Below are 72,089 nucleotides of genomic sequence, written 5' to 3'. Positions count from 1 at the left end.
TGTGCGAATCTGATTTTGAAGCACAAATGATTTACGAGATAATAGCTGTGATGAGCCTAATTGAAAGATGCTACCAGATACTGTGATGAACCAAAACGCAGGCGCAGAGAAAACCAAAGAGAAACAATCTGAGATGAAAAAAAAAGAGAAAGAAACTGAATTTGATTTGTTCGTGGAGTTGCAGAAAGGGTATTTTTGGTACTTTTGAAAAACTTGTCTTGTGTGACCCGCACGTTTTGGACTAGGGAACAAATATTCTGGTCCAAAAACATGTTTTTGGACCAGCGGATAATTTTATTCTAGGGGTGGATTAGAGAGTAACCGGTACTGGGTTTCCTGGACTACCTAGTAATTCCTAGAAAAAAATTCATTTTCGGATACGGGTATTATATTTGGGCCTAACTTAACAAAGAAGATCCAGATCCATTTTTCGAGCAACAGAACCCCCTTTTTGGTATCAAGCCCCTCCTAACCTCTTTGTGCAATAAACAAAAAGTATTATTAGCGACAGATAGTCAGAAAATTGCCCAAAACGTTAATGGTGGTGCTAATTTAAAGCTTAACGGAATAAGTCGCGGATTAAGCGTCTTAAAATAGCTGCATGCCCAACCGTCTTCGAGTGATTGCTTGGAGGCCGCATGGGCGGGCCATCCCTTGGCCGATCACTCCTTGCGGTAGAGTGATGGAAGGTGATCACTAAGATACCTCATTGGCCGTTTAACTCTTACCCTAGGCTGCTTGACCAAGCTGGAAAAGTTGGACGGACGAGATGATCTACGACACATATTTGCGATTGTTGGTAATTTTAGGGTTAAAGAGGTGCGCAAGCATCACTCTTCATCCCGACCGAAATCAAGCATGAACGATGTTTTTGGTGGGACCGACCGGGCATGCGTGTAGACATCTTACCGGTGTACATGTCCATACCACTTTGTCTCGCGGAGGTGCGATCTAAACCACTCAATTTTTCTGGCAAAGATGAGTGGTCGTGATCGATTTGCGACAGAAATCCTTTGCCGCAAAGGATTTGAAAGCCGCGTGACATGCCGTCTTTGGGCGCGCGTTTCAAGGTTGCCGAGTCCTAGTCTTCCTAGGCCGGCCGGTGACACACACAGATGGGTCCGCAGTGATCATATTGAAGCTCTCTGGACCTCCTTAGGCTATATCTACACCCTCCATCCAAGCTGGCGAAGATGGATGGTCGAGATAAATCTGCGACACATATGCCATGCCGCAAACCCTAATTAGGGTTTTGGGCTGGTCACGCGCGTGCAACTTCAGTCAAGCGGTTTGGCAGGCTATGCTCTTCCTTTGGGGAGACCGACCATGTGGGGCCCACCTTGGGCGGACTATGAACACATACATACCTGTCTGATGGTCCTAGGCGCGATCTAAGCCTTCCAAGCATGCCGGTGAAGTTGGATGGTTGTGATCGATTTTAAGACGCTAGTGGAGTTTCCGTGACCTTTAAAGCATCACGTCAGCCCTGTTTCGAGCAAACGTTCATTGCTCCATGGATTTGTCGTGAGAAAAGCGATCAGGTAGGGATAGAGTGGGCCCGCAAATGTGCGTGTTGGCGCCTCCTCCATCTTTCATAGTGCGATCTAAGCCGTCCAATCAGTCTAGTGAAGTTGGACGGTCACGATCGTTTTGAGATTGTCTTAAGCAGTCTTGCTCGTTCGAGCTTCTTCCAAAGCAGCGCGGCCACCATACTTTAGAGCTGGCGTTTTGGCACGCTGGGAAGTAAAGAATAATGTTCGACCGGCTAGGGCATAAATAGTCCCGCTGGTGGTCATCATGGTGATAGACTGCTTCTGCTAGGATTCGTCTAGGCTGGTTAAATTATGCGGCCGACTTGCGTGGTCATGATCGTTTCTGAGACTGACATGGACAATCCAGATTTCCCTTAGGGAATTAAACATGCTCGATCGGGTTAATATAAGCGCACTGATACAGGGTTCTCTTTTTTATAGAATAACATGGCCTGTATGGGTATTTCGTGCACACCTCACTATCGACACTTGGAGATTCTTGTTACTCTGCTGAGAGTAAACACTCAGTCGTCATGCCGCACCAATAATGAGAGTCCTGCTGAAAACATCATAGGAAATACAAGGAAACTCATGCATTAATTAATAATGCTATAAATTCACAGAATATTTAGGATTGTTGCTACATGCACCATTCTGGGTGAATTTCGTATATTTATTGAATTGCTTGAAATAAATAAAACGAGGGGATTTCTACGCTCACCGTTTGTCAAATGGCTTTATCCTTTGCAGGATGTCAGCATATTAAATTTGGCTTTACAATTTTATCCCTGAACTAAAATCCACCATCAACAATAGTGAGAATTTAATACATCAAACTTTATCAGAGGAAAATTTTCAACTTTCCAAGGAGAAACGTTCTTTTCTGACAAAGGAAGCGATGTTTTCGCATCAGTGTCTGATTCTTCATAAAACTTGTGATGACCGAGAACAAGCCTTTCGCTCATTGAAAGCCCAATACGAAACATCTTTTGAGGAATTAAACACTCAAAACCAAAAGATTATTCAAAGCAAGATAAATCAAATTGTAGAGATGAATCAACTTCGAGAACAATATAACCAGTTAAAAGAATCTCATGATCTCCTTAAGAAAAAGCACCATTTACTTTCTGTTGATGAAGAGAAGATTCGGTCCCGCCTCAATAGTTCTGTTGGCGATGGCTTTGATACAATTATGGATAATATGAAGAAAAACACCCTCGCTTTTTCTCAATCCCTCCTCTCACAGAAGGAATCTAGTCACTTAAAGTTGACTTCCTTACTCATTTTTTTTTATATGTTATGCTACTTATTTCTCTGTTCTTTCAAACGTTAATTGTATAAGTCTTAACTCTATGCTATTTTTGTAGAGTCTGAAAAGTCGCATCTTGCCACCATTTCCCAGCTGAGATCTGACTTAGCTAAAACTCAAAAGGATCGCACAAACCTTGAAGTTTCACTTTCTACTTCTCGAGATCGTGCGCATAGGCGACTTTCGCATCTTCAAAATTTCTTGGAGATTAATGATAGAAACCTTGAGAAAGAAGCTTATCACAAAGCTCATATTGGTGCCAAAACTCTGGTTAATGGGATTCTTTCGGACAACTCTCTTCCCCCAGTAACTATCCCTCCTCTTGATGTAGGCGAAGATGAAGAATTTCCTGAACCAGATAGCGAGAATGAAAAAGATCCTGAAGGAGATAATGAAGCTTCTCCCCCAAGAGGTCTGTCCGAGAAGGATAAATCTGACCAAGCGAATTTTAATGATAGACAGTGTTGAAGCCACTAATCCAGATTCGAATCGGAGGATTGATGATGAAGTTCCCATAGTTAATCAAGGAGCTTCTTCTAATGACTCTTAAAATAGATTGATACATTTTGAATTTGCTTTAACTTGTTTCTTAACAAGAGAGATAATATTTGTTCACTTGAATTCCCATACTTGCCCCTTATTATATGTCTTGTAAGAAACAAGTGTGCGAAATTACTTTTCTTACTTTATTTTAAATATCCTGCAAAACAAACATATAATTAGATAAGTATATTTTATTTTTCTCTTGAGGTCTTATTGTGCCTTCCTAAGTAAAGGTCTTATTTTTCCTGCCTTCATTTTTCTGTGCGACGAAATCGCAGGACGTCTTTACATTTTACTGTATCGACCCATTGACATCTTCAAGTTTTCTCTTGTGCGTAAATGCGATAAGCCTTAATACTCCCGTGAGTAAAAATCCTCATGACATTTACGTCTTTGACACAATTCAGCTCCCTAACGGAGGGTGCCGTCCTTATCTTCCCTCTGGTTGCCCCTTCAAGGAGGCTTATCTCTACCGGGTTAAGGTTTCCTCCTCCCATCCGGAAATACAACAACCAGTTGATTTCAAAGTCTCTTTTCCCTCTACCGATAAGGTTTATGGTTACGAGACTGCACCCTAAGTGAGGTATCTTCGTACCGAGTGCATCATAATCAGGACTTATCAAGAGTGGTAAATTAGGCTCCAACGCCCCTCGCACTCTTGACTCAACCGTGTACCTCGGCGCCCTGATCGAGTTTCTACGCTCCTTGGTAAGATCTTATTACCTTAATCTTTCGATTTAGGCGTCTTCCCGGATGGGCTTTTTCGTTTTTCTCACCCCAAATCTCCATGACTCAAGTTCCAGGTTTGGTATGGCTTTCCCTTGAGTCATGCATACTAGTTTACCCGAAAATGACGTGCTTTAGGTCTTATTCTTGCCTCTTGCATGTATGCGAACTAGGGTGTCTACATTGGATTTTAAATGCATTAAGTAACATTTATATGTTTTCTCCTTCAAACTGTTTCCAATTTCAGACACTAACTGAGCTGGGATGCCAAATCTGCAGATTATATTCTCAAATATAAACTTGAAGATATCTTTATCACGAATATGTTGTGCTGCTTTTACTTCTGCCCATTTTGTGAAATAATACATTGCGATAATAAAATACCTTCGTTGTCCGTACCTGGTATAAATGGACCAACTATATCAATTCCCCACCTTCCGAATGGATGCATTTACCGAGTTATTTAACATTGCTCCTGGTGCGTGTATTCTTTTCCCATGACGTTGGCATTCTTCACATCTCTTTGACACTTGCTTTGCGTCTTCGTGCATATATGGCCAATAATACCCTTGTATTCTCACTTTGTATGCTAGCGATCTTCCTCCGCTATGATTTCCAGCATCTCTATAGTGTAACGCCTTTAAAATTTGTATACCTTCTTTTCGCGTCAAACATCTAAGTGAAGGTCCAAGAAATGATCTTCTATATAAAATACCATCTCTTAACTCAGAGTTTGTCGCATGAATTTTTAACTTATGAGCCTCTAATCTGTTTCTCGGTATGTCTCCCTTTTCCAAGTATAAATGAAGCTCAGTTCTCCAATCTTCTTCTTCAATTTGTTCATATGGAATGTTTTCTACTATCATCGCATCCACATTTTGTTCTTCTTCTTATTCTTTCTTTACAGAAGACCAGAAGAGTGTTTGTATTTCAATTCTCGCGCCACTGGATCTACTAACATGGAAGGAATAAAGTCCAATGCGTCTGCGAACCTATTATCTTTTCTACCGATGTGTCTCCATCTTACTCTTTTGATTTGTGCTGCCAATTCTGATACTAATTTCTTATATTTTTGTAAAGATGGCTCATTGGTACTATACGAACCTTCAATTTGTCGAATTACCAATTGTGAATCACTAGTTATTCTGGATTCTTTTATCTGCATTTCGATTGCTATTCTTAACGCATGGACTACTGCTTCATATTCAGTTTCATTATTTGTGGACGCGAATTCCAACCTGAAAGAGTAAGCTATTCGCACCCCCTTTGGTGAAATGAATACAATTCCGATTCTATTTCCTTCTCCATTAGACGATCCGTCGACTAATATTTCCCACCTATTTGGATTATGATATGTCATTAGATCCTTTGGATTTCCATATTCTTCATCAACATCCATCATATCCTCAAAATATTCATCTTCTTCTAACGGAAACTCTGCAAGGAAATCTGCGATAACTTGTGATTTAGGTGATGACAATACTTCATAACTAATATCGTAGTTCCCCAACTGTGTATTCCATCTTTCGATCCTTCCTGACTTTTTCGAATTCTTCATTGTAGGTTCTACTGGTACTTTTCTTAGTACTTTAATCTTATGAGCTTGGAAATAAATGCGAAGTTTGAATAATGCATAGACCAATGCGAGAATTAATTTTTTTATTTTTGAATAATTCCTCTCTGCTGAATTGTATGTCTTGCTTATGTAATATATTGGTTTCTCAACTCCTTGATCCACGCGTATCAAAACAACACTTAAAGCATACGGTGTTGATTCCAAATATAAGAGCAATTCTTCTCCTGGCATTGCCTTCTGCATGATTGATAAATTCATTAAGTAATTTTTTATGTTCTGTAATGCTTTATCACACTCTTCTGTCCATTCAAATTTTGTTCCCTTCTTTAGTATATTAAAAAAGTTTTACACTTATCCGAAGAGCGTGAAATAAATCTCCCAGCGAAGCTATCAAGTCATTTAACTTCTGAACACCTTTTACCGTGGCAGGTGGTGGCATGTCTCGGATTGCTTGTACTTTTTCTGTATCAACTCGATTCCTTCTTTTGATATTATGTAACCCAAATTTTTTCCTGAAGATACTCCAAAGATACATTTTTCTGGATTTACCTTAACATTAAACTTTCGCATTTGTTCAAAGATTTATTTCAAATTATCCACATGATCTTCTGCTTCTTTACTTTTCACCAGCATGTCATCGACTTAGACTTCCAACGTTTTATGTACCCACTTCGCAGACACCTTTTCAAACATTCTCTGATACGTCGCACCAACATTTTTTAACCCAAACGGAATTTCGTGTAACAATATAATCCTCTGGGTGTGAAGAAAGCTGTATGTTCTTGATCTTATTATGCTAAAGGAATCTGATTGTAACCTTTATATCCATCCAATAATGAAACTCTATCGTTTCTTGATGCCGATTCTACCATTTGTGGGATATCTGGTAATGGGAAGCTGTCCTTCGGGTATGCTTTAGTTAGATCAGTGAAATCTATACAGATCCGTATTATTTTATTTTTTTTTGGCAGTACCACCATGTTTTCTATCCATTTCGGGTATTTTGCTGGCCTTATGATCCCTTCTTGTAACATCTTTTGTAATTCTGTTTCTATTTGTGGATGATATGTTGTTACTATTTTTATTATTCTTTGTGTGAACGTTTTTGCGTTCTTCTTGATATCCAATCTATGACATACGACAGACGGATCTATTCCTGGCATTTATTTCATTCTCCATGCGAAGACATCATTATATTCTCGTAAAATGTTTATTGTTCTTTCTTCTTCTTTTCCCATCCTAGTTCTGATTTTCAATATTTTTGTTTCTTCTTTTGTACCAACATTTATTTGTTTTGTTGGTTCTGCTGCAGTGTAATTTGGTTTTGGATCTCTCATTGGTATTGGCTCTTTTATCTCTTGAATTGGTTCACCTTCTTCTTCTAGTATTTCGCTCGGAATTCCTTTTCCCTCTAATCATGTATATGCGAAATTCTTCTTCCTTCTTTAATTCTTTTGCCCTTCTCCAACGATCTTTTCGTTTCTTCGCACGACCTTCATAATTCTTTATATCCACTTTATTACAGAGCTTCGCATCTGAAACATCTCCTTTAATCTCACCTATTCCACTTGGAATATGAAACCTTATGCATTGATGTAATATCGACGCTACAACTTTTATCGCATGCACCCATGGTCTTCCCAGCAACATATTATATGGTGAATCTATATCAACCACACAGAGTGTCACCTCTGTGTCTATTTCTCCCAGTAATATTCTCAGAACAATCTCTCCCTTTGGTTGTGCAACTGCTTTACTGAATCCATGTATATTGTAAGTTGAATGCGTCATTTCTTCATCTTTGTATCCCATTGCTTTGAATGTGCGATGAAATAAAATATCAATTGCATTACCTGTATCCACCAATGTTCTACTAGTCGCCCATTCCTCAGATTTCTTATTTACCCTGCAATGTTCTTTTCATTCAACCGTTAATGTAATCACCAATGGATCTATACATTCTAAATTTTCTTCTAAAATTTCGTCTGCTGCAACACTATCTCCGTTTTTCCCATTCTCGTAACGGAGAATCTTTTTCCACCGTCTCCACTTTCTTTCCTTCGTGATCTCGTTTGTGGATTCTTCCCGTTATTCTCTTTTGAAAGTCCGCATCAGAGATTAATTCTTTAGTTATGGAATTAAATTGTATATATCTTCCTCTTCCCTGGATCTTCATAATTCGTAAATTCCCCATAAATTCTATTCTTCTTCTTCTTTTGTAACTCTAATAGTTTGGATTTCGATTTCTAAACAAATTCACCAACAGGATTTATCACTCCGAGCTGTTTCTAGCGCCAAATGTAGTTGTAGGAAATTCTACAACCACACAAGTATGAGAGTCTAACAATGATCAACCAATCTCAATGTAAATCATCTCTTTAATAATCAAAATCACAAGAACAATTATAAGATAATGGAAACTCTAAGTTTACTCCCTATCTACAATCTTTATATCTCCTGATTTCTTGACCAAGGATTCTAAAAGAAGTCCCTCCTTTACATGGACCATCTGCTCTTTATATAGGGTATTACATAGTGGATGACAGCTAAGAGATCCTTTATTTTCGGAATCCCTGTGCGTTATTATCGCACATGTACATTAGTTATATTCGCAGACTCTACAAGCTTCGCACAGATCTTCACACTTTACTTGTAACTAAGCTGACATCATTCAATACGTCACCACATCTCAGTTGAGCGACGACCTTCGCACACACCTGATTGTCCTTTGCTCGCATATAACACATGTGCGATATTCTATTCCTACAAGAGTTATCAGCAGAAGTTCATGAATGTGTTCAAGAAATTGAGGAGGGTCCTATCCCTGATCTTCCTTATGATATCATCACCAACATACTCACTAGACTTCCACCAAAGCGCATCTTCCGGTTGTGGCAAACTAACTCAAATGACGGGTTATCAAAGTGCATCCTCCAGTTGTGGCAAACTAACTCAAATGACATATTACATAACATGAATTCCTGCTTTACACGTACACGCCTAGACCGGCGCCAATCTACTCCAACAATTGTTGTGCAATCTCATGCACAATCCATTGACAACGGCATCAAGATTTTCTTTTTTGATGATAAAGCTGAGAATGTTAAGGCTACAAAGTTTGATCTTAGTTCATATTGCAAGGGGCACCGAATTGAGCTTTGGGGTTCATATGATGGGTTTCTTTTATTCAGAAGCACACTTGGTTTACTTTTTTGTATTTGGAATCCGGTTACAAAAGAACACGTTATTATCACTTCCCCAAGTATTCTTTATTATGTGTGTGGATTTTACTTCCATCCACGTAAAAAGGAGTAGGAAGTAATTTGTGTACGTTGCCATGTTGCACGATTCAAATTTGAGATTCTTAGTTTATGAACTAAGCATAGAAGAAATGTTGGTAACTGCTCTTATCCTCCAAGTAGAGAAAGACCGCCTGTATTTATTAACGGAACTCTTTACTGGATGGTCGATGGTTTCACGTATTTGATGCAACTTTGAGTTTACCCTATCCTATCGGAATCAATATTATCATTCAACATAGAAACCGAGGAGTTTCGGACCATACAAGCGGTTACGCCATCTAACAACGATGCTTCACCGGGCAGAAGATGCCTTGAATATGAGTTTCAACCTTTTGAGTTGGAAGGCGATATATGCCTAACTGACGGCACAATCATATGGGTGCTAAATTATAATACCAAAGGTTGGGTTAAAAAGCTGTCAATGCCGCCGTATCCCAATCAGGAGTTCCACGTGCACTTCAAAAAGATTGAATACATCAAGATGAAAGGAGAATTTATAGTATATGATAGCTGGAGTCTGCAAGCACCATATATTTACAATCTACGTTTAGGTACCTGGAGGTTGTTTAAAAAGAATGGATTTGAAAATGATTTGTTCACAGCAGCAATTCATACTCATAGTACCGCGAAGAGCTCAACTTTTGAAACATTATAATTCCATATCCTACTTGTAGCTGTTTACTGCTTTGATATATTGGTGACAGGCTACTTCTCGGTCCAATCACGGTCAATCGTATCGTTATCCCGTCCAGTTCAGAGGCTCGTATTTGTTCCACGTAACACGATTTACATCCTCAGGATTACATGCCAGCTGATCATCGATACAACGTCTTTCTCTCCAAGGTGGTCCAAGATTTGCTGAAAACCTCCTTGTCCTTAGACTTCAACTCAATCAAGTACGTCGATCCACTTCAGGAATAATATTGGTGGCTTTGGCATGCTTTGGAGCTTTCATTCCAGTAACGCAATTCGTTTCATTCTTCTCTAGCTGCTCCTGCTTAGCTAGACTAGATTGTGAAAGGTTTCTTCCTCATTTTCATTGCATTCATGGTTCTGTTGGTTAAGCTTCAGCATAAAAGTCACTAACAAGCTGGTTAGGACAATATTAGGAAATTTATGTAATCCTAAGGGAATTAGAAGTCATCTAGTTCTAAGAAAAGGTAAGACATGTAATAAGGTAATAGGACTAGGAAAAGGAATTCACAGTTCTATATATATATGATCACCAAAGTTGTGGTTGATCATATGAGCAAGATTAGAGCTTGTGTTTAGTTTTGAGAGATTTTCTAAACATCAATAAAGAGAGTTGTCTTTATATAAGCTAAGTTTCATCTTGCAGTTGCCATTAATTGGTATCAGAGCTTGTTTCTGAGCCATGGAAAACGAAACCACCATTGTGGGTGCAAAACAGTTCACGCCACCATCAATACAAGTTCCAATCCTCAACGCCACAAACTTCACAATATGGTCCATGAGAATGAAGGTACTGATCAAAATCTACAAAGTTTGGGAAATAATTGATCCTGGTACATTGGACCCAGACAAAAACAATGTTGCCATTGGATTACTCTTTCAAGCAATACCAGAATGTCTTGTTCTTCAAGTTGGTGAACAGGAAACTTCAAAGAAAATTTGGGATGCAATAAAGGCACGTAATCTCGGAGCTGATCGAGTTAAATAAGCCCGTCTGCAAACCTTAATGTCTGAATTTGAAAGAGTGAAGATGACAGACACTGATACTATTGATAGCTTTGCAGGAAAGCTATCAGAGATAGCCTCAAAAGCTGCGTCACTTGGACAATCCATTGATGAAGATAAACTGGTAAAGAAGTTTCTCAATAGTTTACCAAGATCCAAGTATATTCATATCATAGCTTCTCTCGAACAAGTCTTAGATTTAAAGAAGACTAGCTATGAAGATATAATTGGAAGATTGAAAGCATATGAAGAGAGAATCCTTGATGAAGAAAACAATGGAGAAACTCAAGGAAAACTCTTGTACACAAACTCTTACCAACAAAACTCTGCGAGAAGAGGAAGAGGTCGTGGAAGAGGTGGTAGAGTAAACAGAGGCCGAGGAAGGGGAGGAAGGTTTAACTCACAAGATAGAACAACAAGCCAGAATGATCAAAACCAAGGGAAAGAAAAGAAGGATAGATCAAGCATTATATGTTACAGATGTGATAAACCAGGACACTTCTCCTCTGTATGCCCTGAAAGAATACAAAAGATGGAAGAAGCAAACAAGAATGAAACAAGGGAAGCAGGTACAACTCTGTTCATGCACGAAGTTGTATTCTTAAACGAAGGGAAACTAATACCAAAGAAATACGAATCAAAGGATGGAGAAGAAGGAATCTAGTATTTATATAATGGAGCCAGCAATCACATGACTGGTAAGAGACACTACTTTTCTGAACTCAATGAGAAAATCAAAGGACAAGTGAAGTTTGGGGATGGATCTTCTGTAGAAATTATAGGGAAAGGATCAATTCTATTTCAGAGCAAGACCGGAAAACAGAAGCTTGTCACAAACATCTACTTCATCCCAAACTTACAAAGCAACATTCTAAGTTTAGGACAAGCTCCAGAAGTTGGATGTGATGTTAGAATGCGACAAGATTATCTAACAGTTCATGACCCAAGTGGAAGACTTTTAGTTAGAGTCTCACGCTCACAGAATAGACTCTACAAGATAAGTCTCATGATTGGAAGGTCATTATGTCTGAATATGAGACTGGAAGATCAGACATGGAAGTGGCACGCAAGGTTAGGACACATAAGCTTTAGAACTTTAAAGGCAATGTCTCATAACAAGATGGTTCGAGGACTACCACAAATAAATGATGACGCAAAAATCTGTGAATCATGTTTATTTGGGAAACAAACTCGTCAAGGTTTCCCAAAAGCAACAACATTCAGAGCCTCAAAGCCATTAGAGCTTCTTCATGCTGATTTATGTGGTGCTATTACACCACAAACCCTTGCAAATAACAAATACATATTTGTTATTATAGATGCCTTCTCAAGATATATGTGGTCTATTCTTATGAAAGAAAAGAGTGAAGAATTTGACAGATTCAAAGCTTTCAGAAATCTGATAGAAAAAGAGTTAAAAGAGGAGGTCAAAATGCTTAGAACTGATAGAGGAGGAGAGTTCACTTCCTTAGAGTTCAACAAGTTTTGTGAGTCAAATGGAATCAAAAGGCAACTCACAACACCATATGCACCACAACAAAACGGAGTGGTGGAGAGGAGAAACAAGACTCTAATGGAGATGACAAGAAGTTCTTTAAAGTCTATGCAGGTACCTAATTACCTATGGGGAGAAGCTGTACGACACTCCACATACCTAATAAACAGGATACCTACGAAAGCTCTGAAAGACATGACTCCATATGAAAGTTTGTGAAAGAGAAAACCAAACATAGATCATTTAAGAGTGTTTGGTTGCAAAACATACGCAAAAGTTGATTATGCAACTCTTAAGAAACTGGATGATCGATCTCAGACTCTTGTGCATCTAGGAATTGAGACTGGATCCAAAGCTTACATATTATTCAATCCAACAACGAAAAGAGTAATAGTGAGTCGAGATGTGGTATTCGATGAAAAAGCAAACATGAACTGGAAAGAAACTAATGATGAACCAAGTAGGGATCCAAGAATGTTTCACATGAGATGGGGTCAAGTAATTTATGAAGGCGAAGGACCCATAATCATCAATACCAACGGAAACAATGATGTTAATCAAGAAGAATAAGAGAATAATGAAAACACTGAGAATAACGAAGAAGTAGAAGAAGAGATCGATGAAATAACTCAACCCATTCCACTGCGAAAATCAATAAGACAGATACAAAAGCCACAGTATCTGGAGGATTATGTTCTTCAAGCTGCAGAAGAATGTGAGATTATGCTACTTTCTGTTAATGATGAACCAAGGAATTTTCAGGAAGCAAAGGTCTCGACTAAATGGACACAAGCATGTAGAGAAGAAATTATTTCAATCAACAGAAACAAGACTTGGTTTCTAGTTGATAAGACAGGTGGGGTAAAAGTGATTGGTCTTAAGTGGATCTTCAAAATAAAACGGAATGCTGATGGTACTGTCAACAAATATAAGGCAAGACTTGTAGCTAAGAGATACGTTCAAGAATCAGACATAGACTTTGATGAAGTTTTCCCACCAGTTGCTAGACTAGAGACAATTCGTCTCTTAATAGCAGAAGCAGCATCAAACTCATGGGAAATTCACCACTTAGACGTTAAGACAGCATTCTTACATGGTGAATTGCGAGAAGATGTGTATGTTGAACAACCAGAAGGTTTTGAAGTAAAAGGACAAGAGCATAAGGTTTATAAGTTATCAAAAGCTCTATATGGTCTAAGACAAGCTCCTCGAGCCTGGAATACAAAGTTAGATCAAATCTTAAGAGAAATCATATTTGTTAAGTGCTCTAAAGAAACACCAGTATACAGAAGAAAAGAAAAGGGAACGCTTCTTGTGATTGCAGTCCATGTAGATGATCTATTTTTGACTGGCAACTCCCTTAAGGTGATCAATGAGTTCAAGAAAGAAATGTCATCAAAGTTTGAGATGTCAGACCTCGGAAAACTCACGTATTACCTTGGCATAGAAGTCCATCAAGGAGTAGATGGGATTCAGATTAAACAAGAAGCTTATGCAAGGAGAATTCTGAAAGAAGCAAGACTTGAAACTTGTAATCCAACTAAGATATCAGTGGAGTTTGGACTTAAAGTTTCAAAGGCACAAGAAGAAGCTGAGATTGATCCAACGAGTTATAGAAGAAATGTTGGATGCCTTAGATACTTGTTACACACAAGACCAGACTTGGATTTCTCTGTGGGAGTAGCAAGCCGTTATATGCAGAGTCCACGCAAGTCTCATGGTGATGTAATAAAGCAGATATTGAGATATCTAAGAGGAACAATCAGCTGTGGATTGAAGTATGGTCGAGGAGGATCAAAAGAAATTGTTGGGTATAGTGACAGCAGTCATAATATTGACCAAGATGATGGAAAAGGTACAACTGGTCATATATTTTATCTAGGTGAAGCACCTATTACATGGTGTTCACAGAAGCAAGACACTGTAGCCCTCTCATCCTGTGAAGCTGAGTTTATGGCTGCAACAGAAGCAGCTAAACAATCAATATGGCTTCAAGAAATGTTGGGTGAAATCAAAGGAAGAGAACCTGAAAAAGTTCTCATCAAGATTGATAATAAGTCTGCAATTGCACTCACTAAAAATCCAGTGTTTCATGGGAAGACGAAACACATTCACAAAAGGTATCATTTCATACGAGAATGTATCGAGAAGGAGATCATCAACGTTGAACACATACCAGGAACTGAGCAGAAAGCAGATATATTGACAAAGGCATTAGCTCGGATCAAGTTTGAAGAAATGAGACAATTGATTGGAGTACAAGATATGTCACGGGTAAGGTTGAAGCTTAACGGGGAGAATGTTGGTTAAACTTCAACATAGAAGTCACTAACAAGCTGGTTAGGACAAGAATAGGAAATTGATGTAATCCTAAGGGAATTAGAAGTCATCTAGTTCTAAGAAAAGGTAAGACATGTAATAAGGTAATAGGACTAGGAAAAGGAATTCATAGTTATATATATATATATGATTACCAAAGTTGTGGTTGATCATATGAACAAGATTAGAGCTTGTGTTTAGTTTTGAGAGAATTTCTAACATCAATAAAGAGAATTGTCTTTATATAAGCTAAGTTTCATCTTGCAGTTGCCATTAGGTTCATTAACTTTCACTTCTCACTACTTATTTTTCTATAAGAAAACAACTCTACAGTATTACTACTTGACCCCATTGTGCACATGGATTGGCCCTCTCCCCCTCTTTATTATCCATTCAATACGGGTTTTGTTAGTGAATGACAATGATTTACTCATTGAAACGATAATTAATAAGATTCAAAGACTGTTTTTGTCTGTTGATGATTCTCACAACTTGGAAGAATGTCATTTTGTCTGCAATGAATTATGGACTTCCATCCTTAAGCATCTCAAAAACACTGTTCAGAATTAAAATCCAATTACGTACATAAGCCGCACAAAAGATCTCTAATGTGCAAACGCTAAACTATATCACTAGTTGAGCAGCTGTTGTCGGCACAAGCTTTTATGTTTTTTTTTTGAAGGGAAAGGCAGTTTTTGTCTGTTAGTAAGGGCCTACGGGGTGTAAATAGTCCGACATTGCTGACATTTGGTTGCAAGGTGAACAACACATATTCTTCATGAGATCCTGACCCGGCAAATAGACTCCTTCAAATTCTTTGATCAGAATAAATAAGAATTTTTTTTTTTGCATTTAACAGTGAATGCCGGGTCCATTAGAATGTCGCATTCCATCAGATCAACTTGATTTGTGGCTGAAATTAAAATTTTGATAGACAGAAATTTCTTCACATGGTGGTAGAAACTCTTAGATGAATATCATAACTTTCAGTACCAAGCTATACCACCTATATTTGGTGGGTTCAAATTTAATGCTGGAAAACACTACAGACTTGTCTACAGCAAAAACAATACATCCAATACACAAGAGTACAGATAATTTAACTAGAAGGTAAAACGATGGGGTTTCACCATTCATACATACAACAAAATGACATTGAACTCCTGAATCCGGTGATGGCGAGAAAAAGAACAATGCTCTTAGTTCATGTACAGAGAATGTGAAACACGCGCAAACCGTGGCAGAGTAGAATGTTGCTGGCTTATAGAGTCAGACTCCTTCACCTTAGCACTCTCAGCTTGAAACCTAGTCGTATGTTGCATTTGCTTCTCAGAGTTCAGTCTATTAGGAATGCGATGTGCATCTGTCACCACCTTCACGGCTTTGCTACTCTTGCATCCTATCAGCGAACGTTTTGGCACCTCCTTGCGTATTACATTCTTGGTTGACACATTCGGGGTTTTGCTTTCAGTTACTGGCTTTTGCTCACCAGAATAGGAAACTACTGAGAGATTTGCAGCACTCTCAGTGACAACACTCCATTCGATACTCGGTTCACTAGGTTCGTAACATGTAGTGGGAGACATACAAGTTGATTCATCATCTGATTCCTGACTAGACTGAAAAAATGGGTTGTTAAGGTTCCCAGATAAGTTCTTGATCTCGAATAGGTCAGAACTTGTATCACTGGCAGTGTCGTCGTCCATGTCCATTTCGATGCGTGTCAGCACTGCTGGAATTCTCTCTGCTTTTGGACTGCTATCATCCCAGTTCAACAGAGTTAACTTGCTTTGCAGGTTCAGCGTCATTTCTTCCTTGCTGAAGATAGGAGCCCTGAACACATCCGAAGATTTTCGTGGTTTATTCTCTTCTTTGTTTACGACATTCTCCAGTACTCCAGCATTTAAATTTGGTAGAGGAAGCAAGTCTTGTTTGTTAAACTGAAGACCCAACTTATCGAACTTCTGAGATGGAAGTTCTTCCTTAAACCACTCTGGTGAAGTTTGTATTCTTTGAGAAAAACTAATTGGTTGCTGGTCAACTTTCGTTGGTAGTTTCCGTAAGGCTTTAGGAGAATCCAACCGTCTGTTTTCAAAGAAGCTTGGTGGATCATTACTATTGTACTCTCCAATGCTTTCATCAACATCAACAGATTTCTTGTCAGAACAATAGCAGTTGCAACCAAGTGCAGCGAAAATATTCTTGCTGTTTGACCTGTCTAGACGACTGGGAGTTCTTAATAATGCTTTTTGGCTGTTTGAACTCAACTCTGAACATGTACTAGGAGTTCCATACTTGGATTTGGGGCCGCGGCGTAAATTCATTCTTTCTCCTTTCACGTTATGATTTTTCCTTGCACTGTTCTCTTTGGTTCTAGTCTTATCCACATCCATTACACCATCAAAGTATTTTTCAGCACTGAAAATGCCGATTTCACCATCTTCACTCTTCTTCCTGCCTGCATTTACTTGATACATAGACGACTCTCGAGGAATACTAATGCTCTTGGTATCTGGTTTATAGCTTGCCTCAGAAAGTTTTAGCACGAAAGGTTCCTCAGCTGCATTACTAAGATAAGAAGAGAATGACGGATCACGAAGTTCCGGATTGCTGTTTTGGAAGGATAAAGTTGCTTTGCAAGCTGGTGTTATAGTAACTGTTTCCATGGTTTTGTTTCAATAGAAAAAAAATTCTTTGAAGATCGAAGAAAACACAACGAATGGGATTGGGTGAGAAGACTTCAATGTGACTTCATATCTTGTAGGAATGACAATTTTTTTTATGAGCTTACTTGTGAACTGGATATGAGTACGATATTGAGAGTCTTTAGTGTATACTTGAAACAAGGGAGAAAAACAAGGGAAAGATTCCAAACTGGAGTGAAGAAAAAGAAAAGAGACCCACAAGAAAAGGAAAAATTGGTTTATTCAAATGAAAAACAAGAAATGAAGAACAAAAGAGACCCCAAAAAAAGAAAATTTTGAAGATGAAAAGAAGAGAAGAATGATAATGTTTGCAATTTGCAACAGTGGTTTTGGCTTATAATGGAGTTCTCGAGAAGGTGTTCAATATATAAAGACCTGCCGATGGGAACAATACTAATTGCATGGGTCCATAGGTTGTGGATCAGATTTTGACAATTATATCTTTCATGTAATAAGTTAGTTGGTTTCCCTCGAATTGCTGCTCACACTCAACTTGTGTATGCATCATTATTTTGGTGTTGAAGATTGGTTAAAATTGACAACACAATGCCAAGGAGGCACAAAAAACAATAGATCAAAAAAGTTTACAATTAGTGCCAATCACGTTTACTGGCATTGTTATCCCATAATAGTTCAAGGCCTGGTGGTCTTTGTTCCACGTAATACAGACGATTTACTTCCTCAAGATTACATTCCAGCAGATCATTGATACAATGTCTTTCTCTCCAAGGTGGTCCAAGATTGCACCAAAAGCCTCCTTGTCCCATAGACTTAAACTCAATCAAGTTGTACTTGACGACTAATACTGATGGCTTTTGTATGCATTAGAGCTTTTATTCCAGTAACGCCAGTTCGTTTCATTCTTCTCTGCTGCAGACTAGATTGTGAAAGGTTTCTTCCTCATTTTCATGGCATTCATGGTTCATCTACATTTCATTTGCCACTACTTATATTTTTCTAAAAGAAAAACTTTTGAGCATTACTCTTTGACCCCATTGTGCACATGGCTTGGATCTATGTCTTTATTATCTGTGAACACAAAAATCTGGCATCATCTGAGTATTCACAAATAATACGCGCAGACTCATGACAATACAGTAAATAAGCTGCGCCTGAGGGGAATGGATAGGTTATGTCGAATTGTTGACTCAGAGTTTTAATACTCTTCCTCGTCTCATCAACTACAATCATTGTTCTTGGCTCATACAATAAGATAAATAGTGGACGAAATATAAAGTGTACGAACATGATATACCATAAGTATCGAATTGAACATATAAAGTATAAATGCATGAATATAGATGAAACGATTAACTTATATGATTCATCACTCAGATCTCTGTCTACGGGATTGGGTTTTTCATTATATGTATGAGGGTTATAGAAATAGTCGAATGACTTTGAGACCAATATAAGCCTGCGTAGCACGAGGAACTTCACTTACACTTTTTCTATCTCTCTCCTATTCTCCTATCAATGTTTTTAGGCCTCCCCTTCACTTGGGAGAGAGGGGTATTTATAGGGAGGTTACGTGGGGTCCACTTCTGAAGCCCGTTATAACCTTATCCTCTTGTGTTTTGTGCCACCCACGCAGAAGTCTTCGTGTTCCCGGCTGCATCTGCGTGTTCTGTCTGGATACGCAGTATTATGTGCGCTTCCAATACAGGCTGACTAACACGTATGCTGTTTGAGGGTATTTAATGCGGGTAGTTGAGATGTGTGTCCACGGTAGACCGCTGTCCTCTGCCCCTGTCTTGTCTGCGTCAGTCTGACTATCCCAGCCGTAGATCTTAGATCTTTCTGGGGATATGATAAAGTGACTCTTGGGTTATCCTCCAGTGCTTCGAAGTGTTCTAGTGTTTCTGTCTCCTCGATCCTCTACCGTTGGATCTGGTGGGTGGCGACGCTATCTTGATAAGGCGCGTCTCTTGGCTGTCCACGTGTGATATCATATCTTGATGCTCTCGGTCGCATGTCCTCCACGTGTGTCTTTGTGGACACGCGTCGGAAGATGAAATGTGTACCTACAATTTGCCCCTTTTCATCCTACTGTGCGGTTAGTCGAAATGGGAAGAAAAAACGTGTTACTCTCTTCATCTTCTCTTTATTATTTTCCTAGATTTTAGGGCACGTTCCCCACTATTTGCAATAACTTCTTCTTGGGTAGTGGGGCGGTTTTATTTCTCTTTGTATATATATATGAGAAGGAATATGAAAATTCTCTAGTCATAAATCTCATTGGTTCTCTTTCCTCAGAACTTTTATTTTTTGTTATCTGCTTTTGTTTCCTTGTTATTAATTGTTTCTGCTGCTACTGTTGTTGTTCCTCGAAGCTTTCTGCTGCTGCTGTTGTTGTTCCTCGAAGATTTCTGCTGCTGCTATTGTTCGTCGAGGCTTTTTTCACGACCCTGATTTTTTCTTTATAGGTAAGTGGTTCTACCGTGTTTGATTATCTTTTGAAAAATATATTTGTTTTCTGTTGTTGCTATATGTGTTTGTGATGAAGAACATATATATATATATATATGTGTGTGTATGATTTCCCCTGTTCGTCATTACAAACAGTAATGATATCTTCCTTCGTGCATGCTTGCCCCTATTTGTTATTTCCCCATTTTATTTAGGTTTTGTTCTTATTTTCCATCTGGTTCATGATTATGAAGAACTTGATGAAATTGGGTTTTTTGATTTTCGTTTTGTCTCCGCGGAAATCTGAAACTTGTTTGTGTACTACGCAGACATGGCTGACCGTCCGCGGGTTTCTTATCAAACTCCACCGCCTAGTCCGCGTAGATCTCCTTCGCGTAGGGATCCTGATGTTTCTCCGCCTGGTGGAGGTTCGTCTAAATCTTCCCAAGGTGATGCCCGCGTTCATAGGGTTTCGTCTTCTTGTGGTCAGAGGCACTTAACTTCTAAGAGGGCTGAGTCGCATAGAGGGAATACGCAGAAGGGGGACCGGACAAAAGAGGCTCCTGGCTCCCGGTATGCTGTTTCTCGTCCCTTAGTTAATCCGCGTGATGATCGTAAGGGAACGCGTGATGTTCTACCTCTTCGGTCAGTGGCGCCTCCTTCCGCGTCTCATCAACATCCTCTACCTCCCCCTCCAGTGTCTCAACCCAAGGGGAGGTCTTCGAAAGAAGTGGTTTCGAAGACTGATGTATCTAAGGTTCATCCTAAGAGGAAAGCTTCCGAGAGAAACCCTTCGAAGGGTTCTGCGCCTGATCCGTGGAGGAGGAAGATATTTCTCAGGAAATACGTAGCGTTGATGTTGGGGAGAAGAAAGTGACCTTCAAACATATTGATCTGGAGGTTTTCAAGGAAAAGCATGGTCTTCAGCTATTCGATGTTTGTTTTTATGCTGCTGATGATGATATTACTTATGAGATGATATCTACATATAAGTTTGATGAATTTCACCTGCTGACCACGGTGGGGGCCTTTGAAGCGGGTCTTATGTTGCCTTTGTACAAGTCTGGGGATTCTTTTTATTATGATGTGCTGGCTGGTCGAGAGGGTTCTTCGAAGAACACACGCTGTCGCTCTATTTCCCAACTTCATGGGAATTATCTTCGTGCACTGAGGGAGTGTTATCTTCGGAGCAAAGGAGAGACAATGATGACTCTTTATGTTCCCAATCCCGAGGAAAGGGAGTGGTATACGCCTGAGAATTTTAACAAGTCTTTCGGTGACTATGTTAACAGTAGGAATCGTAAACCGTGGAGTGTGAGTCTTCGGAATATTGTCGCTCTTCGTGGTGAGATCCCCCTTCTGAGTGAAGTAAGTGGTGCTAAGGTGAAGTACGTCCCGAGTACAAAAAATTCTACTAACAAACTGGTGTTTCCTACTCGTGAGCGGATCAAGCGTGATCATGACTATGAATGACACACAACTGTTATTGAGGTTGTTGGTCCCTGGGCTTGGGGGTGGGTTCCAGGTCCGCAAGGATGGCGTCCTACCGCAGATAGCCAGATACGTGCGGATCCTCCTGCTCGTTATGGGAATTTCCGTCTGGTGGACCCGGGAAAGCGTATAAAATTGAAGCGAAATGAAACGCGGGCCTACAGTAATACCGCAAGTGCACGGTCGTCAGTTGTAGCTCGTGCAAGTACGGGTCGATCCACAGAGATTGGGTGTGTTTTGTAGTGTTTAGCTATTTTGGGCTTTAATTTGCTATTGGGCTTTGGTAACTTCTAGGCACAGTGGGCTTGGCTTTGGTTTTGGAATGGTCTTGGATTCAGTTGGCTTTGATGAATTGCTTTGGGCCTTTGAGTTCTTTGGGAATGAACTGGGCCTTTGGCTTTTGAACCTTAAGAGTGAACTGGGTTTAGTTGGCTGGGCCTTAGGCTTGAACAGAAAAACAGTGGGCTTTTGTAATGACTGGACTGGGCTTGTGCTGTGAGCCAAGCTCAGTTGCAGCAGCAGCAGTGGCTGTAGCACATGGCAAGAGAAGTGGAGTGGCAGCAACAGCTGCAGAAACTCAGATGCAGGAGGCAGCAGCAAGGGAGAACTGGCAGCACCAGGTAGCAGGCCTAGGAGCACCATCAGATAGCAGCAGGGCAAGGGAAATAAGAAGATGGTAGGGGAGGTGGAGAAAACCAAATGTAGCAGTGGCACTAGGCCAAGGTGGAAGCAAGTGAACAAGTGGAAACAAGTAAGAAAAAGAATGAACTAACAAAGTAACAGTGAACAGCAAGCGATAAGAAAGGCACAAAACAGCAAACAACAATGGAGATAAACAGTGAAGCAAAGACAATAAAATGACAGTGTAATAAACCAAGGCCTAAGCCAAGGGCAGTGATGTGAAGAAACAATAAAACAGTTAAGTTAAAGAAGCAGAGAAATGACAAAGAAACACTAGAGAAGTAAAACAAGTGGACAGTGAAAGTTTAACAGTGAACAATTGAGAAAACAGCAATGAAGGGAGACAGTAAACAAGAGTGATGAAAGAACACTAGGATGTTGAATCCACCATTAACCTAAGGGATATTCTACTCACAGCTAAAATAGTTACCAAAGTACTAATTGTCTGATTAAAGTACAACTAGTCTAAGGGCTTAACAACATTGGACATGAGCTGCACATGATGAAGACTATCTTATTGATTCATGGTTTCATCTAGTCCTAGCATTTGAGGTTTAGAACATACATAACAAGAACATTAGAGAACAGGAAAACATAAATAATGAACAAAAGATGAACAATGAAGGAACAAACATCACATTAACAGCAGCTTAACATGAACAACAAATTGAACAGAACACATACATGATTAAACAGGAACAGTGCATGAAACAGCACAAATTGAAGAGACTCAAAAAAAAAACATTAACAGAACATAACAGTTCTGGACACTGGCTGCTAACCCAGCATAAGTTTTACAACATACACACAAGGATATTTATACCCAAATCCCTAAATTATACAATTAGGGTTTCTACCCAAAAAATCCCCAAATTGAAAACCCTACAATTAGGGTTTGGTTTTACCTAATTCACCTAATTCAACCATACCCATATCCCTATTCTAGCTTCCCTATGCTCTCCCTAACAGAAACTTAGGGTTCTTTAATAAATTCCCCCAAATCAGAAAATTTAGGGTTTGGTAATTCTTACCCATATTGATGTGATTTGACGAGTTTGTCTTCGACCCATTCTTCCCCTTGGTCCTCTGCTCCATTCCCATGCTTCTATTTATTCTCTAGCCCTAGCTATTGTACCAATTTCTTTCCTAGGGTTTCTGAGAAAGAAAAGAAAAGAAATTGGTAGGATAGATGGCTAGAAGATGGGGGTGATGATGTTTGAGCAGGTGGAGTTGGTGGCTTGGCTGTGGCAGAATAGGTGGTGGCGTACATGGTGTTGCAGTTGCAGCTCTGCAACTGTCGGGTGGAGGAGAAGAAGAAAGAAAGAGGAGAAGAATGGGTCGACAGTTTAGGGTATAGGGTATCGGTTTTTAGGGTGTTGAGCGGGCGCATCAAAGTTAGATGTTGGTGAAGCTGAGCCACTGGAATCGAAGCTGGTAGGTGAATCGGACGGCTCCGCCTGAAGAGGCTGGTAGCGACCGTCGGATGTCTTGATACAACGAAGTTAACGGCTCTAGATGGGGTTAGGTGTTGAAGTGTTAAGCGGAAGTATCGAGATTTGATGCGCAGGCAAAGAAGCGACCGTAGGATCTAAATGTGATCTAATCTGAAGGCTTGGAATTTAGGCACTATGGTGTTTTGCAGGGACTTCAGATTTTGATGAACGATGAAGAAGCGACCATTGGATGATGAGATGGATCCAATCTAACGGCTGAGAATGGAGGCGGGTATGGATATAGAAAATGGGTTTGGGTAAGGGTTTTGGGCCTTGGGTATGCCAAGCCCATATCTTCTTTAAGAACAATTCTTCCTTCTTGAGCCCATTCCTAGCTTTTTGGTCTTGTGCGCACCATTCTTTGCGGCTTCCTTGCGTAATTTCTTCCGGCTTTTCACTACTCTTCAGCTCTTTTCTGCTCCGCAAGTCATCCAGACTTTATTTATTACCTAAAAATGCAAAATTAAGTAAGAAAAATATTTATTCTTGAAAACAATGAAAATACAGAATATGGATTAAAATGTAGAATTACTGCACAAAAGATAAGTTAAATGCCAACAAAAAGGGATAAATATATACAATATTAGGCACTCATCAAATACCCCCAAACCTGAATTTTACTTGTCCTCAAGTAAAACAAAACTAAGGAAATCCTAACTATACCACTGTCGCTGATCTCTCGAATGCATTTAGCGTATGCACTAAGCCTTTTAAACCACTAAGTGTCCCTAGTGGACGAGTTGAAGTCTCGTGAAGGTTTGCTTAGAACGTACCTACAAAGTTATAGGTCAAAATATAAGCTCATATTCCATCAAATGTGACATGTGCAAGACAGTTTAAGCTCACAGCAAAATGGAGATGTCAATCTAGCTATCAAAGGCACAATCCTAGCACTGATAACAAAAAAAAGACATGTGATAAGAGTGTAAAGTGTATCTACACATGTGTAAAGAAAGATCTGAAGTTATGACTACTAATCACCAAGAGATAGTTTCTCAGGCTAAGAACCAAGGTCGAAATCTAGCTAGCTGTCCGGACTTTACGAGAATTGTGAATGAGTTGGAGGTATTTCACAATTACTCGCGTTGTACATCAATGGCATACACCCTTCCTTGCTTATTACAATAAAACACAAAAGATGACTCTTTACATGACTCTTATTTACATTGACTATTCTCTTTTTATTTTTGGAACAAGAGATGATGGAATTGATAAATACTTAATTTTTTTGTATTTTTCTGATATTTTTTTCTGAATATAAACATCGTTTTTTTTTTTTTTTTTTTTTTTGAACAAAGAAACACTTTTGATACATATACAAAGGAAACAAAATATTACATGACACTTGCAAGAGGTAGCCCTTTTTGATGCACCCAGTTAAATTCGATGGTTGTCTTTCTTAATGTAACCTCCACCTTCTATCCCAACCAACCAAAGAACAAGCTAGTCAAGTTTCGTTCAGTATTCTAAAGTGATTGGAAATCGTAACTTCCTATCAAACACCTTGAAGATCGAGGCCATACATGTATTGGTAGATCGTGCGCGTGCAAATTTCTTATCACTATGTGAATTGTGCTAGAATCAGGGTGCCTAAATATCTAGACTAAGACTCCTAATAATTACATATTTGCACAAGAGTCAACATTTCAAGGTAAATGAGATCCATTTTATGTTTTTTTTTCAATTTTTTAATTTTTTATAATTTTTCGATTTTTCAAAAGAAGAAGGAGTTCGTTTTCAATTATAGCTATTATCATGTATCCACTCTACACCAAACCTAAACTAAACATGTCCTCAATGTTTCAAAAATATGAACAAATTATAATCAACATATAAGAGGATCATTTAGTAGAGAAAAAGGAAAAGAATACCCGATTTCGGCGAAAGCAATATTAGAACTCTCCGTTTTCAAGGCAAGAATCCAACATATTTCAGCCGAATCATATTGGATTAGCAAAATATATACAAAAGGACAAAAGGGTTTTAAGAATTTTATCTACTGGATTAGATACAAAAATTCACCATACACAATCTAAAGAGTTGAGGATCAACCCAAAACAAAGTGTAGAGGTTTCAACAGCTTCACACATAATAATTATAAGGCATGCAGTGAAGCTGTGAAACAAAATGAGCTACCCCCAACCTGATTTTTCACACATAAAATTTTGGAAACAAATCTCGCAGTTTTGGGGTTCATCATGCACAAGGTCTAGCTCGAAATGAACTTTGCTAGGGACGGGCAAACATGCTAATTCCAACTGTGGCTCCTCAAAGATATTATGCTTAGATGCAAAAAGTCCAAGAGGACTTGGGAAGCACTAGTTCCAACCTAGGTTGGGCAATCTCAAAAAATTGGTTTGACAATATCGGTACAACCAAATCTAGGTTGGATGGAAGGCCATCAGATTGTGACTCATGTAGGAGAATAGGTACGTCATTATCAATCAAATCAAAATCTCCTAAATCATCTACACATGTCACATCATGCTCACAATCATCAAACAAATTGGCAAGATCACAATCAGAGTCATCAACATCATCAACAATTTTTCTCATGCATCGGCAAATCAGGAAAATATCACAATGTGACCTAGGTAGAGAATCAGACACATCAAATATATTTTCATGCATATTAGCATTAGTGTCTACAGAAGATTCACTATTCCATGTCATGCTCATCTTCACAGAATAATTGTACGAATCCCATGTCAATCAAAATCATATGAATTACAATGAGTATTAGAAAAAACAACATTCATGAAGGTCGAGGCGAGAATCCATATGTTTTGAACAACAGGTTCCACATATTTTCATGTTCTTCTAACATATCATCATAATCATCATAATCACATCATCATGGTAGCATGCATTTGGTCCTCATTACAGTGGTGGTGTCAGTAGTCGATTCATGTTCCTCTAAATTAGGTTCGTATTCAATCATTTACATGAATGGACTAGACACTTCATTAGGACAACACATACATTTCCTCATGAATTTCCTCCTTTTGTAGGTGAAGCAAAATCTGATCTAAATGTGCATGAATTCGTGATGTAGATCTATCATAGTCTTGCTTGCAAGTCTTAAAGCTTCTGTGGTGGAGTCTAAATTCATGGGAGTACAAAATTCTTCATGTTCAAATGTGGTGAATGGTACATGTGTGCATGGTCATTAGGGTTTACAAAATATTGATCGCAACCCTCAAAGGATTGATTATGGTCCCAATGACTACCATTCTCACAATTTATGGGCATTTCATACCTTGGATTTTCTCTAGATTGCCTAAAATTATCAAATATGACAATTCTCAACAGGGTGGTCTAAACTACCACATGCGGGACATGCATAGGTTTCAGGTTGCCTAAGAAAATTAAGTGACAGATTCCTCATGTGATTGCATTTCTAAAGCTGTGATTCGAGCTTCTATTTGATCCATAAGAGATGATTGTGTGAGTGAGGCTCTAGCAGAATGTTCATTTTCACGTTGCGATGAATGATGCATGTGAATGGTTATATGGGTTCATGTATTGAGGCTCGGGACTTTGAAAATGTCCATTATAATTCCTATAACTTTGACATCAGGAATGGGGGAGATCACAATGTGAATTTGGCTAAGCAAGTTCCTAAGTGTTTTGTTTCCACTCCCCGAAGCAGGCCAAAATCTAGACATGATTGGCTCAAAAGCTAAGTAACTAGCACAAAGTTCAGAATTTGGTTTTTAAAGGGTTTGGATTTTTGGGAAAAATTTGGTTTTGGTGGGAGACATTTTTTTGGTTTTTTAAAATTTTGGGAGCAAGTTTGGTTTTAATGGGTTAAAAAGAAAAATTTGGTTGTTAAAATGGAGCAGAAAATTTGGTTTTGAATGGGAGAAAAGTAATTTTTTTTTTTTTTTTTTTTTTTTTTTTAAAGAAAATAAAATTTGGTTTTTGAATGGGAGCAAGCCCACTGTTGGTTTTGTGTTTGCTTTGGCTCAGCTGGTTTGAAAACGTTTGGTGAAACTGAGTCCAAAATCTCGGCCTAGAATTTGGGTACTCGGCCCACTAACGAGTTAACCTAGCGTGATCGGTTACAAGCTCAGCTGGGTTTAAAACCAGAATACAAATACAAGTCCAAATTAAACAAGCTCACAAAAATTAAATACAAGCCCACAAATTAAACAAACAAGCCCACAAAAATTAATTACAAACCCAACAGAAAATAAAAACCCAAAAATTGGCTTTAATATTACAAGCCCACAATTAAAAATGGAAGCCCACAGGTTGGGTTCTCTTAAATGGGTTACCTTTTTAGCACAGCCCAGCTGCTCTGATATTGTTGCAAAAACCCAGTTGGGCTTTGGTTCTTTTCCTTAGTGGCGTCCCAGCAGAGGAAAAACTGGTTCAGATTAGCAGGTCCAACAGCAAATGAAGTGAAGCAGATGCAGATGCAAATGCTATGCAGTGAAATGCAAAAATAGCTAATAAAACTACAAGAAAAACAAACCCGAGTCCCCGGCAGCGGCGCCAAAAACTTGGTTGACCCGGGAAAGCGTATAAAATTGAAGCGAAATGAAACGCGGGCCTACAGTAATACCACAAGTGCACGGTCGTCAGTTGTAGCTCGTGCAAGTACGGGTCGATCCACAGAGACTGGGTGTGTTTTGTAGTGTTTAGCTATTTTGGGCTTTAATTTGCTATTGGGCTTTGGTAACTTCTAGGCACAGTGGGCTTGGCTTTGGTTTTGGAATGGTCTTGGATTCAGTTGGCTTTGATGAATTGCTTTGGGCCTTTGAGTTCTTTGGGAATGAACTGGGCCTTTGCTTTGAACCTTAAGAGTGAACTGGTTTAGTTGGCTGGGCCTTAGGCTTGAACAGAAGAACAGTGGCTTTTTTAATGACTGGACTGGGCTTGTGCTGTGAGCCAAGCTCAGTTGCAACAGCAGCTTAGTGCACATGGAAGAGAAGTGGAGTGGCAGCAACAGCTGCAGAAACTCAGATGCAGGAGGCAGCAGCAAGGGAGAACTGGCAGCACCAGGTAGCAGGCCTAGGAGCACCATCAGATAGCAGCAGGGCAAGGGAAATAAGAAGGGTAGGGGAGGTGGAGAAAACCAAATGTAGCATGGCACTAGGCCAAGGTGGAAGCAAGTGAACAAGTGGAAACAAGTAAGAAAAAGAATGAACAAAGTAACAGTGAACAGCAAGCGATAAGAAAGGCACAAAACAGCAAACAACAATGGAGATAAACAGTGAAGCAAAGACAATAAAATGACAGTGTAATAAACCAAGGCCTAAGCCAAGGGCAGTGATGTAAGAAACAATAAACAGTTAAGTTAAAGAAGCAGAGAAATGACAAAGAAACACTAGAGAAGTAAACAAGTGGACAGTGAAAGTTTAACAATGAACAATTGAGAAACAGCAATGAAGGGAGACAGTAAACAAGAGTGATGAAAGAACACTAGGATGTTGAATCCACCATTAACCTAAGGGATATTCTACTCACAGCTAAAATAGTTACCAAAGTACTAATTGTCTGATTAAAGTACAACTAGTCTAAGGGCTTAACAACATTGGACATGAGCTTCACATGATGAAGACTATCTTATTGATTCATGGTTTCATCTAGTCCTAGCATTTGAGGTTTAGAACATACATAACAAGAACATTAGAGAACAGGAAAACAAATAATGAACAAAAGATGAACAATGAAGGAACAAACATCACATTAACAGCAGCTTAACATGAACAACAAATTGAACAGAACACATATACATGATTAAACAGGAACGTGCATGAAACAGCACAAATTGAAGAGACTCAAAAAAAAAAACATTAACGGAACATAACAGTTCTGGACACTGGCTGCTAACAGCATCAGTTTTACAACATACACACAAGGCTATTTATACCCAAATCCCTAAATTATACAAGGGTTTCTACCCAAAAAATCCCCAAATTGAAAACCCTACAATTAGGGTTTGGTTTTACCTAATTCACCTAATTCAACCATACCCATATCCCTATTCTAGCTTCCCTATGCTCTCCCTAACAGAAACTTAGGGTTCTTTAATAAATTCCCCCAAATCAGAAAATTTAGGGTTGGTAATTCTTACCCATATTGATGTGATTGACGAGTTGTGTCTTCGACCCATTCTTCCCTTGGTCCTCTGCTCCATTCTCATGCTTCTATTTATTCTCTAGCCCTAGCTATTGTACCAATTTCTTTCCTAGGGTTTCTGAGAAAGAAAAGAAAAGAAATTGGTAGGATAGATGGCTAGAAGATGGGGGTGATGATGTTTGAGCAGGTGGAGTTGGTGGCTTGGCTGTGGCAGAATAGGTGGTGGCGTACATGGTGTTGCAGTTGCAGCTCTGCAACTGTCGGGTGGAGGAGAAGAAAGAAGAGGAGAAGAATGGTCGACAGTTTAGGGTATAGGGTATCGGTTTTTAGGGTGTTGAGCGGGCGCATCAAAGTTAGATGTTGGCGAAGCTGAGCCACTGGAATCGAAGCTGGTAGGTGAATCGGACGGCTCCGCCTGAAGAGGCTGGTAGCGACCGTCGGATGTCTTGATACAACGAGTTAACGGCTCTAGATGGGGTTAGGTGTTGAAGTGTTAAGCGGAAGTATCGAGATTGATGCGCAGGCAAAGAAGCGACCGTAGGATCTAAATGTGATCTAATCTGAAGGCTTGGAATTTAGGCACTATGGTGTTTTGCAGGGACTTCAGATTTTGATGAACGATGAAGAAGCGACCATTGGATGATGAGATGGATCCAATCTAACGGCTGAGAATGGAGGCGGGTATGGATATAGAAAATGGGTTTGGTAAGGGTTTTGGGCTTGGGTATGCCAAGCCCATATCTTCTTTAAGAACAATTCTTCCTTCTTGAGCCCATTCCTAGCTTTTTGGTCTTGTGCGCACCATTCTTTGCGGCTTCCTTGCGTAATTTCTTCCGGCTTTTCACTACTCTTCAGCTCTTTTCTGCTCCGCAAGTCATCCAGACTTTATTTATTACCTAAAAATGCAAAATTAAGTAAGAAAAATATTTATTCTTGAAAACAATGAAAATACAGAATATGGGATAAAATGTAGAATTACTGCACAAAAGATGAGTTAAATGCCAACAAAAAGGGATAAATATATACAATATTAGGCACTCATCACCGTCCTTGGCATTTGAATTTTGAGGGCATGAATTTCCAATATGCCCTCGATGTTGTTGATGGAGATGACGAAGAGAGTTCCGATGCTGATCTTCAGGCGAAGAATGCTGCGGTTGTCAAGGTAAGATTTCCATATGCCTTTTCCTTTAGTTCAGGCAGTTTTAATTTTTTTCAAAGTCAGGGATTTTTATTCTTGTGCCTTGTCTTTTTAGGCGACGAAGAAAAGGAGGATAAATCCCAAGTAGTCCACCACCGCAACAATCGAGGAGGCGGAGGTTTATGAAGAAGTTAACAGTCCTGTGACTGAGATTGGAGAGGATGAAGATATGTCTGATATGGAAGAGTGTACTGATACATCCCCTCCAGGTCATGATGATGAAGAATTTGTTGAAGGGAATACTACCGCTGGTGGCAGCGGTATTGGTGGTGAAATTAATCCCGCAGGTTGTCATGATGCTGGTGCCGAAGCTAATCCTGCGGGTTGCAGTGATGCTGGTGATGATAAAACTGGCCTTGGTGATGAGGGTGTTGGTGGTGAAAATCCTTCTATGTCTCAGGAGTTTTCCTTTGGTCGGATTTATTCTGCGGAGGATAGTTTTGACATAAACGCTGCCCTGGGCCTGGCTTCTGAGTTCAACCTGCTTTCCCCAAACGATGATTGGGATGTGCTTGGTAACTCTAGCAAGGCGTGGAAAGGGCAAGGGAGTCGTGGATGCTAGTGATGTTCCAGAGGGGAGCGGTGCTAGAGACCTTCCAGATTTGGATGCGGGAGTAGCCTCGAACTCTTCGGGTGCTAAATTCACGGACATGGGTAAGGCCTCGGTTGGGTCTTCTGGAGATGATTTTCCTCAGTCACTGATCCTTGAGGGTGATGATGCCATCTTAGCTTGGTTTAAAAAGAAGAACTTGATGTTCGTACCCAATCCAGCTCCTGTGGTGGAGGGTGAGAAGAAATCTGATGCCTATACCCGTAAGATGATGCAATTGTCTCCCGAGGACCAGGTTGCAGAAGCGTGGGATAAGAATCTTCGGGCCTTGGAGGCTGCTCTAGTAGTCGACGCTCCCTCGACTGTTGCTGATATGATGGCGTTGGCTGATGGGTATCAGTATGGATTTCCCCAACGGATGTTAGAGGTGAGTTCTCTTATCATTTTGCCTGTATCAATTTTTAGCAATTTTTAGAGTCAGGGTGTTCTAATCTTATTCGCAGATGATGAGGATGAGCATTGCAATCACATGTTGTACCAGTTTTTTAAGGCCAAATCCCTTAAGTTGGAGGCTAAGCTTCGTCTTCGGGAAGAGGAGCTTACTGCGGCTGAGACTGTCATTGCTGATAGGGATAGGGAGATATGTGAGTTGAAGAGTCTCCTCAAGGCTAAGGAGCAAGGCAAGGAGGAGAAAGCTTCGCTTGGATCTTGCTATGGCTCGTAGTGAGTTGGAGGAGGCCAAGAAGAATTCTTCGGCTGTTACAGGTTTGATTATCTGTTCTCTTCCTTGTGTTGTCCTTTACTGTAATTAGTGTTCTGTCTGAGTCTCCCTCCCCCACCCTATCTTCAGTGGGTGGAGTTCCTGAGTTAGTATGGCTTCGGAAAGAGCGGCAGCGTCAGAAATCTCGCATCGCAGAGTTGGTAGAGAAGATAAAGAGCGAGGCTGATAAGTGGAATGCTCGTGCCGATGAACATAATGCTCTGGCAGAGGAGTGGCGGGTCAGAAGTCCAAATGATTGATATGCAGAACAAATATAACAATGATCGTCGTTTGTTTAATGGAACGTTGTTGTGGACGCGTGATAATCTTCGTGAATCCCGAGAACAGGTCTCATCATTGGAAGCTAAAATCAATCTCTTGGAAGAAGAATTGCGTCAAGCTCGTTCTTCTCAGTCTTCTGATGTTAAAGATTACATTCAGCGTCTTGCTAGGGAGAGAGACGCTAGGGCTGAGGCTGGTGCTCTTAGCAAAGCTTTAGCTGCGTCTAGGGCTGATGTGGTACGCCAAGCTGAGTCTGAGAGAAATCTTGAAGTAAATATGTATCGGCTCAACAAGGGTCTGGAGGGTTTAAACAATGAGGTCAACCATCTTCGTCACTTGGATTCAATGAAACAGGTAGAATTAGATGCGAGTCAGTACGCCCTTTCAACCCTTCAAGCGGATTATAAGAAGTTGTCAGATGAGTATGATTTTCTTGATGAAGCCCGTGATGCTGTTGTTAACGAATATGAAATAGATTCGGCGAGAGTCGAAGGTATATGCTTATATTATCGAGTGTGATTCTGTAATTTCCTGGACCTAACCATCTGCATTTTTCTTTTCCTTGCAGAGCTACAGGGACAGCTTCGCACTGCAAATGAAGAGCTTGCGGAGGCTCAATCTCAATTAGTGCATCAGGAAAGTCAGATTAATTATCATAAAGGTTTAGCTACAACAAGGGACGAGGCTTCCCAAGCCGCTTCGAAGGAAGTGAGTCGCCTTTCCTCGTTGTTGTCAAAGGCTGAGATGATGAATACTGTTATTGCGTAAAAGGCTCGGTGTCAACTAGTGGAAGAGACCAAAAAAATTCTGGATAACATCGAGTATGATCTTAAGACCGAACATGGCCTTATCAAGAGCTATCCGCGCCGTGAGAAACCCCCGCCCCCTACATCTGGTTCTTCAGGGCCTTCCTCGGGTGGGAGCGTACCTTCAACGCAGAAGGGGAAGATTGCTAAACCTGCTGGTGGGGTTGAACCATCCAAGTAGATTTTTGTAGAGAGTTGATCTTTGTTGATTATGAGGCTTCGTGAGATTCCTTTTGTATTTTCTTGTTTCCGCGTATCATTGCCAAGCCTGTAATCAACTTTTAATGAATTGATCATTGTTTTAACTTTTATCTGTGTTGACTTTTTTTTTTAATATTGTTATGGTTAATTTGGAATATAACTGAATGTAATCAGGGATAGCGAAGTGTTTGAGTGCGAACCCGAAGATATGTGTATCTTCGTGAACGTCTTGAGACCTGTCACCCCGCTGGCTAATCCTGGGCCAGAGGATTCCCAGACGGTGGGGGTCGGGGTAGCGTTCTAGGATATGAGTTGTTTGGAATGTACGTTCATTCCGTCAACCCGCTGCCATAAGATTGGTTGGGTATCTCTTTCTGCTGGATGCCTTCCCCATGGTCCTACACTTATAGACGCTGATAGGGGAGTCCCGAGAGATTGTAGGTGACTACTTTCCCCAAGTAAAATAGAACAACAATTAACACCAGTGTTTACGTGGTTCGACAGCAGAGTGTCTACGTCCACGGGTGAAAGAGGGTTAAAGTGTCTATTCAGTTTGTTGAGTTACATTTAGAAGAATTCCATTGATGGAACCTCTGAGGTAGTAAATAGTAAAAAACAGGAGGATGAAGTATTGACGCGGAGGCTGTATTTACAGGTGTAGGGTTCTCGTGAGGTGTTATATTTACACGCAGTCGTCTTGTTACTATGTTGCTCCATGTATTGTGACTATTTTTGCCAAAAGTTTGCTTGATTGATAGGTTGAGGTTTGCTATTCCTCTCTCAGAGATAGAAACATGTCGATCGCAAGCGTCGTTTTCTTCTTCTGGCGCTCTTCACGCAGATGCAGGTCTGCGTTGCCCTCTACGGGTAGTATGGCTTGAGATATTTTGCATTCCATGGGTGTTTGAGGATCTCCCCTTTTAGGTTGCGCAGATAATAAGACCCATTTCCTGCAACATCATGTATGACGAAGGGTCCCCCCCATGTTGGTGCTAATTTGCCCCACTTCTTTTCTCGTTGGTATTGGGGAATGGTCCTCAGCACATACTGCCCTTCTACGAAATTTCTAAGCTTAACCCTCTTATATACTCCCTTGCTAGTTTCCTTTGATAGTTTTCCATTTTTTAGTGCTGCCTCCCTCCTCTCTTCTAGATCATCCAACCTTTCCAACATCATGTCCGCTGTGAGGTTCTTCTCCCATGCTTCAGTCTTCGTAGTTGGCATGATTATTTCTGTTGGGATAATAGCTTCGGCTCCATAGGTGAGTAAGAATGGGGATTCTCCCGTGGCTGATCTTCGAGTTGTCCTATAAGCCCACAAAACGTTGTGTAGTTGCTCACACCAACGCTTCTTGTATTCGTCCAACTGCTTTTTGAGGATGAGTGCGAGGGTTTTGTTTGTGGCTTCTGCCTGACCATTGCTTTGAGGGTAAATTGGTGTTGACTTGTTCTTTCGAATTTTGAAAGTATCGAAGAGTAAGTCGATGTTTTTTCCCTGGAATTGCTTGCCATTGTCAGATACAATCTCAGCTGGTATGCCAAACCTGCAAATGATGTTTTGAAAAATGAATGTGAAGACATCTGCGTCTCGATCCTTGCCAGGGCTTTAGCCTCTACCCATTTGCTGAAATAGTCCGTGGCCACTATCAAAAATCTTCTCTTCCCTGATCCTTCGATTAGGGGACCCACGATGTCTATGCCCCATTTTGAGAATGGCCAAGGGCTGTCTACTGGGTTCAACATTGTTGCGGGTGCGTGGATTTTTTTGGCGAAACGCTGGCATTCTTCGCATCTTCGTGACATTCTTGCAGCGTCTCGTATCATTGTTGGCCAGTAATATCCTTGAGTTTTCGCCTTATCTGCTAGGGATCTCATTCCGCTGTGATTGCCTGTCGCCGCGGTGTATGTCTTTCAAAATCAAATGTCCTTCGGATCTGGATAGGCAACGTAATAATGGTCCGAGAAAAGATTTTTTGTACAAAATTTCTTTTCTCAGATCATATCTTCCTGCCTTTGACTGTATTTTTCTGGCTTGCTTTAGATCCGAGGGTAGTATTCTTTCTTTTAGGAAAAGATGAATCTCAGATCTCCAATCTTCTTCTTTGCTGAAGTCTTCATCTTGATCTGCCTTAGCCATGATGTCGTCTTCTTGGAAATCATCCGCGATGAATTCTCCCACGTCATCATCTGCAATATCTTCTTCTGCGTGGTTCCTCTGTTGTGCAGCGCAGAGTTCTTGAATATCAATTGAAGGCTCGTAAATCCTGGTTACTTTGATTGCTTTGACGTCCTCGTTTCTGAGCATCGATGATATGTAGGCCAGGGCATCCGCGTGCCTGAGTTCCTTCCTTGCCAGGTGTCGGAATTTGATGTTTGGGATTTGTGATGCCAGTGTTTGCACCAATTCCATGTATGCTGACAATGTTCTGTCATAAACATTATATTGCAACCCTATTTGTCGGATGACCAGCTGTGAATCGCTTGTCAGACGCACGTCAGTTATGCCCATTTCTATTATCAACTGAAGGGCATGCACCACTGCTTCATATTCAACTATGTTGTTGGTATGCCCCTTGAATTCTAACCTGAAAGCATGTATGATCCTGTCTCCTGTTGGGGTGGTGATTACGATGCCTATCCCCGCCCCTTCTTTATTTTTCGACCCATCTACGAAGACTTCCCATTGCCTAGGATTTTTTGGTTCCAAGATGTCTATAGGGTCTTTACCTTCGTCCATTTCTGGTAGTCCTGCTGCCTTTCGTCCTTCGATGATGACTTCTTCGCAGTTATCCAATGGTAAGTCTGCTAGGAAATCTGCTAATACTTGTGACTTCTGAGAGTGTTGTAGCTCATGGATGATATTGAATTGATCTAGGTGAGTATTCCATTTTGCAATTCTGCCTACTTTTCCTGCGTTTTTAAGGACTGCTTCTAGCGGAGCTTTGCATGGGACGCGGACGTAGTGAGTCAAAAAGTAAGTTCTGAGTTTCAGGGTTGCCCATACTAATGCCAAGATGAGCTGCTCGATCTTCGTGTAGTTCCTTTCTGCTGCGTTCAGAGTCTTGCTGATGTAATAGATGGGCTGCTCTATCTTCGTGTTGGTTTTAACCAATACTGCGCTGACTGCATCTTCTGTTGCTGCTATGTATAGTGCCAACACTTCATCAGGGTCTGGTTTTTGTAATATAGGGATCTCAGCCAGGTATTCTTTGATATTTCGAAAAGCTTCCTCGCACTCTGCCGTCCATTCGAATTTGCTTCCTTTTTTGAGAATGTTAAAAAAGTGCTTACATCTATCCGAGGACCTGGATATGAACCTCCCCAGCAGCCAGCGAACCATTGAGTTTCTGAACCTCTTTTAAATTCTTTGGGGATGGCATTCTTACGATGGCTTCAATTTTAGCGGGATCGACTTCAATGCCCCTCTTCGTCACCAAATATCCGAGGAACTTTCCGGAAGTGACACCAAAAGTGCACTTCTCTGGGTTTACCTTCATGTTGTGCACTCTCATTGCTTGGAAAATATCTTTTAGGTCTTGGTGATGATCTTTGCGCAGCTTGCTTTTAACGAGCATATCATCCACATATACTTCCAGCGTACTTCCAATCCATGGTTTGAAAATTGCATCCACCATTCTTTGGTAGGTTTCCCCTGCGTTTCGCAGTCCAAAGGGCATTCTTACATAGCAATAGAGGCGTGTGGTGTATAGAATGTTGTATGTTGCTGATCTTCTTCTGCTAGGAATAATTGATTGTATCCAGAGTATCCATCCATGAATGACATTTCTTCGTATCCTTCAACTGCCTCGACAAGTTGGTCAATGCTTGGCAGTGGATAGCTATCTTTAGGGAAGCCTTATTGAGGTTGGTGAAGTCGATGCATATCCTTACTCCGCCATTTTTCTTCGGTACGATGACCATGTTAGAGATCCATGTTGGGTACTTAACTTCTTTGATGAATCCTGCGTCCAGTAGTTTGCGGAGTTCCACTTCAACTGCTCGATGGTATTCTGGAGCTACTTTGCGCACCTTCTGCCTAAAAGGGGGGGTACCTGGTTTTATTCGAAGTTCGTGATGAACTAACTTTGGGTCAATTCCCGGCATGTCCCCCAATTTCCAAGCAAAGATGTCCGCGTATTCCTTTAGAAGTTTGATTAGCGCGGCTTCTCTTTCTTCATCCATCAAGGTGCCTATTCTGATAATCTTCGGGTTTCCCTCAGTACCTATGTTGACTTCTTTAGCTGCTTCGACAGGTGTAAACGTGGGTTTTGGTTCCCCCAAGAGAGGAACATTCTTTGATTGCTATTTGGTGGGCTCTCCGTCTTCTTTTGTCGCGGAGGTGCTGCTTCTGCGCTGCCAGTGGTGCTTACGTTCAGAAGGCTTTTTCCGGAGATTTCTTCCAGATATGTATCTATGGTTATTACCTTATTTTTGGCTCTTCGGGACTGGTGCTTTTCTTCCCGCTCATTATTGATCCGATTCTGTAAGGTCTGACATTCCCGCGCAGTTACTTGGTCTCCTTTAATTTCCATGACTCCATGGGGTGTTGGGAATCTGAGATATTGATGGTAGGTTTCCGCTACTCCCTTGAGCTTGTGAACCCATCTTATTCCGATGATGACGTTGTAAGGTGAAGGTGCATCTACGACGCTGAATCGAGTGTCCACTTTCATGGGCCCTGCGTCTATTTGTAAGACAATGTCCCCTAGGGGCTTTGTAGCTGTGCCGTTGAATCCGTAGATGGTGTAGTAAGATGACAGCAGTTTCTCGTCGTTGAGTTCCATACGTTTGAACGTGTCATATAACAGGACGTTGACTGAGTTTCCTCCATGGATGAGAATTTTTTTGACATTGCACCCTGCTATTGGGAGTGTGAGGACTAGAGGATCATTATGGTCTTCCATGTCTTCTTCCACATCGTCTGCATCGAAAGTCATGGGCGCTTCCATCCATTGTTCGTGCTCGTTTACCTCTTTCCCATCGATCTTATAAAGATCACAATAATCTTCGAATTGTTTTCTCAATCTCTTCCCAATCTGGGCGGTTAGGGATGGTCCTTGAATCTCTGAACATGAAATCGTGTTGAGGGTGCGGTTGCCTTCTGGTAATTGAACCTGCTTGCCGCTCTTGGTTCTATCTTCGTTATCAATCTTCCGTATATATTGCTTCAGGTCTCCTGCGTTGATTAGTTTTTGAATCATTATCTTGAGATTTTTGCACTTTTCTATTTGATGACCGTTGAAACAGTGGTATTCACAGTATTCCTTGGATTTTTTTGATCTAGGAGGCTGCTTTTCCTTGGACCATGGCCAATCAAAGTTCTCCCTCCCTTTGATCTCTCTCAGGATGCGCAAATAACTGGTATTCAGCTTGGTATAGATTTGATCTTCAAATTTTCGATCACCTCTTTGTCTATCATACCTTCGTTCTTTCCTTTCTTCGTTGGGACGTTCTTCTGTGATTTCTCTTTTGGACCCGCTGGCTTGATCCATGGAATTTGTGCGTGTGGGACGTTGAGTATGAGCTCTGGGATTTTCACGCTGAATTTCTTCTAACATTGCATGCTTTTCTATGATTATCCGGAGATCTCCTTCGGTGGTAGGGATGGTTCCGTGGATCTCGACAAATAAAGGACTCATCCTGTCCATCCCCCATTTGTAGCAGTTGATACTAACCACGGGATCTACGTTGCCAATAACTTGGAAAATATTGTGCCATCTATTAGTATATTCTCTGATGGTCTCTTTGTATTTCATCTCCACGGAGAATATTTTTTCCATGCCGGTATTGACAACCTTGTTGTACATGTATGTTGATAGAAATTTTTCTGTGACTTGGTCGTAGGAGTCGATGGAGTTTGACGACAAGTTATCAAACCATGAAAACGCGGACCCTTTTAAACTTGATGGGAAGTATCTGCACGGTATGGAGACTTCGTTATCCCAACGGTCCATCATTCGATTATAATATCGAAGATAAGCCGCAGGATCAGTTGATCCGTCATAGCAATCGAAAGAAGGAACCGAACACTTCTGCGGTATGGAAGTCCTGGCCAAGTGTGGTGTCAGCGGGGTAGTGTTTGCTTCCTTCTTCTCTTGCTCTAGCCTTCCGCCTCCCTGCCTAGTCTTTAGCTCCTTGATTTCTGCCAGCATCTCAGCACGCAGACTTTCCATTGCAATCTGGTGTTCCTCATGAATGGTAGATTTTTCTCGTGGGAAGGTGGTACCGTCGTAGTAGTCCGAGTTCTCGGGATTGTAATCAGGGACTGATCTTTGGATGCTCCTTGCTCCTCTTCGATTCAATGGAAGTGGGTTGTTTGCGATCACCATTTTTCTATCTTGATTAGGTGCTACAGCCTTGGAGTTGGCTTCGTCGCGTTGGTTTTCTACCTCTGCGCTATGAATGATTCTTTCCTTTAGTGTCTGGTTCTCTTGTGCTAATATCTCCACAGCATCTGCGTATGCCTTCTGGTTCCTCCTTAATTCTGTCATCTCGGCCATCATCTGAGCAGAATGATTTGACCCTTGATTTGGTGTTCCTGCCCGCAATTGCTCATCATCGGCTATGGTTTGTTCCTCATCCACGATCTGTATTACTGGTTCTGGTGGGTCTAACTGCGCACCTTGGAACCTCGACGGTTGTTGTGAGGGTTGGCCTGTTATCAGAAGCGGTTGCTTGGATGGAAAGGGTATGTTCTGTTCGTTGGTTAAGGGAATCCCATAGAGGGGTTGTTGTATTCCTGACTCTGCCACGACTTCCTGATGTTCCTGTAGTTGAGCATCGATTACTCTGGAAGCTCCAACTTTGGATCCGCCAGCTTTTGAAGCTCCTGCTTTGTCTGCCGCGGCATTTACTGCGTTTGCTGCGATGATGTTGGCATTGATGGGGGGCATGCTTTCTGCATTATCCTGCGCCCTATCCGCTGCCTTTACTTTTCACGTCTCTTCTTACTCCTAGTTACCACTGGGGTTGTCCTTGGCATATCTTTTGAAGGAGCTTTAGCCTTCCCGACATCTTTGCTTCTCTCCATCTTTTAATATTTTCCTGAAAGAAAGAGAAAAAATCACGAAGACAATGGGACCCACGTGATATCTATTAGCGTTTTGAGTCCTCAAAGGTGTAAAATCTTGAAAATACTTAAGGCGTCCATCTGTGTAGATGACCGCAGATCTGTTCGAAGTTTTGATTTTCAAAGACCTAAAAACTTAGAAAATGCATGAAGAATCAGATCTACTTAGATAAACGCGGATCTGTTCATAATTTTGATTTTTAAAGACGTGAAAACTTAGAAAATGCATGAAGAATCATATCTACCTAGATAAACGCGGATCTGTTAAAAAATTTGGTATTTGAAATCATGAACGGAAAAAACCGTAGTGTTCCATACATCGTTATTTTCAGAAAACGAAGCCTGAAACAAGTCACAGGAGAAGATAAATCTTTTACCGGGATGAAAATCCCTGTTTCTAGCGCCAGATTGTGAACACAAAAATCTGGTATCATCCGAGTATTCACAAATAATGCGTGCAGACTCATGACAATACAGTAAATAAGCTGCGCCTGAGGGGAATGGATAGGTTATGTCGAATCCTTGACTCAGAGTTCTAATACTCTTCCTCGTCTCATCAACTACAATCATTGTTCTTGGCTCATATAATAAGATAAATAGTGGACGAAATATAAAGTGTACGAACATGATATACCATAAGTATCGAATTGAACATATAAAGTATAAATGCATGAATATAGATGAAACGATTAACTTATATGATTCATCACTCAGATCTCTGTCTACGGGATTGGGTTTTTCATTATATGTATGAGGGTTACAGAAATAGTCGAATGAATTTGAGACCAATATAAGCCTGCGTAGAAGGAGGAACTTCACTTGCACTTTCTCTATCTCTCTGTCTCTCTCCTATTCTCCTCTCAATGTTTTTCGGCCTCCCCTTCACTTGGGAAAGAGGGGTATTTATAGGGAGGTTACGTGGGGTCCACTTCTGAAACCCGTTATAACCTTATCCTCTTGTGTTTTGTGCCACTCACGCAGAAGTATTCGTTTTCTCGGCTGCATCTGCGTGTTCTGTCTGGATACACAGTATTATCTGCGCTTTCAATACAGGTTGACTAACACGTATGCTGTTTGAGGGTATTTAATGCGGGTAGTTGAGATGTCTGTCCGCGGTAGACAGTTGTCCTCTGCCCTGTCTTGTCTGCGTCAGTCTGACTATCCCCAGACGTAGATCTTAGATCTTTCTGGGGATAGGATAAAGTGACTCTTGGGTTATCCTCCAGTGCTTCCAGTGTTCTAGTGTTTATGTTTCCTCGATCCTCTACCGTTGGATCTGGTGGGTAGCGACGCTATCTTGACAAGGCGCGTCTCTTGGATGTCCACGTGTGATATCATATCTTGATGCTCTAGGTCGCATGTCCTCCACGTGTGTCTTTGTGGACACGCGACGGAAGATGAAATGTGTACCTACAATTATCCATTCATTTCTATTTCATACTTAAATAGATTTCCCGTCTAATGGGATTTTGTTAGTAAATCACTCTTGTATTATTGAGCTTAAAAAATTCATTCATTAAAGCATATTTAATAACATCCAAAGACTTTTTGTGTTTGTTGATAACTGCACTCTAACATCCTCTTATCAACCACTGAATGGAAGAATGTCCTTTTGTCTGTAATTAACTATGGAACTCCATTCTTAGCCATGTTGAAAACATGACTCCGCCGGTACCACTGTAGTACAGTGGTAAAGTCACTGGGTGATGATACCAACGACCTGAGTTAGATACTCGCTAGCATCAAATTCTTTACCGATCAAAGAAAAAACAAACATGACTCAAGATCCAGATGTGGAAAAAGATGCTGATAATTTATCGAGAATGGTTTGCAGCTCCTTTGATTTGGCTATCTAATTCCAAAGCCCACTAATTTGATTTAGTTTACTAAATGAGCAGTTATTTGTTGAGGATAATAGTCCCACATCAAACCCCTAACCTAGAACCTCCATATTAGGACCGCCCATGGTCCGGTTTTCAAACTTGACCAAATTTGTTTAAACTGACAAAAACACCAAAAAAACCCGAGACCGGAAAATTAAAAAACCAGAAAAACCAAGTCTAGGTAGTTGTTTTTGGTTTGACGTTATAAAAGAACCAAAAACCAAAAAAGAAAAAAAAAACAAAAAAAAAATAATCGAGTGTAGTACCAAAAAAACCAATAAAAATCAGAATAATGTATAACCAACTTTCTATCATAATATAATGTACTATATAAACTTCAATGAGAAAACTTATATATAAAGAAAATTTAATTAAAATCAAAGCTATTATTGAATATATAAATACATACATTTCAATAGGATATGATTTGTTTTAGTCTTTTTTTCCACATATAATAATTTTGTTTAATTATAATAAATTGAAATCAATAATTAAATTTTGAATTCTAGTTGAAGATCAAAGCTATAATAATAACTAGAAAAAAACGGAAAAAACGGTGAGACGGTTTTCTTTTCTAATATATAAACCAAGCATGGTCTGGGTTGGTTTTTGGTTTTCCATAAGAAGCATTGGTTTGGTTCTTGGGTTTGGCACAAGATCAAGCCAAACTGAACCACAGGCATCCCTACTTCATATAGTTGAAGGGACCACTCTACTCATTTCCAATTAGTTTTGAGTTGGATGCCTACATTTTATCATAGTGTTGGAGCTAGCCCGTATAATAGTAAGCCCGACAATTATATCAAGCCCAATAATGATATTTACATTTGTTTCTCCCACGACTTAGAGGCCCCAAACTCGTTCCCTTCCCTACTGTGTAGGGAGCTAGCCTCTACATGATCTAGGGGCTCCAAACTCACGCCCTACACGTGGAGGGGTATGTTTAGGATAGTAGTCCTTAATCCCACATAAACCAAATCCCTTATCTAGATTCATCGTATAGTTGAAGGAACCACTACAATAATTGCTAATTGGTTTTGAGTTGGATGCCCACATTATATCGCTATTGTAATAAAAACATCCATATTTTTTTAACAGGGAAATGTTGGCCAGTAATGGTTCGGATGAAGGGACCACTCCAATTATTGCTAATTGGTTTTGGGTTGGATTCCCATATTCTATCACTATTGCCAGTCTAAAACATAGTAAATCGGTTTTGAATCGTAAATATTATCAAGTGAATATCTTGAAGTTGTAGTGTCTCGACTTTATCAATAGATGATCACTTAAGGTATCACTTATAGGTTGAAACGAAAAGATTGTGGTGTACCCGGATACTCTCGTCATTTTCACTAATAAACTGTTCGGTGAGACTACTATATATCCCCGTCATACAACATTGTCTTGAAAAATGTCGTGTTCTCCTTTAGTTTTGCTAACAACCTTTGACGAACAGAATTGACTGCACACCCATTATATAGCTTGGCACCTTGAGTGAAGGGTCCTAGTTGTTGTATGACAACGTGAAAACTACAATTACCATCCTGAAGGACGTCGTCGATGGATATGACGTACTCTCTAATGTATGGAAGTAGTTCTTCCAAGTAGCTTTCTTAATAAGTGGTGTCTTATCATCAAATGGTCGACTCTTTTGTTGGATGTGGCACATTGGAGCCTTAAGCTTATTGTCTCGTGGAGTTGGTTGGCCCTGTGCCGATAGAGGTGGTTGGGTTGATGGCGAGGGTAATATCGTATCATTTTTCTTCAAATCTCGTTCACTTGTTTCTCCTTTTTCCGTATTATTCCTAGGCGTTTCTTAGAATCCTTTTGGTACTTCGCCTCGGTATGCTCATGCGCCGAAGGATCTCTAGTAGTAGCATGCATTTCACTTTCTTTTCCAATCAACACCTTCACATGTTGTCTTAGTTTTTTATTTTCGTTTCTTTGGTGCTTGTCCTACCTTTGCGCTTTCCTTTTTCCGGTTCATGGACATTCTCCGAAATATGCGAATAAATTATTATCCTAATGTCATCCCAAAAGATTTTCTATTCAAGTTTGTTCATGTTTCGGTACATCTCGAGTACGGTTCTTCCCGTTTCGTTAACACCGAACTTTACTCCGGCATCTCCCTTTGGAGGAGGGTGAAAACTTACTTGTTTCCAATATATAGATCTATTCCTCTTAAAGGGATTAGGTCATTTCATAGTTAACTATTATATGGTTACAAGGGAGTCCCCATAGACTTCATTATGTTACAAACATACCTCTTCCGGCTTGGTTCCCCATTTCTCAATCTAATCCACATCTACAATCAACTTCTTTATACAAGCATGAGAAACATTATAATGAATTCCTTTGAACAACCGAAGGTTGCCCCATTCTTGTACTTCATGATACGACTTTTTTTGAAACCTTTCTTTAAATCTACCAATCTCGCGGTTGAAGTAATTTCTCATAGCATTAAACATGATCACAAATTTTTTGACACATCCAAAAAGATTCTTCTTCAACCGTTGGTGAGAAGACTCCACCAAACTTGTCGCTTGATTCCCAAAATGTTTATGGTGGTTGGTAAATGTATAAAAAAGCACTTTTTGTGCAGTTCCAATGATTGCTCAAGCATACATACGTTACAATATCTAAACATTTGGGAACCAAGAGCCGCGAATATATTGTTGTTGTTCGACCTGTCTAGACGACTAGGAGTTCTTAATAATACTTTTTGGTTGTTTGAACTCAACTATGAACATGTACTAGGAGTTCCATACTTAGATTTGGGACCGCGGCGTAAATTCATTCTTTCTCCTTTCATATTATGATTTTTCCTTGCACCATTCTCTTTGATTCTAGTCTTGTCCACATCCATTACACCATCAAAGTATTTTTCAGCACCGAAAATGCCGATTTCACCATCTTCACTCTTCTTCCTGCCTGCACTTACTTGATACATAAACTCTCGAGGTATACTAATGCTCTTGGTATCTGGTTTATAGCTTGCCTCGGATAGTTTTAGCATGAAAGGTTCCTCAGCAGCATTACTAAGATATGAAGAGAATGACGGATCACGAAGTTCCGGGTTACTGTTTTGGAAGGATAAAGTTGTTTTGCAAGCTGGTGGTATAGTTACTGTTGCCATGGAATTGTTTCAACAGAAATAAAATTCTTCGAAGATCGAAGAAAACACAATGAATCGGATCATTGTAATTTTAAATCCTACTTCAAGCTGTTTACTGCTAAGAAAATTCTTCATCATGTTAGTACTGATAAAAACTTGGTTTTCGGAACATTGTAATTTTATATCCTACTTCAAGCTTTTTGCTGCTAAGAAAATTCTTTATCATGTTAGTACTGCTAGGAACTCGGTTTTCGGAACATTGTAATTTTATATCCTACTTCAAGCTGTTTACTGCTTTGATTGGTGACATGAAACTTCTCCGGCCAATCACGTTTAATTGCATTGTTATTCCCTAATAGTTCAAGGCTTGGTGTTAAGATTATTAGTCCCACATTGTCTGGGAAATCTAAGATCCTGCGGTTTATAATCCTTTATGGCCTCTCCACTTATCGCCAATTGGTTTTGAGTTGGATGCCCGTATTCTAACATGGTATCAGAGCATGATATTTGCGTTGAGTCATTGACTGTGCGTATTCTCCGCGTCACCCAATTTAATTGTCCACGTGTTAGACCCAACGAGGCTACACGTGAGGAGGCGTATTGAGATTATTAGTCCCACATTGTGTGGCCAATCTAAGATCCTGTGGTTTATAATACTTAGGGCCTCTCCACTCATTGCCAATTGGTTTTGAGTTGGATGCCCGTATTCTAACATGGTATCAGAGCAGGCTATTTGCGACGAGTCATTTGACCGCACCTTTACTCCGCGTCACCCGATTTAATTATCCACGTGGTAGACTGTTGTAATATTGAAAGTGGTAGTAAAGGTTCGTCTCGGACTTGTAAAGATTTAAAAATAAAAATATATACACAATATTTTTCACAATGGGCGAGAGGTACTGGGACTAGGATTCCGCCAATTTCATTTCTTAAGGTTCAAATAATAATTCTTTTATCAATAATAGCTCGAAAAATATATTAAATATATCGACTCTAATTTATTTCCAAGATTGATTCTCAAAATATTAGGTGTAAATGTTAAGCATGGGACATCAAATCATCTAAGCTAAGCATGACCCATCAAATCAAATCACAACTAATTAATTTAAATCATAATTTCAATTAAAATTAATGCAAAAGTCATGAAAAGAATTAAATATAATTACCCAAGTGTGAAATAAGGCTTCCTCCTTCATCCAAGTATTGGGGTTTAGCTATTCATATCAAACACACACTCAAAATAATAATTCAAGCTCACAAGGTGTTCAAAAGATTGAAAAAGGATAAAAACAGTGGATCTACGACCCACTCTGAGCGTCCAGAAAACAACTACAATACTTTGATGCTGTAAACAACGACACAAGCCTACTGTTGTTGGTGCTGCTGAAAATAAGACTGTCATGGATAGTCTGTTCTTCGTGTTCTTCAAGCTCTTTAATGGCAGCAGCAACAGCAGAACCCGTTCCTGGATATCGATTGTTTCTGCTCCTCAGAGGCTCTGCTCGACCCCCAACTCTCGACATCCTTCTACTCTACCCCAGAAGTCTTTTTATACTCAACAGGTAGAAGAAATCCTTTGCAATAACTCCCAAAAATCTTCCATTACTCGGACAATTCATAATATATATTTTTTCCTTTTTTATTTCGATTACGTATCTGCAGCTGTTAATTTCATGGAAACTCACCTTAATTGTCTTCTACACGGTCCAAAAGTGTGTTAGAGTCCTCCATGAATCATCAGAACACGTTCGAATTCCTCCAAAAATTCTCTCAAACCCGTGACAGACATGAACTGCCATGTTCCCAACTCGTGAATTTCCTAGACGATTCTAGCCAAATTCGATCGGACCCGACACCCAAAATATCTTCCTTAGGCTTAATCACATCTTCCTGCCAAGTCTCAGCCATTTAATCTCCCTATAACACGTTAAAAAATTCGATCAAACTTCTGCCAGTTCTCATGCACGTTTTCCCGCCAAAATTCAGTTTTTGAAATGAAGAAGATGGTGTCCCCCTATCCAAACTGGGGGTGCGAATAGCAATTGGGGTGGAAATAGTAATTTTGGGGTGGAAATAGTAATTTTTCTGGATTCCTCCGGCACATTTCTGGGACGCTTCCGGTGCATTTCGAGGGTGCCTTTAGTACTCTATCCCCTCGGGTGTAAAACACAACTTTTTGAGCCAATATCGCCGCAAGAGCTTATTTCTCTAACAATTCCTACAAAGACATAAAAGAACATAATAAATACAAAATTGAGCACTAACAATACATACAATAGATACATATTAGACACATAAATGCGTCTATCAACACCCCCAAACTTATTATTTGCTAGTCCTCGAGCAAAATTTATTCTTGAAAAATGACCGAGTTAATCTCGGGTGGGTTTATCAGAGGTGTACCCACAAAAACCAATACTCCTGACCCTAGCTATCTACGCAGAACCTTGGAAAGCACTAAAGAACCTCCTTGGTTGGCATACAATTGTTGACTCTAAGAGGAAGAACCCTGATGCGAAATTCCAATTGTTGTACACGAGTTTGCACTCAAGCATACTAAAATTCATATAAGTGACAAATCTCTACTAAGATAGTTTCACGATGGACATCATACTCGGAGTCAGACTAATCACATGAAAAGATTAAGAAGATGGAAAAAGAAAAATGTAGATGGTTGAAAAGTGAACGGTGTTTCCCATATCTGTCTGAAGGCCTCTGCCAAGGTGAACCTAACCTAAATGACTGAGATACCGGTCTGACTAATATTAACACACTGGCATATACAAGGGAACCAACGGCTAATAACTTAAATCTAGATCAACAAACTGGCAAATACAAGGGAACCAGCAGTTGACTACACATAACAATAACTTTTTTTTTTTTTTTAACGGCATGAATAGATCTTTTTGATCCAAGCGCATGCTTCTTGTCAGCAGATTACACGATAGTTCCCACGGGTCCTGCATTCCACGCTTGCTTAGGCGACGGAAACAGGGAGAACACACGCATATTGCTATCCAAGTGTTAATACTTATTCCGATTGGTCTAACTGGTCTGGTCTTTTTTTTTTTTTTTTTTGGAAAAGGTAACTCAGTCACTCTATTTCACCCTAGCGAAGGTAACAACTTGAATCGTGTGCCCCACCAAATCACTTGAAATAAAAGAAAACTAAAAATAGAAAGTGAAAAGGACTCGACGAGATATGGCGAAACTATCATGTTAATTCTAACACCTAAGCTCTGTGCTTTTATGAATAGACTCTATAGATGTTTCCATCTAGTCAGATTGGTTCCTCAGCTCCTAAAACAAAAATGTTTCCATCCACTTAGATTGGTTAGTGCTATCCTTAATAGGCGTAAATTTCTAGGCTCTGGAGTTCATTTATTGCAACTAAAAATTTTCTCCCATACCCCCAAACTTAAATCTAACATTGTCCTCAATGTTCTAAAGATGAAACTAAAAGCATGAACAAGGAGAAACTGTTACCATTTGAAGCGGAAGAGTTAAGGGAAGATATTACCTTGTTGCATGAGCATGGGATACCTCCCAAGAAGTGCTAAGTTTATAGTATTCAGCCAGACTTAGGAAAGGATCATTCAACTCGTATCGTATAACAGTAGCCGGAATAACTGTGGGTCTTTTAAACCAAATAGATCTGACCAAAGGAAATTGCAGTAAACCAAGAAAGTGAACAAGACTAGCGTGCCCTTACCTAGTTTCCTGATTAAGATATTTATATCTAATTGTGGTTCAGGTTCAGGTTCTATGAAAGGGTCTAAATAAAAAAAATTCCTTGGATGCATTTCCTCATAGATTGGATCCAAATTACTAGGTCCTAGAGTCAGGAAAAAATCAAATAAGAACTTAGAATCACAAAATAATAATAACCTAAATAAGTGAGGATCCTCTAAGTCAATCATGTTTGACTTACATGATTGACCACAGTGAGAGTAGTGGTCATTCTTAAGCAAATGTGTCGATTCTATTTTCCTAAGGCATTTAGGTTTAGTCTCACAACTTAATATTCGACACATTTGAAATCTATATGTTCGCACATTTGGAAGAAAACTATTTGGTGGGAAAACAAAATCAATCTTGGTATTATTGCTTGGGTTAACCACATCAACCAGAGGATGGGTTTCTAACAGTTGAGACTCTTGTTGGATATCATTAGGTTCTGGAAAACGAGTACGAAGATAGTCTCGTAAGATGGGTGAGGCATTGATGTCAAGTCCCAAGTGAGGGATATTTTGAAGAGTTAAAGAACATGGAAAATGATAATCACCCCCAAACTTAGAGTTTTCGGCGTCTCTAGGTAGACTGGTCATAATCTCCCTAATTTCTAGGTCATCAGATTCCTGAAAGTGGGCGATTGATTTTTCTAAGTCAGGTTCATCCCTGCTGATCTCTACGAGTTCTTCTAAGACTATTTTTTCTAAATCGTTTGACTCGAAAACAGTACTCTCAAGATAAACTGGTTCCTCTAAACCATCATCGGTTTCGTAATCATCGTCTAAAACGGGGGTATTTCTAATCAAATCCTCGTCCTTTTGAATAGGTAAATAATTATTAAAATTATTGGGATTTGAACTAGAAATAATATAATCACTATACAACTCAATTGGATTACTAGACTCCTGATCACTATGCCTACATATTTCGGATTCTTCATTACTGCTATCCTCATCATCATAGTACGAAAATGATTGAACCTTATCTAAATAAGTAGTGTCTTTTATTCTAACCTCGTCCTCTAAATTAAGCAAATATTCACTATTTACATCAAGGGTAAAATTGAAAGCACTATTTTGGAAATTTAGATCTTTTAGAGAAGTTCTATTCTGGGTCTCTAACAAAAGCTTTTGGGCCGACTCACACGAATTCCTGACGTAATCTAGGAAATCAGGTAAAGAAAGTTCACTCATTGTATTATTTTCGTCCATAACTAAGTTATTCATTTCAGCGAACTTACGTGTTGTCTCAGCTAAATTACGTGTCGACTCAAGTAAAGAGGAATTAACATAATTTTTCTCGTATGACTGATGGTTGTGAGGATAGTGATTGGGCTCACCATGGTATGAACCATAACCTTGAAGAGTTTTGCGTTCCCAACTACTATTCCCACCATGGTAATAAAACTGATGATGTCCATATTCAAATTCGGGTCGATATTCATTGTATTAGCTTCTATCATACCAGCTCGACATTCTTAATTGCAAGGGAATTCTACACAATCACAAACAAGGCCGACTCGACTCCACCAAAACAAACCTAAAGATTTCTAGCAAACAAAAAGCATGATGGCTCCACTTAGATTGTTTTCTAGACCAGCTTCTATTCCTTCGAAAATGAATTCGTTACAATTTGAGCACACCCCTCTGGAATCAATCCGAGTCAAAGTAAGTTGAATTGAGGCGAGGGAAGCTCAGTGGAGCTTTGATACCCAAGGCCTCACCGCTATCACAAGGAGGCGCAGTCACGCATTCAACTCACAGAAACCATCATGAACTTTGGAGTGTGCTTAAAGAGCAACCAATATTTTTCGAACGAGTTTCCTATTAAGCTCGTTACCCTATCAGTCTCGTTCTATTCCAAATTTTAAGCTTGGGTTCGCGTTAGGTTTCGTTTTCCTAAGGCGGGCAAGAAGGGAGCGGTGATGAAATCCAAACCCTTATCTTGTATTGGCCAGGCCTTGCCCTTTACTAGGAATTTAAAAACAGTCCAAATTCGTCCTCAATCAATGAATCACCTTAAGGAATACAGTAACTCGCTTACAGGAGATTCGCGAGTGTTTCGATGGACTTACCTCCCGTACCAGACGGGGGATGAACCGTTGTTGTCGACTCGGGCCACGACTCCTATGCCGTGTGCGAACCCGAGGGGCCGAGACGATATAGTAATCGTCGTCCTTCCCTGCACACAGTTTATATATATATATATATTTTTTTTTAATAATACCCTTCCGTAGGGTTAAAAAAAAAAGTCCAATTGTTTAAAGTCCAAAGTCCAAAATAAATAAATAAATAAAATAAATAAATAAAAAAATTACAGTTTTCCTCACACACTCTAAAAAAATTAAAAATTAAAAATTAAATCCTAAAATCGTCCTTTTTTCTTCTCTTTTCTCTTTTCGCTTTAAGCTTTTTCCTCTCCAAGTCCTTAGTGCTCCACTTCGAACCTGTAAATCAAAGAAAAAAGACAAAGTAAAAAGGAACAAATAATAAAAAAAAATAAACCTAAAAAAATAAAAATAAATCTATATACAAGTCCGCGTCGGCGACGCCATTTTGTTGTAATATTGAAAGTGGTAGTAAAAGTTCGTTGCTCGGACTTGTAAAGATTTAAAAATAAAAATATATACACAATATTTGTCACAATGGGCGAGAGGTACTGGGACTAGGATTCCGCCAATTTCATTTCTTAAGGTTCAAATAATAATTCTTTTATCAATAATAGCTCGAAAAATATATTAAATATATCGACTCTAATTTATTGCCAAGATTGATTCTCAAAATATTAGGTGTAAATGTTAAGCATGGGACATAAAATCATCTAAGCTAAGCATGACCCATCAAATCAAATCACAACTAATTAATTTAAATCATAATTTCAATTAAAATTAATACAAAAATCATGAAAAGAATTAAATATAATTACCCAAGTGTGAAATAAGGCTTCCTCCTTCATCCAAGTATTGGGTTTTAGCTATTCATATCAAACACACACTCAAAATAATAATTCAAGCTCACAAGGTGTTCAAAAGATTGAAAAAGGATAAAAACAGTGGATCTACGACCTACTCTGAGTGTCCAGAAAACAACTACAATACTTTGATGCTGTAAACAACGACACAAGCCTACTGCTGTTGGTGCTGCTGAAAATAAGACTGTCCTGGATAGTCTGTTCTTCGTGTTCTTCAAGCTCTTTAATGGCAGCAGCAGCAGCAGAACCCGTTCCTGGATATCGATTGTTTCTGCTCCTCAGAGGCTCTGCTCGACCCCCAACTCTCGACAGCCTTCTACTCTACCCCAGAAGTCTTTTTATACTCAACAGGTAGACGAAATCCTTTGCAATAACTCCCAAGAATCTTCCATTACTCGGACAGTTCAAAATATATTTTTTTCCTTTTTTATTTCGATTACGTATTTGCAGCTGTTAATTTCATGGAAACTCACCTTAATTGTCTTCTACACGGTCCAAAAGTGTGTTAGAGTCCTCCATGAATCATCAGAACACGTTCGAATTCCTCCAAAAATTCTCTCAAACCCGTGACAGACATGAACTGCCCTGTTCCCAACTCGTGAATTTCCTAGACGATTCTAGCCAAATTCGATCGGACCCGACACCCAAAATATCTTCCTTAGGCTTAATCACATCTTCCTGCCAAGTCTCAGCCATTTAATCTCCCTATAACACGTTAAAAAATTCGATCAAACTTCTGCCAGTTCTCATGCACGTTTTCCCGCCAAAATTCAGTTTTTGAAATGAAGAAGATGGTGTCCCCCTATCCAAACTGGGGGTGCGAATAGCAATTGGGGTGGAAATAGTAATTTTGGGGTGGAAATAGTAATTTTTCTGGATTCCTCCGGCACATTTCTGGGACGCTTCCGGTGCATTTCGAGGGTGCCTTTAGTACTCTATCCCCTCGGGTGTAAAACACAACTTTTTGAGCCAATATCGCCGCAAGAGCTTATTTCTCTAACAATTCCTACAAAGACATAAAAGAACATAATAAATACAAAATTGAGCACTAACAATACATACAATAGATACATATTAGACACATAAATGCGTCTATCAACACCCCCAAACTTATTATTTGCTAGTCCTCGAGCAAAATTTATTCTTGAAAAATGACCGAGTTAATCTCGGGTGGGTTTATCAGAGGTGTACCCACAAAAACCAATACTCCTGACCCTAGCTATCTACGCAGAACCTTGGAAAGCACTAAAGAACCTCCTTGGTTGGCATACAATTGTTGACTCTAAGAGGAAGAACCCTGATGCGAAATTCCAATTGTTGTACACGAGTTTGCACTCAAGCATACTAAAATTCATATAAGTGACAAATCTCTACTAAGATAGTTTCACGATGGACATCATACTCGGAGTCAGACTAATCACATGAAAAGATTAAGAAGATGGAAAAAGAAAAATGTAGATGGTTGAAAAGTGAACGGTGTTTCCCATATCTGTCTGAAGGCCTCTGCCAAGGTGAACCTAACCTAAATGACTGAGATACCGGTCTGACTAATATTAACACACTGGCATATACAAGGGAACCAACGGCCAATAACTTAAATCTAGATCAACAAACTGGCAAATACAAGGGAACCAGCAGTTGACTACACATAACAATAACTTTTTTTTTTTTTTTAACGGCATGAATAGATCTTTTTGATCCAAGCGCATGCTTCTTGTCAGCAGATTACACGATAGTTCCCACGGGTCCTGCATTCCACGCTTGCTTAGGCGACGGAAACAGGGAGAACACACGCATATTGCTATCCAAGTGTTAATACTTATTCCGATTGGTCTAACTGGTCTGGTCTTTTTTTTTTTTTTTTGGAAAAGGTAACTCAGTCACTCTATTTCACCCTAGCGAAGGTAACAACTTGAATCGTGTGCCCCACCAAATCACTTGAAATAAAAGAAAACTAAAAATAGAAAGTGAAAAGGACTCGACGAGATATGGCGAAACTATCATGTTAATTCTAACACCTAAGCTCTGTGCTTTTATGAATAGACTCTATAGATGTTTCCATCTAGTCAGATTGGTTCCTCAGCTCCTAAAACAAAAATGTTTCCATCCACTTAGATTGGTTAGTGCTATCCTTAATAGGCTTAAATTTCTAGGCTCTGGAGTTCATTTATTGCAACTAAAAATTTTCTCCCATACCCCCAAACTTAAATCTAACATTGTCCTCAATGTTCTAAAGATGAAACTAAAAGCATGAACAAGGAGAAACTGTTACCATTTGAAGCGGAAGAGTTAAGGGAAGATATTAACTTGTTGCATGAGCATGGGATACCTCCCAAGAAGTGCTAAGTTTATAGTATTCAGCCAGACTTAGGAAAGGATCATTCAACTCGTATCGTATAACAGTAGCCGGAATAACTGTGGGTCTTTTAAACCAAATAGATCTGACCAAAGGAAATTGCAGTAAACCAAGAAAGTGAACAAGACTAGCGTGCCCTTACCTAGTTTCCTGATTAAGATATTTATATCTAATTGTGGTTCAGGTTCAGGTTCTATGAAAGGGTCTAAATAAAAAAAATTCCTTGGATGCATTTCCTCATAGATTGGATCCAAATTACTAGGTCCTAGAGTCTGGAAAAACTCAAATAAGAACTTAGAATCACAAAATAATAATAACCTAAATAAGTGAGGATCCTCTAAGTCAATCATGTTTGACTTACATGATTGACCACAGTGAGAGTAGTGGTCATTCTTAAGCAAATGTGTCGATTCTATTTTCCTAAGGCATTTAGGTTTAGTCTCACAACTTAATATTCGACACATTTGAAATCTATATGTTCGCACATTTGGAAGAAAACTATTTGGTGGGAAAACAAAATCAATCTTGGTATTATTGCTTGGGTTAACCACATCAACCAGAGGATGGGTTTCTAACAGTTGAGACTCTTGTTGGATATCATTAGGTTCTGGAAAACGAGTACGAAGATAGTCTCGTAAGATGGGTGAGGCATTGATGTCAAGTCCCAAGTGAGGGATATTTTGAAGAGTTAAAGAACATGGAAAATGATAATCACCCCCAAACTTAGAGTTTTCGGCGTCTCTAGGTAGACTGGTCATAATCTCCCTAATTTCTAGGTCATCAGATTCCTGAAAGTGGGCGATTGATTTTTCTAAGTCAGGTTCATCCCTGCTGATCTCTACGAGTTCTTCTAAGACTATTTTTTCTAAATCGTTTGACTCGAAAACAGTACTCTCAAGATAAACTGGTTCCTCTAAACCATCATCGGTTTCGTAATCATCGTCTAAAACGGGGGTATTTCTAGTCAAATCCTCGTCCTTTTGAATAGGTAAATAATTATTAAAATTATTGGGATTTGAACTAGAAATAATATAATCACTATACAACTCAATTGGATTACTAGACTCCTGATCACTATGCCTACATATTTCGGATTCTTCATTACTGCTCCTCATCATCATAGTACGAAAATGATTGAACCTTATCTAAATAAGTAGTGTCTTTTATTCTAACCTCGTCCTCTAAATTAAGCAAATATTCACTATTTACATCAAGGGTAAAATTGAAAGCACTATTTTGGAAATTTAGATCTTTTAGAGAAGTTCTATTCTGGGTCTCTAACAAAAGCTTTTGGGCCGACTCACACGAATTCCTGACGTAATCTAGGAAATCAGGTAAAGAAAGTTCACTCATTGTATTATTTTCGTCCATAACTAAGTTATTCATTTCAGCGAACTTACGTGTTGTCTCAGCTAAATTACGTGTCGACTCAAGTAAAGAGGAATTAACATAATTTTTCTCGTATGACTGATGGTTGTGAGGAGGATAGTGATTGGGCTCACCATGGTATGAACCATAACCTTGAAGAGTTTTGCGTTCCCAACTACTATTCCCACCATGGTATAAAACTGATGATGTCCATATTCAAATTCGGGTCGATATTCATTGTATTAGCTTCTATCATACCAGCTCGACATTCTTAATTGCAAGGGAATTCTACACAATCACAAACAAGGCCGACTCGACTCCACCAAAACAAACCTAAATATTTCTAGCAAACAAAAAGCATGATGGCTCCACTTAGATTGTTTTCTAGACCAGCTTCTATTCCTTCGAAAATGAATTCGTTACAATTTGAGCACACCCCTCTGGAATCAATCCGAGTCAAAGTAAGTTGAATTGAGGCGAGGGAAGCTCAGTGGAGCTTTGATACCCAAGGCCTCACCGCTATCACAAGGAGGCGCAGTCACGCATTCAACTCACAGAAACCATCATGAACTTTGGAGTGTGCTTAAAGAGCAACCAATATTTTTCGAACGAGTTTCCTATTAAGCTCGTTACCCTATCAGTCTCGTTCTATTCCAAATTTTAAGCTTGGGTTCGCGTTAGGTTTCGTTTTCCTAAGGCGGGCAAGAAGGGAGCGGTGATGAAATCCAAACCCTTATCTTGTATTGGCCAGGCCTTGCCCTTTACTAGGAATTTAAAAACAGTCCAAATTCGTCCTCAATCAATGAATCACCTTAAGGAATACAGTAACTCGCTTACAGGAGATTCGCGAGTGTTTCGATGGACTTACCTCCCGTACCAGACGGGGGATGAACCGTTGTTGTCGACTCGGGCCACGACTCCTATGCCGTGTGCGAACCCGAGGGGCCGAGACGATATAGTAATCGTCGTCCTTCCCTGCACACAGTTTATATATATATATTTTTTTTAATAATACCCTTCCGTAGGGTTAAAAAAAAAAGTCCAATTGTTTAAAGTCCAAAGTCCAAAAAAAAATAAATAAAATAAATAAATAAAAAAATTACAGTTTTCCTCACACACTCTAAAAAAATTAAAAATTAAAAAAATCCTAAAATCGTCCTTTTTTCTTCTCTTTTCTCTTTTCGCTTTAAGCTTTTTCCTCTCCAAGTCCTTAGTGCTCCACTTCGAACCTGTAAATCAAAGAAAAAAGACAAAGTAAAAAGGAACAAATAATAAAAAAAAATAAACCTAAAAAAATAAAAATAAATCTATATACAAGTCCGCGTCGGCGACGCCATTTTGTTGTAATATTGAAAGTGGTAGTAAAAGTTCGTTGCTCGGACTTGTAAAGATTTAAAAATAAAAATATATACACAATATTTGTCACAATGGGCGAGAGGTACTGGGACTAGGATTCCGCCAATTTCATTTCTTAAGGTTCAAATAATAATTCTTTTATCAATAATAGCTCGAAAAATATTTATATCGACTCTTATTGCCAAGATTGATTCTCAAAATATTAGGTGTAAATGTTAAGCATGGGACATAAAATCATCTAAGCTAAGCATGACCCATCAAATCAAATCACAACTAATTAATTTAAATCATAATTTCAATTAAAATTAATACAAAAATCATGAAAAGAATTAAATATAATTACCCAAGTGTGAAATAAGGCTTCCTCCTTCATCCAAGTATTGGGTTTTAGCTATTCATATCAAACACACACTCAAAATAATAATTCAAGCTCACAAGGTGTTCAAAAGATTGAAAAAGGATAAAAACAGTGGATCTACGACCTACTCTGAGTGTCCAGAAAACAACTACAATACTTTGATGCTGTAAACAACGACACAAGCCTACTGCTGTTGGTGCTGCTGAAAATAAGACTGTCCTGGATAGTCTGTTCTTCGTGTTCTTCAAGCTCTTTAATGGCAGCAGCAGCAGCAGAACCCGTTCCTGGATATCGATTGTTTCTGCTCCTCAGAGGCTCTGCTCGACCCCCAACTCTCGACAGCCTTCTACTCTACCCCAGAAGTCTTTTTATACTCAACAGGTAGACGAAATCCTTTGCAATAACTCCCAAGAATCTTCCATTACTCGGACAGTTCAAAATATATTTTTTTCCTTTTTTATTTCGATTACGTATTTGCAGCTGTTAATTTCATGGAAACTCACCTTAATTGTCTTCTACACGGTCCAAAAGTGTGTTAGAGTCCTCCATGAATCATCAGAACACGTTCGAATTCCTCCAAAAATTCTCTCAAACCCGTGACAGACATGAACTGCCCTGTTCCCAACTCGTGAATTTCCTAGACGATTCTAGCCAAATTCGATCGGACCCGACACCCAAAATATCTTCCTTAGGCTTAATCACATCTTCCTGCCAAGTCTCAGCCATTTAATCTCCCTATAACACGTTAAAAAATTCGATCAAACTTCTGCCAGTTCTCATGCACGTTTTCCCGCCAAAATTCAGTTTTTGAAATGAAGAAGATGGTGTCCCCCTATCCAAACTGGGGGTGCGAATAGCAATTGGGGTGGAAATAGTAATTTTTCTGGATTCCTCCGGCACATTTCTTGGACGCTTCCGGTGCATTTCGAGGGTGCCTTTAGTACTCTATCCTCGGGTGTAAAACACAACTTTTTGAGCCAATATCGCCGCAAGAGCTTATTTTTCTAAGAATTCCTACAAAGACATAAAAGAACACAATAAATACAAAATTGAGCACTAACAATACATACAATAGAGACATATTAGACACATAAATGCGTCTATCATAGACCCCACAAGGCTACACGTGAGGGGGCGTGTTGAGATTATTAGTCTCACATTGTCTGGGCAACCTAAGATCCTGCGGTTTATAATCCTTTGGACCTCTCCACTCATTGACAATTGGTTTTGAATTGGATTCCCGTATTCTAACAGTTGGTCGTCTTTGTTCCACGTAATACAGACGATTTACTTCCTCAGGATTACATTCCAGCAGATCACTGATAAAATGTCTTTCTCTCCAAGGTGGTCCAAGATTGCACCAAAAGCCTCCTTGTACCATAGGCTTAAACTCAATCAAGTTGTATTTCGAGACTAATACTGATGGCTTTTGTATGCTTTAGAGCTTTCATTCCAGTAACGCCAATTCGTTTCATTCTTCTCTGCAGCAAACTAGATTGTGAAAGGTTTCTTCCTCATTTTCATGGCATTCATAGTTCATCTGCCTTTCATTTTCCACTGCTTATATTTTTCTAAAAGAAAAAACTTTTGAGCATTACTCCTTTACCCCATTGTGCACATGGCTTGGCTCTATCCCGGTCTTTATTATCCATTCATTTCTATTTCATACTTAAATAGATTTTCCGTCTAATGGGATTTTGTCAGTAAATCACTCTTGTATTATTGAGCTTAAACAATTCATTCATAAAGCATATTTAATATCATCCCAAGACTTTTTTTGTTTGTTGATAACTGCACTCTAACATTCTCTTATCAACCACTGCATAGAAGAATGTCCTTTTTTCTGCAATAACTATGGAACTCCATTCTTAGCCATATTGAAAACATGACTCCAGATGTGAAAAATCTGCTGACAATTTATCGAGGATGGTTTACAGCTCCATTGATTTGACTATCCAATTCCAAAGCCCAATAATAATTAAGAAATATAATACAAAAGGCCTACAATTTTATTTTTATCGAAAATAGTATAAGGCCCACAATTTTTTTTTGCACTTGTTGTTACAAATGCTTCGATATGTGTGGTAGTTTACCCAGAATGGAAGTCCGCTGCTGCATTGTGATCTCTGCTTATATACTTTACCTTAACTTGTGGTAGTTTACCCAGAATGAAAGTAGTTTCTTTTATAGTATTCTCTCCTGCCCATGAAACATTTGTTCATTTTTAGTTGAAGATAGCATCCGCCAGCACTTTACGGTCTGTACCAATAAAAACGCTAGAAAGTATATTGTCCTCTAGCCATTTTAATGCATTTAAGAGTGATTTTTCTTCTAGCCCAACTCCTTTGATTTAGTTTACTAATTGAGCAACTATTTGTTGAGGATAATAGTCCCGCATCAAACCCCTAGCCTAGAACCTCCATATCAGGACTGCCCATGATTCGGTTTTCAACCCAAACCAAACTTGTCTAAATCGACAAAAAAAACCCGAAACCGAGAATTCTAAAAACCGGAAAAACCAAGTCTAGGTAGTTGTTTTTGGTTTGACGTTATAAAAGAACCAAAAAAAAAAACAAAAAAATATCCGAGTATAGGTACATTTAACTCTTTTGAAACCATTGTTTTTTCTTTTACAAAAGTTTATGTTTTAATAACTCATGTATTTACTGTCTGTGCATTGCATGCTTTGTTTAGTTTGTATTGTGATAGTTTTGTTGATTCTTTAATCTTTCCATGGTTTGGAAAGGACTTGTAATGTTTTGTTGTCGTCATGAATTGTTATCGGAAATAAGAATTTCCACCAGTGGTATATAGGATACGCTCCTTCACATTTATACCTATGAGCTTTTATGTTATATTGGTCGTCAGTTTGCGAGTTCGGAATTGCCGACATCCATACATGTTATTAGGTGTGAATTTGCGACTTCGGAATTTACAACCATATTATACATTTTTTGAAGGAAGAGTTTGTCTGTATACATGTTTGTTTATTTCAGTGACTTGGTCACTGTTTCATGTTTGGTAAAACATGTACTGTTTTCCAAGTCTTGCCATGATTTCTTGAAAGTTAAATGCTATTTCTACTGGGCACCCCTTTTAGGGATGACTTTCTCACCCATTCCCACTTTCAGTTTCAGCGACAGATCAGAGTTGCGTAGCGAAAGCTTCAAGGGCTGATTTCGTTAGTTGGTTATCCTCTGCTATTTTTATTATGTTGTATATTCTATTTTAAACCAAATGACTATCGAATAAGTATTATTTGAGAGGATTTCTTATATATATATATATATATTTCAGAGCGGGACTAATTTATGGGTTAAGTTTGGTAGCAGATTTCTTAACTGAATGTTTAAGTAAATGTTTTAGATCCTTGGAGCTTCTCCAATGGTGAATGTGAATATTTCATATGTGGCATCACTTCTAAGATATTCTTTGAGTATAAAATCCTAAATATTAGGAAAAATAAAGTTTTCTCTCCAACCCATATATTTTTCTATTATTTGTTTACTTATTTGTAGGCATACAATTGGTTAAAATCCTTTCCATTTTTATTTTTCAATGATTTTTATTAACAAAAGTGTGACTAGGATGGTAAGACATCCTCTAAGTGAATGTCTAAAACTAGAGGTTCACCTAGATGCTATCTAACTTTTTTTTGCCACATCATCTTCACATCAATCTGTTGGAGATGAACTTTTATAAATATGGTTGTGAATCCTACGTGGATTAGGACTTTTTCCTTCACACACATTCCATTGGAGAGACTCTTAGTGCCTCTTATTCGTTAATCTCTTGGATTAGTCAGCTGCTAGCTTTGGGGGCGCTACAATAAAAAGCAAAATAATATAACCAACTTTCCATCATATTATAATATTTTGGTCCGTGAGTTATAACCCCAAAGGTGTCACTATCCATCCACAAAAAACCCATCAAAACAAAAGTAATACAAGAACCCCAAAGGTGTTTTCTCCACCACTAATTACCACTACTAGCAACCAACACCATATTCACCAACAAATACTAGCACTACCATCACCACAAAAAGAACCACCGCCAACCAACACCACCACTAACCAGAAACAATACCAACTGTTTCATCGTTAAAATCTTTGGTTTCATGATAAAAAGTAGGAAAAAATATGTTGAAACCAATTTTGTTTGGGGTTTTTGTGTCAAATTTTAAAAATTTAGGCTTTTGTATCAATTTTATTTAATATGGAGTTTTAGTGGATCCCAACATTTGAACGGAGTTTTTGTACTCCTAATTTGATCACCTTGGTATTTTACCACTAGTTCTGTATTACATAATATATACAAATTTCAATGAGCATACCTATAAATAAAGAGAGCTTAGTTAAAATCAAAGCTAATATTGAATTATATAAAATATATATTTCAACGGGATATGATTTGCTTTAGTTTTTTTCTCGATATAATGATTTTTTTTAGTTATAATAAAACTGAAATTAAAAATTAGAAAAAACCGAAGAAAAAAAAAACTGGTGGGATGGTTTTGGTTTTTAATATATAAACCGAGCATGGTTTGGGTTTGGTTTTTTGTTTTTCAAAAGAGGCATTGGTTTGGTTATTGGGTTTGGTACAAGACCAAGCCAAACCGAATCACGGAAAGCATAACTCGGATGAACCCACCGTTGGTATGTCAAGTTTGATTGTCATATTTTAGTGAATCAAAACTCATCTAAGAGTCGCTTGATTATGTAACTAGAGACAACTTCGTATAGGTTAGACTAGAAAGTCTAGGATTATGAGACATACAAGTATTACTCGAAGACCTGAAGAATGTGAAGAAGTAACAAGATACAATGACGACATCATCCTTCCTCTTGAGGTTAGTAATATTGACTTGAACTGTTTCATTCCTAACGTATCTTTCAAGTTGTGCTATATTGAAAACATAACCGCGAAGCTGTTAAATGATTATACTCTAGTAATGAACATGATCACATGATCATAGTGTTAAGGAATTAGAAATGAAGTATAACGCTTATATTAGGTGTTACTGATCTCACACAACTATCAATCGAATAAATCCGATTCTAGTTGGATCCCAACCGATCAAGGTTTGTGAAACACACAAAGATATGAGAAACAATAAAAAAATCTTCATCGTCTTCAAATCTTATTTAATTTTCAATTAAAAACCTGCACAACACCACTTGAATCTCTTGTGATCAATTACACACAGAACGGAGTCTGTTAACAATGGATTATCACAAGATGTCTTTAGATCTATAAACAGTTCTAAAGATCTCGTCGATAATTCGATCTAGTTTGAGTGAATCTTATATTAGAAGAGAAGATTTTCAAGAATAAACAAACTAGGTGCAATAAAAGTTTCAACAACCGTTAATCAATCAAATCAATCGAAAACTAATAACACTGTAATAATCTAGTTTCCCACCAACCGTACTCGTAGAGATTCTTCATCCCATAGAAGTATTTAAACGAGCGGTCGGAAGATATTTCACCTAATTAGGGTACTTTCCTCCCTGGATAGACGGCTCCACCAGAAACAACAAAAAGATGAAGTTTTGCTGGCTCTTAGGATAATTTGCTAGAAATGAAAACTTAGATATTTATAAACCAAGGATGTTTGGACACCAAGAAATTTCCAAAATCGAAAATATTCTCAAGATATGCAATGAATAGCAAAATTTGGTTTTCTTAATTCCAATAAATGCTTGTCCAAAATTTCCGAAATCTTTCAATAGAAAATCTCCAATTAGTAAATGCACGTTACTAATTTTTATTCTCTAGAGATATGCATTTAATTGCTGGTAATTAAAGCATACAAAACTAACAACCTTAATTAAAATATTCTTAATTTATTTCGGCACAGGATCTCCTTGAGTAATAAGGAATATCTTTGAACAATAAAAGATAAGAGTCATTGTACGTGTTCAAAGTATGTTGACATCTTTTCTATATAAATCCTCTTTCATATTTACAATCTTGGAATCGATTATACCAAATTTCCAAACAAGTTTAGAATTATTCACCTGTATTCCAAGATTACTATGTGATTGATCAAATATCAAATCACATATATGGGTTCAATCGGTTCTACCAATCACTAGGATCGGTTATACCTTAATTATGGAAACACTTGTGATTAATCACACAAGTTACCAGGACCGGTTACATCAGTTATCAAGATAGGTTACGTCAATTACCAGGACTAGTTACCATATACTCATGGTATTGCTTGTGAACGGTCACACAAGTTACTAGGATCGGTTACACCAATTACCAAGATCAGTTACACCAGTTACCAGGATCAGTTACACCAATTACTAGGACTGGTTACACCAATTACAAGGATCGATTACACAACTCTCTATGATCGTTCACACCAATTATACTAGGATCCGTCACACCAATTACAAATATCGATCATACCATCTCATGGTGATTACTTAGGATTGGTAACACTAATGAATGAAAAGTAGTCATACCAAATCATAAGTCAGGCATTGTGATTAGTTATATCAAGATACATAACAAAGTTACAATCGGTTCTACCATCTCACACATATTGGTAATCCAAAGATTTGCAATGAATAGCCGTACCAATAAGCCTATCGATTTCCCTTTTGGTTCATAAAACAAGTTCATGAATGTACTTCCTTTAAACGAATGTAAAACATTGTTTCCTAGGATGAAATCTTAACCATAACCCATTCACATAATCATAAAAACAATATAAGATTATGTCGATCATATCTACGAAGTTCAAAAGATAAGCATTATACTGCGTCATCTAATTTCCTAATACTATGATCATATGATCATGTCTCGCTACTAGAGTAATATATCCATACACATCTTCGCAGTTATGTTTTCAATATAGCATGACTTCGAAAGATACGTCAAGAACGGTTCAATTCAATATTACTAACCTCAAGAGGAAGGATGATGTCGTCGTTGTAGTTCGTTACTTCTTCACGTTCTTCAGGTCTTCGAGTAATACTTGTATGCCTCAACATTCCTAGACTTTCTAGTCTAAACTAAACGAAGTTGTCTCTAGTAAATAATCAAGCAACTCTTAGATGAGTTTTGACACACTAAAATATGACAACCAATCTTGACATACCAACAGTTGGTGGGTTCAACCGAGTATTGCTCTAACATAGTTCTTTAATTCCAAACTATATGTTCTGGGTTCAAAAACCCTACGGTTTGAAATATTCATACTTCCATACCGTAATCACCACTTACGATTTGGTCGATAAATTTTCCCTACCGTAGGTTGGCTTACAGTTCAAATTTGAGGGTTTTCAAAAGCAAAAATAAGTGATGGGTTTTCTTTGTTTTTTTTTTATGATCGCCATCTTCACCGCCATGGAGAAGAAGAAGAGAGAAAGAAGCATAATAGTTTTTTTTTATGATCATCATCTTCATCAAGATGAAATTATAATCATCATCTTCATCATGATTTATGAATGAAAAGAGAAGGAGAAGATAATAGAATTAGTTTTTTTTTGTATATGATCATCATCTTCATCATGATGAAATTATAATCATCATGTTCATCATGATTTATGAATGAAAAGAGAAGGAGAAGATAATAAACTTAATTTTATAATTGATGGAAGGTATTTTAGCCATTACAAAAAATAGTTGGATATGGGGTTTTGTTGATAACTATTTCATAACCTGATTTTGTCATCTTGTGATCCCTCAAAAACCAATGTCTGGAGCCCCTACAATAGATTTCTTTTCTAAAAGAAATAACTTAGTATTAATACTTGACCCCATTGTGCACATGGCTTGACCCTAACCCCCTCCATCCATTCGTAGTTCATGCTGAAGTATATTTTCGTGATATTGATTTTGTTAGTAAATGACTTGTATATTATTAAGCTTAAACGATCATGGCTAAGTTTGGGCCTAAGCCATTTATTCCGGGCATCTCATTAGAGGACAAAAACGGGTCATCGTGAATAAAATCAAAAACCTCATATTCGACCATTTTACTTAATGTTAATCCATTCTAGATTAATTAATGTTAATTAATTTAATTAGTAAAAGTAGTGAAATAATCGTGTTAGATGTGAAATTAACTAGTCTTGATTTCATGAAAACATGAAAAATTTGATTTTTGTCAATTTAAATTTGTTCAAAATTTTGGATTCAAGAACAATTTCCATATGCGAAACACACAAAATGAAAGATTGTTTTTGATGTTCTCGATCCATGAAGAACATCAATCCAGAATCGATAATGTTCTTCATTTTTATGGTCGATTGTTCTTGATGTCTTGATCCATGAAGAACAACAATAAAGAATCAACATATGTTCTTCATTTTTATAGCCAATTGTTCTTGATCCATGTATGAAGAATATCAACCTAGAATCAGCATATGTTCTTCAGTTTTATGGTCGATTGTTGATAATCTGTTGGTACAGTCCTCTACAATTGCCAATTGTAAAAAAAAACAAAGTAAAAAATGATAATTGTTTTACAAAAAAAAAACGTCCATAATCGGTGGGTATAATCACATGTATACCGATTGTAAAAAACTAAAATTCCAAAGTTTCTCTGCAATTTTTTTTCCAGAATCAGTTTACATAAATGTCCTTATCAACCGATTGTAAATCTGTGTATTTCTTCGGCTGTTTTACTCATAATTTCTTCGCACGATGTCGAAATGACCTTATTCTTATTGCGCTGAACTCGTATTTTCATTCTTTATAATATAAAGATACAAATTCATGGGGTTGTAAGAATTCTAATTGGTTTTGGATCCAAGCATTCCATCTTTGCATACCATACTCTTAAATCAAGAAAAATGGGTCATTTCCTTTAACCCGAGTCAGTCTGTATGAATGTTACATACACCGATTCTGGGTTTGATGTTCTTCAATCACAAAGAACATCAATAACAATCGGTTAACGTGGTCATGAACATCGACCAATTATTACAGAAATCAGTCAATGTGGACATGAACATCAAGAGGTTGTGGTTAAACATTGAAACCGAAAGTCTAATTTTTAATTTTTAATGGAGAAAGCAATAACGAGTATAATTAAAAGTAATGGGTTACAACTGGCGATGTTTAGTTTGAAATAAAATTTAGAAAAAAGATCATCAAATTTACTTTAAATCGATTGATGTAGTTTTAAATTTTTTTGAAGGAAATGATTTGAATATGTATCAATTTTGAAAAAGTTTGAATAGGTTTCAATTTTTGAAGGATGATAATTGGTATTGTGTTTTTATAGTGAGGATAATTTAATACTTTCACCCTTTTTAGACACCCCCTATCCTTCTCATTTAGGTTGGTTAAGAAAATGATAGGCCCCAAAGAAAGACTTTTGTTTGTTTTTTGATAACTGCAGTTCAAATTCTCTTATCAACCATTGCATAAAAGAATGTCTTTTTTTGTTTCCAATTAACCATAAAACTCCATTCTTAACCATATCAAAAAAACTACTCAAGGTGTGCACAAAGCTGCTGAAAATTTCTCGAGGAAAATTTGCGGCCCCTTTGGTTTGGCTATCCAATTCAAAAGTCTAACTCCAGTGATATACTATTACATCACTAGTTGAGCAACTATTTGAAGGGGATAATAGTATCATATAGACCGAACCCCTATCATAAATCCTCCATATAGCTGAAAAGGCCAGTCCACTCGTTGCCAATTGGTTTTGAATTTGATGCACACATTCTACCATGGTATCAGAGCTAGGACGTACGAGAGTATGCCCAATGGCTATGCATACGCTTGTTTCTCCCAAAATTTAGAGTTGAAGGCCCTAGAGGCCCCAATCTGTTGTGTCTCCATGATTTAGAGTTAGAAGACCCAGAGACCTTAAACTCATTCCCTACCATGAAGGAGCTTCCCTCTACATGATGTACAGGCTCCAAACTGGCGCCCTACACATGGAGGGTATGTTGAGGATGATATTATACATGGAGGGGTATGTTGAGGATAATAGTCTTACATAGACCAAACTCCTTGCCTAGATTCTTCATATAGTTGAAGGGACCACTCCATTCATTTCCAATTGGTTTTGAGCGGAATGCCCACATTCTATTACTACTGTCGGTCAAAAATATTCATCTTTTTAGGAGAAAAGGAATTTTTTCCGGCCATCGATAATTCCTATAAACATCTTTGAACATCAGTAATTCTTGCTGAACCGCCCAAATGGACAACACCAAAACCTCCCACTCACAAAGAATGGGCCCCACTCCCCAGGATTTAGAAGGGCAGGTCTCTGAACCTAGTCTCTTTGTGAGTGGGGAGTTTTGGTGTTGTACACTTGGACGGTTCAAAAAGTTTATGTTTGAACATTTGGTTTCATGGTGAATAGATATCCTTCATGAGATCATAACCCAGCAAAGTAGACACTTTGGAGTTCTTTAGAGCAAGGGTTATGGAGGTTGAGAGTCTCTTTCAAAACGAAAGAGTTGGCCAAATTTGATCAAATTAGGTCATACTATGGGTGGTAGAGGGAAGCCTCCTTTCACCCCAAACTCAATCAACAACTCTTTCAGTTGAAAGAGAAGTCGGAAGTCTCCACTATACGACTGGTTGTTTTCCGTTTGAATGAATAAGAGATTATCGGCAGACAAACCGTTTACTGGATATAAAAAATGATACGGCACAGTATTGTCCGTTTAAAAGCAAACTAGGGTAATTTGGTTTTGTTTTTGTGTTTTTTTGTTTCGAAAAATCAGTTTTTATCGGTCGTTCAATCTCCAGTATAATTGTCTTCTTGACGTGGCATAATCTGACAACGTACAACAGTAGAATCCGTTCCTAACTCTACTTCTTTAATAACTCATCGTATCCACTCATTTTTATACTAGTATAACTGGTCAACAAAGGATATTCCGTGCTTGTTTTTTTTTTGCATACGGTACATAATTTGCTGTATAGTGTGTCATATCTTCTCAATCCCACAGTGGGATTTGCGGTCTATCACCTAATCCCTTATTCATTTTGAAAGGGATAGAGTGTTAAAATACTCAATCTCATAGCCCTTGCTCCTAGGCAAAGTAAATGTGATTTGTTTTTCCGGGAAAAAGGAATATTCGACGGTGGTTCCAACAAAATGCATCATATAAGTCACATAACAATATTTATAAGGAAATGAAACACAGTTAAACACACAAAGATACACTGATGAAACCTTGATAAATTAATATGGTGTAGTATTTTGTTGAGGTCTCGGTTTAAACCAGCGTTTCTTTTACATCAAAGTCTATGGAATTTTAAACTACACGTAGCTAAGGATTTAATCTAATCAAACCGTCATAGTGCAAACTACCTGAAAGCTCTCCAAACAAGTCTCTGAGGCTGGTCGGCCTGGTCTAGAACGACGAGTTCACCTCCTCTCTCTGCAGTAGCTGAGGTAGGTCCGGGTCCACCTCCGCTTGCAACTACTGGAGTCTCAGCCGTACAGTAACATAGCCCCACTACTAATAAAGCGAAAAGTAGGAACCCACCAGCTAGGATGCCACCCACCAATGGCCAGTTGACGGGAGTGTCCTCATTAGGCCAGTCACGACTAGAGGTAGGGACAAATACCTCACCCTGTGGGGCCAAGGAAGGTGCTGCGCCTGTTTAAATTTTGTGCCCAATTATTATATATATATCTAAAAGAAATTAAATATTTTATGTAACTTTCTAAAAAAATAAATTCTTAAGTCTACAACCACAAATTATTTCCCACGATTTTGTTGCAATCCAAATATCTTCTGTGATTGGGCGCAAATTAAGATAAGAGTTCATTAGTTCGCCTAACAATCATACGAAATTAGTCTTTTTATTGCTTTAAAAATTATTCTCAATTTTCTTGGACTTTTTACTTTTATAGATTCAGAACATTAGAAATAATTTTTCCTTCTTTCCATATGATTTGGATTTATACTTTTAAAATCCATGTTTGAAAATTGTTTTCCTAGAATTACGGAAAAATAATCTGATTTGATTTATATCATAAAAATACAAAAAAATAATCAATATATCATGAGACTAAATAAATAAAAAAAGAGATGCATGCCTCAAATCTTTAAAATTAACATCAGAAGAAATCAGATTAAATTTTCCTTTCTTTGGAAATTTCTTCTTATAAGTAAGCCTTTTAAAACTTTAAGAAAATAGGCGTAGGTTTTTTTTTTTTTTTTTTGAATATTTCCTTAAAACATAGAAAAATAATAAATTTCTAATCAGCGGCAAAACTAAATAAAAGAGCAGAAATATATTTTACACTCACCAGTAACAGAGGATCCCGTAGATCCGCAGAAGAAAAGCAAAAGAAAAGTGCAAATTTTAGAAAAAGAAACAAATACATTGTATCTTAGAAAAGGAAACAAAGGAAAGGAGGAATTGGATGTTATGAATCTTACTCAACGGACGAGCCTCTGCGAGATTCGTCATTAGCAGAAGAAGCAGGAATAGTGAGTTTATCGCCATTCTTCAGTATTTCTCTTTCTTTATTCCGATCTGGTGTTTGTTTATCCCTGAAAGTGAGTTTTACGGTCTGTGAATCTGACTGTTTGAATCTGAGTGTCTGTGAATCGGATTGTTTGAAGTTTGAAATTTATTTTCTATGAGTTTTACGGTCTGTATCTGTGATTCTGAGTGCTATTTCTCAATTATTTCAAACTTATCTCTCATTTCCTACATTTTTAGTATGAGCACTTTCTCCAACTTATTTCTCTTTTATCTATTTACAGCTAGTTCGGTTCGGAGAACTGAAATCCATAAATCAACTAGTGTTTGATGAACTGTGTTAAATACAAGATATGGTAATCTATTATTATTATTTTAATTTCTCTTGTGCCCTCAACAATTTGGAATTCTTAACAAATTCTTGTACTCCCACGACATCTGCAACCATTGCTTTTTTTGGATTCGCCTTTGTTCCTCGTGCCGTTTACTGAATTAAGAACTTGTTGTCTACTGAATGGCAAGGCCAATGTTTAGCAAAGATTGGCACTTTTTGTCCCTGGCCATAGTGCACTGCTACGTAAGTGGCAATTTCCCTCCGATTGCAATATGCTATCTCTTTATTTGCTCCATTCTTCAATTGCATCATTTTTATTGAACAGTCTAAAATCAATGTATACAGATGTTGTGCAGAAAACCTGCAAGAAGATCACTCAGCTTCTGCAAGTTGAGAATGATAAAAGTGCACTTAAGGTGAGGCAAAAGTGGAGTTGATCCCAACCTTACTGATGGGGTGTGATAATTGATACATTTTCCCTTTTTAGTTTTATTTGTTAAGCAAGTTGTCTGAACTGATATGTTACTGATTAAGCAGTAGTCCAACATCAAGGAGACCCATTACTGGAGAATTTCAATTCTCATATGACATACCCCACTTATTAGTATTACTAGTTGTCTGTTTTAGTTTAGATTATGAGCACATTTTTTTGTTTGACAAAATATGTTTTTTTTAAGCAAGGAACAAATACGTTTATCCACGATGAATCATTTCAGTACGTGGCTTCTTTGACCTGTATAGATAACGCAATTAAACTTCCTAGAATTTAAACTAAGATTAAGAAGTATATGTTGGAGACTTGATGAAAAGTTACTGAAAGTGTTAGTACTAAATGGTAGGTGTAATAGAAAAGATGAGCTTTTGCCTTACATCTTTGCGTTACAGTAAAATGATGCCTTTTCTAGTTGAGTATTTAGCAGTTTAGCTAGGAAACTCAAGTTACTTATCACAGTCACTCTTCAACTTTGTTTTGCAACAGGATGGCCCTTGGAGTTATGCAGCACTTGCATGGATATGACCTGAGGTAAATCCGTGACATCCCGTTATTTGGAATAACAGCTTCAGAACTTGGTTGTGGTCATGCCCCGTCTCGAAGTATCCACCAATGAAGGTGAGTTCGTTTAAGTTGAGTAGAATTTTTGCACTTATCTGTATCAGGAAGTTTTGCTCCCCCCCCCCCAGGTGTTGACATGGGGGTTTTGCTGATGACCTTACATACTGCACCACCAGGTGTTGACATGAAAGGGACAAAATTTTACAAAGGTTTGTTTGTGTGTGTTGTCCGTTGCCAAATAAGTTATTCTTCTTTCTAATCTTTTAAGGAAATGGTAGCTGCTTGCTTTGGTGTAGGATCAAATGAAGTGTCAATCTTCGGAAAAGCTTTTGAAGCACAGTTTCTCAATGATTACACGCTCAAATGAATATTTGTCTAAAATCATTTTCGTGATCTTCTGACATGTACCTCCGTTAGGATATTTCAGTATCGTTCAGACGGTATTGTGGTACTCATATGTTGAGAGTAGTAGTCTGGATATATTAGCCAGAAGAGTTGTAATTGTGATTTATCGAGTAATGAAATGAATTAAGCTTCTCCCCTAAATTTCATCTGTCTCTTCTTCTATGTCTAATTCTACATCTAGCCCTCTAAGTCCCCTCATACTTCTTCAGTAACCTATCTCAATGAACGAGTTTGAAACATCACTCTTCTCTTCCTTGAAGACGATTGTTAGAATACGGGCATCCAAATCAAAACCAATTGACAATGAGTAGAGTGGCCCTATAGAATCCAACGAGGCTACACGTGAGGGGACGTGTTGAGATTATTAGCTCATATTATTTGGGCATCTAAGATCCTGCAATTTATAATTCTTAAGGCCGCTCCACTCATTACCAAATTGGTTTTGATTTGGATGCCCGTATTCTGATCAATTGAAGGCTCTCGAAGAACGTT

At 38.7% G+C, this 72,089-nt stretch overlaps 2 protein-coding genes and 1 long non-coding RNA gene across 4 annotated transcripts; 1 reads left to right on the top strand and 2 right to left on the bottom strand.

Moving 5' to 3' along the window:
* Window positions 1-15,484: 15,484 nt before the first annotated feature.
* Window positions 15,485-17,452, bottom strand: LOC113338643 (protein PHYTOCHROME KINASE SUBSTRATE 1-like). Its single transcript, XM_026584017.1, has one exon. It carries the CDS (start codon window positions 17,164-17,166, stop codon window positions 15,700-15,702), a length of 1,467 nt encoding a protein of 488 aa, XP_026439802.1. The 5' UTR covers window positions 17,167-17,452; the 3' UTR covers window positions 15,485-15,699.
* Window positions 17,453-68,466: 51,014 nt separating this feature from the next.
* On the bottom strand, window positions 68,467-69,883 carry LOC113338364. The gene is made up of 2 exons (XM_026583797.1): window positions 69,759-69,883; window positions 68,467-68,969 (listed from the first exon to the last, which is right to left on the bottom strand). Exons 1-2 carry the CDS (start codon window positions 69,823-69,825, stop codon window positions 68,674-68,676), a joined length of 363 nt encoding a protein of 120 aa, XP_026439582.1. The 5' UTR covers window positions 69,826-69,883; the 3' UTR covers window positions 68,467-68,673.
* LOC113338365 lies at window positions 69,533-71,728 on the top strand. Of its 2 annotated transcripts, XR_003354751.1 has the most exons (5): window positions 69,533-69,809; window positions 70,089-70,160; window positions 70,302-70,381; window positions 70,484-70,554; window positions 71,118-71,728. It is a non-coding gene; the product is annotated as an uncharacterized LOC113338365 (long non-coding RNA). The 2 variants fall into 2 exon arrangements; XR_003354750.1 differs by having other exon boundaries at window positions 69,534-69,809; window positions 70,089-70,381.
* Window positions 71,729-72,089: the final 361 nt, after the last annotated feature.

This window comes from Papaver somniferum, unplaced genomic scaffold (genome assembly GCF_003573695.1).
Source record: "Papaver somniferum cultivar HN1 unplaced genomic scaffold, ASM357369v1 unplaced-scaffold_19, whole genome shotgun sequence".
Lineage (NCBI taxonomy): Eukaryota > Viridiplantae > Streptophyta > Magnoliopsida > Ranunculales > Papaveraceae > Papaver > Papaver somniferum.
This window is presented reverse-complemented; position numbering and strand designations above follow the sequence as displayed.

Bases quoted from the DNA above. Each gene is read 5' to 3' on its own strand.
- LOC113338643 (XM_026584017.1), bottom strand. From the start codon at position 17,166: ATGGAAACAGTTACTATAACACCAGCTTGCAAAGCAACTTTATCCTTC.
- LOC113338364 (XM_026583797.1), bottom strand. From the start codon at position 69,825: ATGGCGATAAACTCACTATTCCTGCTTCTTCTGCTAATGACGAATCTC. The intron at 68,970-69,758 runs GTAAGATTCATA...AAATTTAAACAG, and splicing joins CGCAGAGGCTCGTCCGTTGA to GCGCAGCACCTTCCTTGGCC.